The sequence below is a fragment of the Leptosomus discolor genome, chromosome 25 (genome assembly GCF_034619465.1).
Source record: "Leptosomus discolor isolate bLepDis1 chromosome 25, bLepDis1.hap2, whole genome shotgun sequence".
NCBI lineage: Eukaryota > Metazoa > Chordata > Aves > Leptosomiformes > Leptosomidae > Leptosomus > Leptosomus discolor.
This window is the reverse complement of record NC_141415.1, coordinates 2,356,550-2,412,766: the sequence shown is the minus strand read 5'-3', so window position 1 is coordinate 2,412,766 and position 56,217 is coordinate 2,356,550. Positions and strand designations below refer to the sequence as shown.

The following is a 56,217-nucleotide window of genomic DNA, read 5'->3' as shown; positions in this document are numbered from 1 at the left end:
GAAGTGGATGAGAGAGCAGGGACTTGGGCTGCCTTTTATACTTGCCCTTCATTGCCACAGGGTCAGAGGCACCCTTTGCAGAGGTAGCAATTTTCTCACAAGCTCATCTGAAATGTGAAACATCACAGCTAATGATATGGGCTCTGCTCTGGTTTCCAACACTGCTGCCTTTTCATTTCCAGGTTTGTTCCATGCCTGTTCCCCAATGAAGTCTTGTTCTGAGCACTGGCATGAAAGGCTCAAGATTTCTCGGGCAGGAATGCAGCAGTGCAGGCAGAAGACATGAGCTCAGTTTCTGGGCAGGTCCAGAGTAGGCAAGGGAGGTCAGCCTGGGTCACTCTGGTGGAGGTGTTTGAAGTGCTGCTGTCAGCAAGCTCCAGCATGCCTCAGGTATACACCATGGGCTCCCGTACTTGGGGGCAATGTCACATCCTTGTCTTTCCCTCCCGCCTCAGCTCACCCTGATGATCCCTTGTTGTTGCCTCCCCAGCTGTGTGCATTATACTGCTAGGTTCTGACTCCATCCTGCCTAACATTGCCCAGTCCCTAGGGGTCTTCAGCAGTGCCCAAGGTTCATGGTGTTCCTATGTGTGTTCTTGTCTTGAGTGTACTTGTAAGCAGCCGGGTTTGTGTGGATGCATGTGGGAGCACAAAGCTGTGTAGAATTCCGTGCTGCTGTGCATGAACCTGTGTTTGTGTTTGTGCTTGTGTGTCCCTCATCAGGAGGAAATGTGCTGCTCATGGTGTGGACACTCTCCACTGCACTCACCATGAGCACCACAGGGCAGCAGATTCCCAGGGTCAGAAGGAGCCTGAGTGCAGTCCAACAGTGGTGGCACCAGACTGCAAGAGATCTTTCCATGGAAGAGGCAGTGAAATGAAGCTCCTGCCTCCTGAGCCCTCCTTTTCCTGTCCCTCCAGAGCTCACAATCCACTGCTGCTGATTTCAGGCCCCAACAAGGATGGTTTCACTCTACTTTGGATCCTTAGTTTAACTCAGTGTAATTGGGAGTGCCTCAGCAGGGCTGTGAGTGCCCCCTCCCTGCCTCTCCAGGCCAGGACACAGCTGCTCTCCCCAGCACTAGAGAGTTCAAAAGGATGGGCAAGGAGAAAGTCTGGGCTGTCCTGCCAACCATGTGCTGGCCATCCCTGACTGAAAGTGCTTCCAATGCCGTATTGGCTGGCCATGCCTGACTGAATCTGCTTCCAGTGCAGTATCGGTGGTGTCTGGGGTGGGAACCAGCCCTTTCTCACGTCTAAGTCCATGTCAGGCAGGGGCTGAGACCCTGGATTAAACAGGGACTGAATGAAAGCAACAGGGTATCACTGTGCTGCGAGTGGAAGGGACAGACCCCATGACTTTCAGAGGGAAGGCCAATGAACTGATGATTGCTTTGGACTTCAGCCTACAAGGACCTTCATGGCCCACATTGGAATCGCAGTCGGAGTGCCCAGCAACTGCCCCTGGGAGGGATTCCTCACATTCTCCATTGAATTCCTGATTGCATCCTCCAAAGCAAGCTGCTGTCCTACAGGGCAGCCCAGTACAGACCCTCTGTCTGGCAAGGGCTCTGCACAGTGGGTGAATTTTCTAAGCCCACCTCCCTGCCTGTTTGTCTCTCTGCCTGGACTCAGGTCCAGCTTGGAGGCAGTGCAGCTGAGGGCTTTCCCTCTTCCCTTTAGTGACTTGGGTGAAGTCAGTAGCAGGAATCTCTGCTGGGAGACCTCAGCCAGGGTTGATTCCCCTCTTGGTGGAGCTGCTTTTGAGCTGAGGCTCAACCTGAGGGGCAAACTTGTTGCATTCTCATGAGGGAGGAGGCACTGTGGAAAAAGGACAGGGCAGAGGAGATGTGTAGCTAGAGTTTATCAAGACCTTTGACAGAGTCTCCCATGCTCCCTCTATTGGAGAGGAATATTAGAAGATGACAAGGTGGGTGGAAAAATGGCTGGACTTCCAAGCTCAAAGGGTTGTGACCATGACGCAAAGGCCAGCTGGCTGACACTTACTAGTAGTGTCTAGTAGTAGAGATCAGTGGTAGGACCAATACTGTTTAGTGTTTTCATGAATGCCATGAGTAGTGGGAAGTGGGAAGTTCTGAGCAAGTCTGTGGATAACACCCAGTGAGGGGAATGGGCCCTAACTGTGGGATGTGGCTGCTGTTCAGAGGACCTGGACAGGCTGGAGAAATGGGCTGACTGAAAGCAGGGCAAGGTTCTGCATCTGATAGAGGAACCTGCCTAGGAAGCAGATGCACAGAAAAGCATGTGGGGTTTTAGGAGACGCCCAGCTGAACACCGAACAAAGCAGTGTGCTGTCTTTGCAGGAAACAGGACCAAGTGCATCCTAAGCTGTGTTAGCCAAAGTGTTGGCAGCAGGTCCAGGAAGGTGAGCCTGCCCCTCTGGCCCTTGTCACACCACATCTGGAGCACTGCGTGCAGGTTGGGACTCTCTGGTCCAAAAAGGGCCTCGACATACTGAAGCGAGTCTAAGAAAAGCCACCCAGTCAATTAGGGGACTGACAAACATGACATGTAAGGAGAGGCTGAGAAGTGGGCCAGCTCATCTTGGAGAACAGATGTCTCAGGGGAGACCTTCTTGCTTTCCCCCACTACGTTTTCAGAGAAGACAGAGAAGATGGATGTTGTCTCTGGAAGTACCCAGGAGACAGAATATGAGGAGTTCTGATTAAGCAATAGGCTAAAAGAAATATCAAGAAAATGCATGTGTTTCCCAGGGAGGTTGTGCACTCTCCATCCGGGGATGTGTTTAAGTCAGGACTGAGTGTGCCCTTGAGCAACCTGATCTAATGGGATCTGTTCTGAGTAGAGGGGTGATCTAGAAGACCTCTGCAGTTCCCTTCTCACCTACGTTCTGACTGTAATTCCGCCTCTCCCCTGCCCTCCCTGAACCCTGCACACACATGGGCACATTTGTCTTCACATCCCCTTTACCAGAGCACCGCTTTTGGGCATCGTGCTCTGACTGCAGAGGAGCAGCTGAAGGGAGGCTCTCAGCCTCCTCATGCTATCCACAGGAAATCAGTGGCTGCTCTTTCCATCCCCTGAGCTCGTAGGCAGCTCTGGGAAGCCAAACTTGTGCCCGTGCAGAGCCACTGAGCACTCGCAGTCCGGGCGAGACCCCGAGCGGTTCCAGCGCAGGGCTGAGCCCCGGGGCGGAGCTGGCGGCGTCGGAGAGGAGCGGAGGCGGCGGAGAGGAGGTGTCGGCGGCGGAGAGGAGGTGTCACCAGCTGAGAGGAGGTGTCGGCGGCGGAGCAGAGAGTCGGGGCTGGCGGGGGGCAGCGAGGCGCGGCCGGCGGAGCGGCGGGATGCGGCGGTGGCGGGGCGCAGGGCTGGCGGGGCTGGCCGCGGTGCTCCTGGGTGCGCGGGGCTGGCGGCGGCGACGGGGACCGGGCCGGGGGCTGCGTTGGGACTGGAGCTCACCCTGGGGTGGGCCCCGCAGGTCCCTCGAGGTTGCCGTCCCCTCTCTGGCTTCTTCACGGACATCTGCCCGTGAACCATCCTCCCGACGGTCCCTCCGTCTGCTGCCGTTCCGCATTCCCTCAGAAAACTCATGACTGTTCTTTGTTCAACCCTCCCTGTTTCGTTCTTTTCCTCTGTGTCTGTGCATACCACTCATACAGTCATTCCTTCTCCCTTGCCGCCTTCTTTCTGTCTTTCCTTTGTCCCCTTTTTTTTCTTCAATGACGCCATCATTGCACGTACCATTCTTGCGTTCATCTGTCCATCAACTATTAATGGACATTTCCATTAGTGCACATGTTGACATATTTGGAAAATCTTCTTATGATCTCTGTTGTTCCTCACTGTTTCTGTGGTATTTTCTCTGGGAAAGGGCAGGCAGGGGAAGGCAGAAAGCAGGGTTTGAGGTTTTTTGTTTTTTTTTTTCTCTCGAGCAGTGGCTGTGGGCAGAGCCGAGGTGCAGCAGAAGCCGTCGGCAGAGACCACCGAGGGCACCGGCATCAGCATCAACTGCTCACACCCCAACATACAGACCAGCGACTTCATCCACTGGTACCGTCAGCTCCCGGGTCGGGGCCCCGAATTCCTTGTGAGCAGTCTTAAGCAGGATAAAGAGGTGTCGGACCCGCCGGGGCGGCTGTCGGTGGCGGCAGACCGCCGGTCCAGCGCCCTGTGGCTCGCCCGGCCCCGGCGGGGGGACGCGGCGGTGTATTACTGCGCCCTGGGAGACACGGCGAGAGGAGCCGGGGCTGCGGCCGGGCAGGAACCGCGGCGGGCGGGGCCGGGAGAGGGGGGCGGGAGCGGGGGAGAGGCTCCAGCGGTCCCGCCAGGGGGCGCTGCCGCTCCGCCCGCCGGCACCGCCTCGCCTCGCCCGGCCCCGGCCCCCGGGACGCTCGCCCCGTCCCGCCACCGCTGGCTTCCGCAGCAACAGTGGCACCGGCGTTTTCCTTCTGAAGAACAACCAGAAGGGTTGTCACATTTATTACTTTGTAAAAGCTCGTACATACAATGAAAATCTGCATCCTCCAGCTACAGGCTTTCAAGGAGGTTTCAAAATGTTCCTGCTGGTGTTACAAAGTCATCCCACTGAGTCAGGAGTTCAAGCTCCCCATGGACAGGAGAAGGAGATGTCAAGGTCCTGGGCACCTTCAAGGACTTCCCACAGTGCCTCAGTGTTGACACTGTGACCTTCTTTGACAGGATTCAGAACCTTTGGAGTTGAGCTCCAGGAGACAGGGTAAAAGCGTGGACTAGATGCACTGACAGCAGCCTCAAGGGATGCCAGGTTCCTGCTCCATGAGTGAGTTAGAAATACATTTGCTGAGTGGCCCTACGGGGCTGGAGGTCTGAGGTAAGTGAGAGCTGTCAGGAGGCCTCTGGGAAGAGACTATGGGCTCCAGTCTGTCCCCTGCAAACTCAGAGTCTCGAGTAGCTGATTAGAGCTGTTCAAAGCCCATGAGCAGAGGCTTACAAGCACAGAATGAAGGATGAACCCTGCTCCTTGTCCCAGCTGGACTTCATAACTCTTCTTCCAGAGAACTACTGGCACATGGGCAAACAAGGCAGAGCAACAGGCTTGGCCAGGCCAGCACACAGAGCAGATACATGGCATCAGCCCCTGTCAACCCTGCCTCCATCTGCTCCAGGACAAACTGCCTTGATTCTTCCCTTTCCTTGTCTCTGCTCCTTCTCCTAAGCATCCAATGTCGCGCACACTACAAAAACTTTTTCCACTTCATCCCATAAGGGATTTGATCCCCCTGTGTGCAGAAACACCTTTGAGTTTGTAACATGATCCAACCTCCCCACAATTCTGGGGGCTGCCATGCCCAGATACAGGAGCTAACCAGGATACCTGAACGGATGGGGAGTGCTTGCTAAAGGCCAAACTGACTTGATCCTTCCCTTTCCCATTCTCTGCTGTTTTTCCTAAACATCCCGTGTCTTGCACAGTCCCCAAAATCTTTTTCCACTGCAGGAGTTCTCATCCCCTTGTGGGTAGAAACACCTCTGAGTTTATAAGATGATCATCTCTTCTCACCCTTCTGAGAGGTTCCTCTCCAGACAAAGAGGAGGATTATGATACTTGAAGGGATGGTGGGCAGATTTCAGTGAAGAAGAGGGTTGTGTGTCCTCTTGCCTGAATGAAGTGGTGTGTCTGACTCTGTGTGGGATGTTTACAGCAGCTGCTATTCCCAGAGACATATGAGAAGGGAGAAAAAAACCCTGAGGTGAGAGGGAGACAGACACCTGTTTCCTGGTGTCTTTGGCTGTTCCTGGTTCTACCTCCTTTCAGACACGGCCAAGGGACAAGGAGCACATGGGTGGCTGCAAATGGGGCCTGTCTCGGGCCCTGTGAGAGGGTGGAGGCGCCTCTCTCTGGCTGAGCACTGCATGGCAGAAGTTGTTCAGCAAGGACACTCCTGCCTTGCTGGGGCTGGTTGTGATCTCCAGGAGGAGCAAAAAGCAGTTAAACGGCCTGCAGCCTCCTATTGCCTGACTGCAGGCTGCTTGATCTCTTCCTTCAAGCTCCTACCTGAACTTTCCGGTACCCCAAGCCCCTTTGCAACGTGACCTGGATCTGAGAGGAAGAACTTCTACAGCAGAGCGTGTGCGTGTCAGAGAATGCTCAAGCACTCCAGATGTGGCCTCACCAGCACTGAGTAGAGAGGAAGGATCAGGTCCCTTGTCCTGCTGGCAACACTCTTCCTACCACAGCCCAGGATGGTGTTGGCCACCTTTGCCATGAGGATCCAGTGCCACAGCAGACTCAGAAACAACCCTGAGCTGCTGACACTGAGCAGCACACAGAAGTGTGTAATCAGACATATCCCAGCTGCTTGCCCAGAACTTACTCTTCCCTCAGTATCCATCAATGACCACTGTTGGAGGAGGGGGCTCTTGGCAGGAGACACGACAGCTGCTATGACTTTACCTCCTAGCCAAAGAAGACCAAGGAAGGAAAATGTCTTCCTAGCCCTGCATCTGGGGATCAGTGAAAGCCTCAACTTCTGAGCAAGACTCATCAGCCAGACACTGGACAAGATTCTCTGTTCAAGCCCTTTAATTGTTCCCTTGCTTTCCACATCTCTCCTTCAGCTCTGGGAACTCACCAGTGCTTGGCCTGGGGGGAGTCCCCCTGTCCCTGAGTTCCTGGACATCTCTGCCCAGCACAAAACTGCTGGTGGCTGCATTTGTGGGATGTGCATTTCTGGGCTCTAGTTTGTCCCTCTGTGCATGTGTCTCTTGTTACGCTAAGTCTGTTTTGGAAAGCAAAGAGATGCAGTGAGGGCTTCTGAGGTGACAAAGCACGCTCAGTCTCTGACCCCCAAAGAAAACTGTCTGTATGGGGCACTGGGAGATGGATGAGAAGCCCCATTCCCACCTGGATGGATAAGAAATCTATGGTTTGGATCCTATCTTGAGGTTGAACTCAAGTGTGTCCTCATCCTCAGCTGTATTCAGACTTCTCTGAGGGTGGATTCAGGAGCTTGCAAGAAATGCAGGACACCTGAGAGGGGAAAAAATAAATAAGTTGGAACATGAGGGTGCAAACTAACTCCTTGCAGAATGACATTTCAAGTGACCTCAGTGCTTTTTCACACTCACCTTACATCTGAAACTGCTTGCTCCTTTGGCCAAACTTTCCCTTTCCTTCATTCTTGTAACTTCTCAGGCATCCTGACAAGTGAATGCCATAGCCTAGCATTGCTGCAGGTGTTGCAGGGAGACACTTCAGAGGCTGAGCTCAACATGGGGTTTCCCCCCAGAGCCTGGACTCAAGAGACCCAAGGGTCAGGAACCTTTCACTGTCTTGAGTAACGTGCATATCTGAGGAACTTCAGCAGAGGTCATTGTCAGGGCATGTAGAAGATGAGAACATCTGGGTCACTAAGGCTGTCAGATTAAGTCCCTTTTCCTTTGAAAGGGAAGAACAAGTGAAAGGGAAAGTGATAAAGAAAGCACACAAAGACACCAATCTTGGAGTAAGTGACAAGGGAGACAAGGAGGGAGACCAGAGCTCTTCAGCCACTAATTGATGGCTCATTAGGAAACTGCAGGTGTGGCTCTGAAGTGGGTCAGGCTGCGTTTAAGAGGATTATGGGTGTTTGAGGGGGGTTCTGGCAGCACTGCTTAAGGCTTGCTTAGGGGAAGGGTCAAAGGTGGGGAGAATGTGAGGAGTGGGGAGGAGCAAGGGGAGGCAATAGAGAGGAGGAAGGATAAAAGGAGGTTCCTGCACCTGAGCAGGGGCTGCTCAGTGCACTTGTTGGGATGAGCCCTGTGCCTGATGAGGAAAGTCAGCAACTGGAGGGACCACAATGCACATGGACATGTGACCAGCCAAAGGACCAGTGATTGTAGGGACTGCAGTGGGTTTCTCCTTTTGTTTTGTGAATTCAAATTGCACTTTGCATGGGTGTGTATGTGATATTTGGTAGCACATTTCCATCTTGCCTGGGCAGTGAGTGGGAGGCAAATTCATACCTAAAGTCTGAGGCAGAGGTGGATAAGGGAGCCCAGGGCCAGCACATGGATGTTAGACAGAGTCGATATTATGAAGCCATGGGAATGTTTGAGGGATCCAAGAGTGTGAGGGTGACTGTGAGAAGAGTGAGTGATTGCATGCATCTGTTTGCTAGTGACCATCAGGCTGGCCTAGCCAGAGATAAGGAGGAGGAGACCCAGGTGCTGGAGGTGAGGGCCCAGGTTTCCAGGCGGGGCTATGAGACAGGCTGAGGGCCTATGCTGACATATGAAGGGTGCACAAATGTGAGTTTGCTTGTGACTGCAGAGGGTGAGGGCATGTGTGTTTTCACTAGGGAAATATATGACACAGGCCTACTGGAGACAGTCAGGTGAAGGACACTCTGGATGATGAAGAGAATGGAGCAACTCTCATATAATGATAGGCTGAAAGAGCTGGGACTGTTCAGCACAGAAAAACAGAGAAGTTCTAGGGGAGATCTCATCCCTGTGTACACATATCTGAAGGCAGCGTGTGAAGAAGGCTGAGCTATGCTCTTCTCCATGATGCCCAGTGACAGGACAACAGGACAAGAGGCAATGAGAACAAAGTGAATCTCAGAAGGTTCTGTTCGAACATCAGGAACCCCCTTTTCACTGTGAGGGTGAGGAACTGGCATAGGATGCCCAGAGAGGTTGTGGAGTCTCCATCCTTAAGGCATTCAGGAACTGTGTGGACATTGTCCAGGACATCTTGCAAGTGCAGACAGAAGCATCAAGGGAGGAGAGACTCCCAGGGAAGTGCCCCTACAGTCAGCAAGGATGGTTGCACATTGAGGACGATGGCTCAGTTTCTCCCCTGAGTAGAAATGAAGAAATCTTCATCTTCCAGTTCATGTGTACAGAGTATGCAGGGCCCCCAGTTGTGGAAATGTTGAGAATGCCGTTGGCTGAAGGAGCCACAGGGGTTGGTGCTGGAGGAGGGAGAAAGCCATAAGGAGCACTTCAGGCACAGGAAGAAGAGATCACTTCTCTTCTCTTCTCTGCTTCTTCCTTTCCTCCCCCAACAGAGTCATTTCCTGCAGCTCTGTGATCTTGAGGCTGGGAGGTGCTTTTCTGACTCTCAACAAACAGGCAAGTTGGTCTCAGCATGCACCTCCAATACCTCATCCTGTCTGTCTTTCTGGGGCAACTGCTGGGTAAGTCCAGGCTTTTCAGTCAATACTTGTTTCTTCTTCCCCCCAGGAAGATCTTCACTGCCTTATCAGGACCATGTGGGGAAATTCTCTTGAACAACAGGAAAACACCTGGAAATATCACCTCAATTTTGTGATTTTGCACACATCGTCTCAAGACGCTCTCACCGTTGGAAAGGAGAAGAGATAGAAGAGATGCCTCATACCCCTTCTCCATCTTTTCCCTTCCCTTCAATCCATCTCTCTCTGTCTCTCTTTTGATCCACCTGCTGTCACCATAGGATATATCAGCTTTCTCTGCTGTGTCCCACATCTCTCCGTTTCCAATGTGAATTAGCAGGTACTGTGAAAGCTGACACAGGGACACTAAACATGCCCTGGGCTGTGCCTCTTTGTTGGCTGCCATGGCCACCAGTTTTCTCCTGGTTGTCAGCACAGCCGAGGCTGCTTCTTTTGAATATTCAGCTCGGCCGTCTGTTGACTCAGGAAGCTAGGAGCCTTCAGAGGTGACATGGTGAATCTTTTTCCATAGGAACCCAAGGCCCCTCAACCTGCCTGAAAGGTGCTGGTCCCAGCATGAAATTATCACCATAACAGGCTGTTTGCTGGTCCTCTGGGCAGCAGGAGAGGAGCAGGGAGGAGGAGCAGGGACACAGCACAGCTCTCCTCAGGGTCCATGGTGGGTTGAGAGTTCTGAGCTCCTGCCCAAAACTACTCCACCTGGCTAACCCCCTCAGGCCTCAGGAATTTTCTGCATGTAAGGGACAGGGAGACTTCTTTGCCTAGATTTTGCATGCTTTCCTGATTAGATTCCCAGAGCCATTCCCTGCACAGCTGCTGACCTTTGCTTCTTCCAGGCACCATGGGGCAGACCACCATCACCCAGCAAGAAGCACAAGTCACAGTGAAGCAGGGAGACACCTTCCAGACCACCTGCACATACCAGACCACCAACTTTTATGGCTTGTGTTGGTACCAGCAGAGGAAAGGCCAAGCTCCCCAGCTGGTCTCATATCAGGCAGTAGCTGGCTCCAAGCCGAGCGGCCGTCTCACCACGTTGCTGAACACCACGGGGAAATACAGCGTCCTGCAGCTGGAGGAAGTCGAGGTCTCTGACAGTGCCTTGTACCTCTGTGCTGTGCAAGACACCCTGGTGCAGGCAGGTTCCTTGGCTGTGCAACAACCCAGGGGAGGGAGGGCAGGTGTGTGTGGTGCAAGGGTGACCTTGAGGGAAAGGGCCCTCAGCTCTCCCCTGGCAGTGCTTCTTCCCCTGTGCACCCATGCATCTGTAGGGCAAGATCGTCTTTCTGAAAGAGGCCAGTGTCAGTGGCTCTGAGACACTGACCCTGACTGTAGGGCACAGCCTGCTGGGAACCAGGGTGCCAGGGGCTTGCTCTCAGCCCCTCAGACTCACTGTTAGTAAATTCCTGCAAGCCCATGACTAGTTTGGTACGTCAAGCCCTGGCCACCCCTACCCAGAGGCCCCTACAGGGCTTGCTTGCTGTCTTCAATAAGTGAAGAATTCAGCTGGATTTGAGTCAAGCCACCAGGCTTTCTCCAGATCTTCAGCCAGTCCAAGTGTAAAGCCTGTGCCTGAGGGGCAGAGCAAACTACACAGAACATCCCCGGTTGTCAAAGGCCCAGGTGCTCTCCCTGTTCATAACCAATAAGCAAAGAGATAAGTAAGTACAAAAGAGATAAGCGAAGTATAAAGGAAGCCTTACCATCCCCTGGGCTGCAGTCTCCTCTGGGTTTCGGAGGGGAACTTGATCATCCCCAGCACAGGGAGCGGTGTTGTAGGGATGAGCTCCCGTAGCCGTACCTGACTGTGTCTGGGATAAGCCAGACTTGCAGCAGGCTGCTGTAGGGGAAATTTTATGTCACCCCTTAAGGCAAATTAAACAAATATTTGTGCTTCAATACTGAACAAAAAAGATCACTACTGAACAAGGCATTGGGCAGAATCCTGCCACCATAAGTGGTTCTACAAGGGATCTGCAGAGTTGCAGCATAAACAGATCCCTTGTATACACTTGCATCAGCAACAATCCTGTGAGCTGTGTCATGGGGCACCTTAGCCCGGCCATGAGTCCATCCCCCAACCCAGCTCTCCTGCCCAAAGGTGCCTCCCGAGCACTCCCATTCCGGCATGGCTGCAAGACAGTAATGGGGCTGTTTCTTATCTCACCAACTGAGGACACTTCACTCCCTTACAAGGTGTCCTTCTGTCTCTGGCATCTCTGCTTCCAGATCGTCTAACCCCTTGTGAAGTTGGGCCTTCTTGCCCTCCATGTCAGATCATCCCTTCGTCACAAATTACCTCTGCTGAGCAGTTTTAATTTGAATTTCCCCTTCTCTGCAGATGCCGAGGCTGCGCATGAGAAACGAGGCTGTGCTCATCAAGTTTCCTCCCTCTCACAAACCGCCTTCTATGTGATGTTTGGATATCCTCAGGCTTGAGGAAACTCTGCTATCCATGATGTAATATTTCCTGTCCCTTCCAGACATTCGTTTATGTAGACAGGGTCTTAAATAGTCCCGTACCACACTACATGAAAGCGCAGTTTTCTTATGGTCAGTGCTGTAAGTGTTCATGGAAAGCTCTGTTGTCTGGTAAAGTACAAGCTGCACATATGTGAGCTATTGCATTTACATAGGAGCAATTTGTTCATCTTGACACCAATTAAGAACAGGAGGCTCATCCATCCTTCCCAACAGCAGCTGGGTTTGTCCTGTCTTGAGACACATACATGCCCACACACACACTTGCTCACCTGCAAAATGGTGCGTGTACACAATCACATGCACAGAAATACTCAGAAATTTTTCGCCTGACCCACTGGCACTGGCATCACCAGATCCCCCTTGGAGTCAGTGTCTGGGCTCAGCACCTCTTTACATTGATGGCTGATGCAGAGCTGTGCTCCTGAAGACAGCCAACAGCCACGCTTGGTCAGCGTGACGTATGGAGAGTGAGATGGTCTGTGCAAGGCAGGGAGGATGTTTTCCACAAGGTTCTCTTGCTTCCCCAGAACAGCCTCAGAGCATTCTGGGTAACGTGTCATCCCCTGGCCTGTCTGTAAAGGCCTGCCAGCATTGGTTCAGAAATGTATCACAGGGGGCACAGATTCCCAGTGGTTTTTCCCTTTCCAGGGACATGCACTAAGATCTACAGCCAAGGCTGTTGTTGCCACTAACAGTCTCCCTGGACATTCAAAGTAGGCAATTAGGAAAGGGGCAATTAAAACCCAATGCACCCAGGAATTACCAGACATAGAATCAGCTGCAAAGGGCATCAGCCCTTACAAGGAAAAGGTCCATTCCAATAAACCAGAAATGTTTGTCAGAGCTCTGCCAAGTGCTCTTTACTGGGGTCTACCACCAGCTCCTCAGCCCTGGCTGGGCCACACTTTCATCTGGGGTAAAGTGGTTACTTTGCCTTGCAGCAGTGATTGATCTTATTCTTCTGACACCAACAAACACAAAGGCTTTACCCCAGCACAACTTTGGTTCCTCCTCTTGCCTGGGTAGCTGCCTCCTGGACTTGAGAGAGCTTTTCCATACAGGGCAGTACATTGTCCTGAAGGAAACACAGAGTCAAGCAGGGTGACCTGCCCAGGTGGCTCGTGGCCCTGCTTGTCATTGTCTTCTCCATGTGTCTCCTAATCATAGTGGGAGTAGCCTCCTCCTTGTCACTGTGAGGAGTGAGCAGCTCCTGAGGATCCCAATGTATTTCTCCTTCTTGGAGAACTGCTGTGCCACCACCATTGTTCCCTAGATGCTGGAGACATTCTTTGTCTCACCAGGAGTAACATTTGTGTTTCTTGCTTTCATTTTCCTATTTCTTCCTGGATAAGACTCAGTTCCTGATCCTCTCAGCTATGTCTTTTAATCATTATGTCACCATATGCAAACTGCTCGGTGAAAAATGCTATCATGATGAAGAAAATCTACTTCTTGCCAGTGCTAGGAGTGTGGACAGTGGGCTTTGTGGTCACCTTCTCCCAGGTGGCTCTGCTGTTGCAGTGTCCTGTCTGCACAAAGAAGGTTGTTGACCATTGCTACTGTGATTCTGGGCCAGATTGATCACGGCCTGTTGGGGCTGGGTTGACCTTGGCTTGCTGTCCGATATTTACCAAGCCACTCTATCACTTTCCCTCCACCAACTGGACTGGGAGAGAAAATAAGATGAAAGGCTCATGTTTCAAGATAAGGACAGGGAGATCACTCAGCCATTACCATCACGGGCTAAACAGAGTCTACGTGGGGAAATTAATTTAATTTATTGTCAATTTAGAAGAGATTAGGATGATGAGAAACAAGAACAAATTAAAATCACCTTCCCCCCACCCCTCACTTATTCACAGGCTCAACTTCACTTCTGAATTCTCTGACTCCCTCCCCACAAGTGCACAGGGGAACAGGGAATATGTGGTCAGCTCATAACACATTTTTTCTGGCACTCTTTCCTCCTCATGCTCTTCCCTGCTCCAGCGTGGTGCCCCTCCCATGGGAGACAGTCTTTCATGAACCTCTTCAAAATACATCCTTCCTATGGGCTGCAGCTCTTCACAAACTGCTCCAGCATGGGTCCTTTCCGTGGGGTGCAGTCCTTCAGGAACAGACTGCTCCATTGTGGGTCTCCGTGTGTCCACAGGTTCTAACAGAAAACCTGCTCCAGGATGGGCTCCTCTTCATGAGGCCACAGGTTTTGCCAGGAGCCTGCTCCATTGTGGACTCCCCATGGGGTCACAGCTTCCTTCAGGACACATCCACTTGCTGTGGATTGGGTTTTTCCACAGGCTGCACAGTGGATATTTGCTCCACTACGGATGGCCATAGGCTGCAGGGAGACAATCCATATCACCATGGTCTTCAACACGGCCTACAGGGGAATTTCTGCTCTGGCACCTGGCTCCCTCCTTCCTCACTGACCTTGGTGTCAGTAGGGTTGTTCTCTCAAATATTCTCACTCCCCTCTTCTGGCTGCTGTTGCAGTGTAACAGTGTTTTTCCCTTCTTAAATTTATTATCATAGAGTCGCTACCGCCACACTGATTGGCTCAGCTTTGGTCAGTGACGGGTCCATCTTAGATCCGGCTGGAATTCGCTCTGACATGGGGTGGCATCTTTTGGCATCTTCTCACAGAAGCCATGCCTGCAGCCCCCTTGCTACCAAAATCTTGCCCCATAAACCAAATACAGTCTATCTCTCGCCTCTGTGAATCACCTATTTAAGGATTATCATTAATGAATACATTCATCACACAATCTACAATGTTCACAGACTTCACTTACATCAACAAAAAGAATGCCTCACACAAAAATGAAAAGAACATCATCACAGCACCAACAAAGGTGGACAATTTGCATACACTCTACCCCTCCTCTCTTCACCACAATTATAGCAGCAGAAAGTCCCCACAATTATTCCACTCTCTGCTTTCCAACAATGCTCAGTCCATGTTCCAGGGGTCCCCAGAGCTCAGTTTTAGGGCCAGTTCTCTTCAATGTTTTCATAAGTGATCTGGACACAGCAATAGAATGTACATTTAATAAGTTTGCTGGCAATACTAAACTAGGAGGAGCCGTGGACTCCCTCGAGGGTAGAGAGGCCTTGCAGCAAGATCTGGATAGACCAGAGAGCTGGGCAATCACCAACCGTATGAGATGTAACAAGAGCAAGTGCCAGATTCTCCACGCGGGATGGGGTAATCCTGGTTATACGTAAAAACTGGGGGACAAGAGGCTGGAGAGGAGCCCTTTGGAAAGAGATGTGGGGGGTTGGGTTGATGGGAAGTTGAACATGAGTCAACAGTGTGCCCTGGCATCAAAAAGGCCCAGCCATGTCCTGGGGTGCATCGAGCACAGCATAACTAGCCAGTTGAAGGAGGTGGTTGTCCTACTCTACACGGCACTGGTGCTGCCCCACTGCAAGTACTGTGTGCAGTTTTGAGTGCCTCAACACAAGGACAGCAAAGTATTAGAGTGTATCCAGAGGAGGGTGATCAAGATGGTAAAAGGTCTTGAGGGCAAGACTTACGAGGAGTGGCTGAGGTCACTTTGTTTGTTCAACCTGGAGAAGAGAAGGCTGAGGGGGGATGTCATCACAGTCTACAACTTCCCCAAGGAGGGTAGCAGAGGGTGAGGAGCTGATCTCCTCTTTCTGCTGACCAGTGATAGTACGCATAGAAATGGCAAGAAGCTGCATCAGGGAAGTTTGGATAGAACACTAGGAAAAGGTTCTCCACTGAGAGGGTGATTGGTCACTGGAACAGGCTCTCCAGGGAAGGGGTCACAGCACCAAATCTATCAGAGTTCAAAGAGCATCTGGACAATGTTCTTGAGTCATATGATTTATTTTTCGGCAAGGAGCAGGGAGTTGGACTCGATGATCCTTAAGGGTCCTTCCAACTCAAGAGATTCTGATTGTATGATTCTGCAACTTGTCAACAAACATAAAAACACATGTGCATACACACCCAATTACACAGGAAACTCTGCCCATGCACACAGACACACACATCCACCCCCGAGATGTGTCATCACATACTTGTCTGCACGTGCTTATATGCACTTGCACACTCACACTTGCATGTGGATACATATGCAAGTTTGTGTACAGATATATATGTGCTTGTCTGCACACACATATGCCTACATACATGCACACACACTTACTTGCTCACCTGCAAATACGTGTACATACACAAACACATGCACAGACACATTCAGAAATGCACTTGTTCACACACACACACTGGTAGACAATCACTCACATGTGCACTTGCAAATGCACACCCAAATGCAAACACAGAGGCACAAATACACCCTCAGGCACACACAGATGCATGTGCACATGAGGAAGCACAGCCTCCCCCCACATTCTGAGAACCAGGACTCCACCAGCCAGCTCTCTGCCTCTGTGCCCCTGACAACCTTAGGCAAGTCCTTGAAAGCCCAATGCTAAGAAGGTAGATCAGGCACCAGCCATCCCTGGTGGATTTATAGAAGCAGGGGCCTTTTAAGGCTCTTGTGGGCTGGACAGAATGAGTTCAACTGATTGTGTTCTAATTAAAGCAAAGAGAGAAGGTGTATTAGGTTCCAAGCTGCAGGGCCTTGTTTGGACATTCAGCCTGTTCACGTGCAAAGCCCGTCCATGAGAGACAAAGTCAAAGCTAGAGACCATCCCTGTTGCCGCACCTCCAGGGGTTCCCTGCACAACAAGCCAAAATAACGCCAAAGTCTGACAAGATCCAGCCCATCCCTGATGAATTCTGTAGGGTGGTTGTGGAGGTCTGGGACCAGTTCCAGCTTCAATGCAGGCAGAGGTGCTGCCCTGACATGCTCACACAGCAGCAAAGGGTTGGGTGTGGGGTGAGCCAGATGGCCTGCAGCTGCAACTGCTGAGGCTGGGACACCAGAAAGGAAGCTGGCCTGATGAAGTTGTCTGAAAGAGAAACACCCTCTCTTCCAGAGCCAAACTAAGGTTATTTAGCAAGTGGCATCAGGAGGAGGTTTCAAACTGCCTGAGCCAAGCTCTCTGTCAGTTAACCTGGCTCATTAGAGCTCAGGGAGCTGCACTGCTGGAGGAGCGTGTCTCCACATCTGCTTTTAGCACTGGAGCAGTCTCCAGAGCCACAGGAGTGGTGGCAAGAGATTGTGCCCAGCACTGCACAGGCACCAGGAAGACAAACCTTGTGCCCTGAGAGCCTGCCAGCAGGGCTGGCATTTTCCAAGGCTCCTCACCTGGCTTGGAAGGCTTCTATTCAGGTTCTGCCAACTGTGATCTCCCTCCCTTGGAAGGAGTCTTGCTCCTAGCTATGCCCTGCAAGTGCAAGTGTAGCATCAGGAAGCAAGGTGCCAGCCAGATGGGTCTGTTAGAAAACTTCTCAGAAAGCAGCTACTGCATTGCTAAGTCAGCTGCTGCTGTTGTTAGCCACAGGGCAGCCATGAGAGGTGTGTACCACTGTGTGTAAAAACATGCCTCTGTCAGGATTTTCCATTGCTGGCTGGTGAGCTCAGCAGATGCTGCTCTGATGGGCACCAGCTGTGGGTCAAGGATGAAGGGCCCCCTTCATGGTGTGGTCCCCATGAGGTCATTTCCTCAGCTTCTGGGTTCTCCACAAAGGCCAAGGCGCTGTGGCTGTGGCTGGCAACATTTGCGGCCTGGTGTCCGGAGCGCTGTGATCTCCAGGCTGCACTTTTCTGGAGGCCTGTACCTGCCAGCCAATGCCCTGGGCCAGGTAACTGGGAAAAACTGGGACTCGAGTGCCTTGCTGAGCTCCAATGCCCACATCTCCTCTGAGTCTTGGGAGAAAACGCCAGATGAGAGAGTTGAGGATGGGGGAAGAGAGAAGCAGGTTATCCTGGGATACGAAGAGCTCTGAAAACCTGTGGAGCTGGAGCACAGAGGAGTAGCTGAGCTCTGTTCACGAGTCCCGTGAGTGCAGCCTGGATACCCTGAGTCCTGAGGTCGAGGGTCCTCAACTTGTGGCAACTTGACCCCCTTTCAGGTAAAGGTGGCACCTGGACAACAGAGCTCCAGAGCTTTGCAAAGCACTGGGCATTCCTGACAATGACACACAAATGTGTGGTGGTCCTCCTCCTCCTCCTCATTCTGCGCAGGAAGCTGCATCAATCATCCCTCCTCTGAGCAGGTTCTGGCAACCCTGCTCCTGCTTCCTCTGCCAATCACCCTGAGGCCCCTGTTTTCAGAAGGGTTTCACCCAATTTACACTTTTGGAAGGTGCTGATGTTTCAAGAGATCCCGGCCACCAGAGCTGCAGAGCTATGTTCAGATGATTTTTTTATTTTGTTCTCTCCTGTACAGACACCTCCGTTGCCCCTCCAGATGGCATTTGGTGTAGACTCAATGGATAGAACAAACAGTGCCTCTGCTTGTGGAAGATTCTCCGGTGACCCATGTTCCCTCAGAGAATCATAGAATGGTTTGGATTGGAAGGGACCTTCAAAAAGTCTTCTAGCTGCACTCCAGTCATGGGATTCGTCCCATCAAGTTTCAGTAACAGCAACCAGGTTGTAGCTTTCTAGCAGCACAGTGGCTTCCAGCTCCTCCTGTTTGTTGCCCATGCTGCGTGCATTTGTGTAAAAGCACTTCAGCTGGGTTGCCACCCGGGTCACCTTCTTAAAGGAACACACCTTACTTCCTTTGAGGTGTTTCTCTGCTGTTGCCCTGTTGGCTCCTACTACCTCAGGAGCCCCTGGCTCATCTCCTTAAGATTTCAAGAGTGCTGCAGTGTACCCAGCACATCACAGAGCAACAGGCTGAGGGCTCTCACTAGCACCCTGTCCCTCCAACCTTGGAGTGTTGTCCCACAGCTTGTCACAGGCAAGCCTAATATTATCTCCATGCTCCTTCCAGTCTAGTTTAAAGCTCTATCAATGAGCCCTGCAAGCTCCTGAGCAAAGACCCTCTTCCCCCTTTGAGAAAGGTGAATCCCATCCGACCCCATCAAGCCTGGGGCCATGTAGGCTATCCCGTTACTGAAAAACGCAAAATTGTGGCGGTGACACCAGCCACGCAGCCATGTATTAATAGACTGCATCCACCTGGTTCTTCCAATGTCGCTGCCCACAACTGGAAGAAGAGAGGAAAAAATAACCTGTGCCCCAGATTCCCTCACCACCCATCCCAAAGCTCTGGAGTTTCTTTTGATCACACCTGGACTACATGTTGTGGCTTCATTGCCACCCACATGAAAGAGCAGTAAATAATCTGAAGGCCGTATCAGGCTAAGGTGTTTCCTAGTCATGTCCTTGACCTGTGCCCCAGGGAGGCAGCAGACTTCACTAAGAGGAGGGTCTGCCCAGCATATTGGACCCTCTGCTCCCCTCAGAAGTCCCCTACAACAATAACCTGTCTTTTCTTCCTCTTGGAGGTGGTCATGATACAGGGGGTAGGCCTTTCTGACCTTGGTGACACCTCTGGCACAGATGGACCGTTGTCTACATCATTCATTCACTGGACTTCCACACCCAAAGCCTGGTACCTATTGTACAGAGGCTGATCATTTCTGTGACCCTCCTCTGGACCTGCTCCAACAGCTCCATGTCTTTCCTGTGCTGAGGACTGCAGAGCTGGATGCACTACTCCACGTGGGGTCTCACCAGAGCAGAGTAGAGGGGCCGAATCCCCTCCCTGGACCTGCTGGCCACGCTTTTTTCGGATGCAGCCCAGGATACGCTTGGCGTTCTGGGCAGCGAGTGCACATTGCCGGCTTATGTCCAGCTTTTCATCCACCCACACCACCAAGTCCTTCTCCGCAGGGCTCCTTTCAATCCCTTCCTCCCCCAGCCTCTATGGATACTGGGGGTTGCCCCAACCCAGGTGCAGCACCTTGCACTTGTTAGACCTCATGAGGTTCACATGGGCCCACTTCTCAAACATGTCTAGATCCCTCTGAATGGCATCCTGTCCCTCAGGTGTGTCAACCGCATGACTCAACTTGGTGTCATCATCAGATTTGTTGACAGTGCACTCCATGCCACTGTCAGTGTCACTGATGAAGACATTAAAAAGCACTGCCCCTAATACGCACCCCTGAGGAACACCACTTGTCACCCATCTCTATCCAGACATTGAGTTGTTGACCACCACCACACCAAACAGTCCACCCATCAAATCCCTCTCTCTCCAATATAGAGGAAATGATGTTGTGCAGGACTCTGTCAGAAGTTCACACAGACGACATCCGTAGCTCTTCCCTTGTCCACTGATGTAGTCATTCCATCACAGAAGTGCACTAGATTGATCAGACAAGACTTGAAGGTGTCAGGTGTCAGGTATCAGGCAAGGTGAAGTCATGTTGGCTGTCTCAAATCACTTCCATGTCTTCCACGTGCTTGAACATATCTTCGAGGAGAATCTCTTCAATGATCTTGCCAGGCATAGAGGTGAGGCTGACAGGTTGGTTGCTCCCTGGGTCCTCCTTTCTACCCTTTCTAACAATGGGGGCAATGTTTCCCTCTTTCCAGTCACAAGGGACTTAATCTGACTGCTGTGACTTTTCAAATGTCATGGAGAGTGGCTTGGCAACTACATCAGCCAGTTCCCTCAGGACTCTGGGATGCATCTCATCAAGTCCCGTTGCCTGGCCCAAACAAATCCTCTCTCAGCATGACAGGTTATTCCTTGTAAGGCTAAAGAAGTCAGTTTATTCTAGAAAGCGTTTCTGAGAAACTAAGCTTGTGTTTCCTGAAATCCAGGAAACGTTCTCCCTTCAGGGAATTAAAACCTTTTTGAGTGGGTGACTCTTCCATTACATGTGATGGCCCATGCCAACCCAAAGTTACAAGGGGGCAGTGATCCCAAAGACACCGTGTGTCATCTAATCCACTCCTCTAGATGGATGGCAAAGGCCCATTTGGCACTGTTTGACACACTGCCCTGGTCACTGCACCATGCTCTTGCACACCAGGGAGACAAGGAGATAAGGTGCCCTGGACTGGGAGAAGAGCTGCAGTTGTGCCTTGGGCTTCCCTGAGCACCACAGTGCTAAGCTGAAACGAAGCTCTGGGAAGCTCTGCTGCTTGTTAGATGCTCTGTTAATTGTCAGGGCACATCCAGCATTTGAGCTGTCAGGACGCGACTTGCAGGGGGAAGTGCAGTCACCTCCACACGCCAGGGCCAAGGAGCCCAGGACAGTCCATCCTGGCCCAGGCACCCTCCTTCTCCAGCTAGCTGTCCTCTGCCTGCCTTCCCCTTTGATCATGGCCCTTCTGGCCCTGCAGGGCTCCTGCAGCCAGACAGGGCGTTTCAGGCTGGATGAGCACAGGGTGACTCAGGGGTCTGCAGAAACTCTTCCAGTCGCCTCCTGGCCTTCCTGGGACGTTATACACTCCCTGGGGGCACGGATGCTTCTCGAATCCATCCCTCATGTCCCAGGTCCCTGATATAGTGGTTATTTCAGGGAGCTGACTTCCCACACTGCCTTCCTAGCTCCCAGCCCTGCACGCCACAAATGCAGGGTGCATCTCTGTGACTCCGGAGCAGGTGGGAGATGTCATGCCAGGTCCGCGCTTTCTGTGGGGAAGTCCTTGTGCCACGCATTGCATCACGGTAGTCCTGGTGCCACAGGGAACGCCCAGGCATGGGCAGTCCCGGGCCGTCAGAAGAAGCGCTCCCTCTGGCCCCGGGGACGCTCCCCGTGGCAGGCCAGGCCAGGGTGAGCCCAGAGGGCTGAGCCCAGCCATCGCTCCCCCGTCCCGTCCCGTCCCGCCCAGCCCCGCCCCGCCTCCTCCGCGGGCAGCAGCCCCGAACAGCCCCGCTCTCGCCTCCACTCCGCTCCCCGCCAGGGCTCGGCGAGACCCCGAGCGGCGCCGCCGCTGGGCTGATCCCCGCGGCGGAGCTGGCGGCGGCGGAGAGGAGCGGAGGCGGCGGAGAGGAGGTGTCGGCGGCGGAGCAGCGGGGCGCGGCCGGCGGAGCGGCGGGATGCGGCGGTGGCGGGGCGCAGGGCTGGCGGGGCTGGCCGCGGTGCTCCTGGGTGCGCGGGGCTGGCGGCGGCGGCGGGGACCGGGCCGGGGGCTGCGTTGGGACTGGAGCTCACCCTGGGGTGGGCCCCGCAGGTCCCTCGAGGTTGCCGTTCCCTCTCTGGCTTCTTCATGGACCTCTGCCCCCGAGCCAACCTCCCGACCATCCCTCCGTCTGCTGCCATCCCGCGTTCCCTCAGAAAACTCTTCACTGTTCTTTGTTCAAACCTCCCTGTTTCCTTCTTTTACTCGGTGTCTTTCCATACAACTCATGCAGTCATTCTTTCACCGTTGATTCTTTCTGTCTTCCATTTGTCCCCCTTCTTTTCTTGAGTGACTCCACCCTTCCACTTATCATTCGTGCATTCATCTCTCCACCAACTGTTAATGGACACTTCCACTACTGCACATGTTGACATCCTCCGCAAACTCTTCTCCTTATCGTCTCTGTTTGTTCCTGACTGCTTCTGAGGGATTTGTCCTGGGAAAGAGCAGGCAGGGCAGGGCAGAAAGCAGGTTTTGAAGTTTTGTCTTTTTTTCTCCTCGTCAGTGGCTGTGGGCAGAGCCCAGGTGCAGCAGGAGCCGTCGGCAGAGACCACCGAGGGCACCGGCATCAGCATCAACTGCTCACACCCCAACATAAAGACCAACGACTACATCTACTGGTACCGCCAGCTGCCGGGCCGAGGCTCCGCATTCATCACGCTCGGTCACAAAGGGACCAAAGAGGTGTCGGACCCGCCGGGGTGGCTGTCGGTGGCGGCAGACCGCCGGTCCAGCGCCCTGTGGCTCGCCCGGCCCCGGCGGGGGGACGCGGCGGTGTATTACTGCGCCCTGGGAGACACGGCGAGAGGAGCCGGGGCTGCGGCCGGGCAGGAACCGCGGCGGGCGGGGCCGGGAGAGGGGGGCGGGAGCGGGGGAGAGGCTCCAGCGGTCCCGCCAGGGGGCGCTGCCGCTCCGCCCGCCGGCACCGCCTCGCCTCGCCCAGCCCCGGCCCCCGGGACGCTCCTCCCGCCCCACCGCCGCACCGCCACCAGCCCCTGCCCCCCGGCCCCGGCACGTCCCCCCGACGCGCCTCCGAGGCCGCCCACCGGCCACAAACCTTCTCCCGCCCCTCACCCCCCGTCACCCCCGCACTCCCACCGACACGCAGACAGAATTCCCCCCTGACAGCGGTGGCGGCGGTGGAGGGGGAGGAATGGCGACGGGAGCGGGGGCGGTGTCCGGCGGTGCCCGCCAAGGAGCGATTGCAGCCGCTGGCTCCCGGCGAGGAGCAGCGCCTTTCTGCTCTGCCCAGGGAGGCTGGCAGCAGAGACCCTCCTGCCCGCGGGCAGCCGGGCAGCCCTCGCTCCTGCCGCACGAAGCGGCCACTGCCGACAGGGAACATACAGGGCCTCTTCTCGGGCTTCTCCCCTGCCCCACCAGGATAGCCAAGACCACCCTGAGCAGGGCCTTTCCTCTGCTCTGTAGCCACAGGGACTCCAGGGCTAACCTACTAATGCAAAACTTTCCTTAGACATAACAACCAGAAGATGTTTCACATTTTGTTGCTTTGTAGAAGCTCACATACGCAATTAAAACCTGCATCCTCCAGCTACAGCTTTCATGGAGCTTTCAAAAATGTTCCTGCTGGAGTTACAAAGTCATCCCATGGAGTCAGGAGTTCAAGTTCCACATGGACAGGAGAAGGGTATGTTGAGGTCCTGGGCACCTTTAAGCACTCCCCACAGTGCCCCAGTGTTGACATTGTGACCCTGTTTGACAGGATAAAGAACCTTTGGAGCTGAGGTCCAGCAGATAGGGTAAAAGGTTGGATGGAAGACATTGACCATGACCTCAGCAGATGCCAGGTTCTGACTTGATGAATAAATCAGAAAGGGATTTGCTGATTTGCCCTAAGTGTCTGAAGGTCTGAGGTAAGTGAGAGCTGTCAGGAGGCCTCTGAGAAGTGTCTGTGGGCTCCAGAAAATCCCCGGGGAGCTCAGTGTTTCAGAGTAGATGACAGAGCTGTTCAAAGCCCATGGTCAGAGGCTTCCAAGGCACAGAATGAAGTATCAGTCCTGCTCTCTATTCCAGCTGGTTTCCAGGTAACAGATGGCTGGAAGCAGGCCCACTATCACAGGCCCTCATCCTCATGGGGAACTTCAACCCCCCTGATATTTGCTGGGAAAGCAACGTAGCGAAGCACCCACAGCCCAAAGGGTTCCTGAAAAACATTGATAATTTTTGACTCAGATGGTGGAGGAACGAACAAGCAGAGGTGTGCTGCTGGACCTGACAGTAACAAACAAAGATGGACTGGTTAGTGATGTGAAGATTGGGGGTGGCCTTGGCTGTAGTGACCACGAGATGGTGGAGTTCATGATTCTGCATGGAAGAAGCAGGACAATCGGTAGGATTGCAACCCTAGACTTCAAGAGAGCTCACTTTAGCAACTTCAGAGACCTACTTAGAGGGGTCCTAGGGGCTAGGATTCTAGAAGGTATGGGGGTGCAAGAGAGCTGGTTGCTATTCAAACACCACTTCCTCCAAGCCCAAAACCGATGCATCCCTATGAGGAAGAAGTCGAGCAAAGGAGGCAGAAGGTCTGCTTGGAAGAGCAAGGAGCTTCTGGAAACACTCAAAGTGAAGAAGGAAGTTTACAACATGTGGAAAAAGGGACTGGCCACTTGGGAGGAATATAAGAATATCATCAGAATAGGCAGGGATGCAACGAGGAAGGCTAAGGCCTATCCGGAATTAAGTCTGACTGGGGACATCAAAGACAATAAGAAGGGATTCTTCAAATACATCGGTAGAAAAAGGAAGACCAGGGAAAATGTCAGCTTCCTACTGAATGAGGTGGGTGCCGTAAGATACGGAGAAGGCGGAGTTCTGAATGCCTTCTTTGTCTCAGTCTTTACTGCTAAGGCTTGTCCTCAGGAATCCCAGACCTTGGAAGCAGGAGGGGAAGTTTGGAGGAAGGAAGACTGCTCCTTGGTCGAGGAGGGTTGGTTTAGGGAATCTCTTAGCCAGACTGGACACAAATCCATGGGCCCCAATGGGATGCAGCCATGAGTGATGAAGGAGCTGGCAGATGTTATTGCTAAGCCGCTCTCCATCATCTTTGTCAGGTCACGGAGGACAGGAGAGGTGCCTGAGGACTGGAAGAAATCCAGTGTTACTCCAGTCTTCAAAAAGGGCAAGAAGGAAGATCCGGGGAACTACAGGCCAGTCAGTGTCACCTCCATTCCTGGAAAGGTGATGGAACAGCTCATTCTTGCTGTTATCTCTAAACAAGTGGAGGAAAAGATTATCAGGAGTAGTCAGCATGGATTCACCAAGGGGAAATCACGCTTGACCAACCTGATAGCTTTCTATGATGGCACGACTGGCTGGGTGGATGAAAGAAAAGCAGTGGATGTTGTCTACCTCGACGTTAGCAAAGCTTTTGACACTGTCTCCCACCACATCCTCATAGGCAAGCTTAGGAAGTATGAGATAGACTAGTGGACAGTGAGGTGGATCAACAACTGGCTGAAGGACAGAGCCCAGAGGGTTATAATCAGTGGTGCTGAGTCTAGTTGGAGGCCTATGACTAGTGGTGTTCCCCAGGGGTCATTACTGGGTCTGGTCTTATTCAACATATTCATGAACGACCTGGATGAAGGCACAGAGTGCACCCTCAGCAAGTTTGCTGATGATACTAAACTGGGAGGAGTGGCTGACACACCAGAAGGCCGGGCTGCCATTCAGCGAGACCTGGACAGGCTGGAGAGCTGGGCAGAGAGGAACCTAATGAGGTTCAATAAGGGCAAGTGTAGGGTCCTGCACCTAGGGAGGAACAACCCCATGCACCAGTACAGGCTGGGGGTCGATCTGCTGGAAAGCAGCTCTGCAGAGAAGGACCTGGGAGTTGTGGTGGACAGAAAATTAACCATGAGCCAGCAATGTGCTCTTGTGGCCAAGAAATGGTATCCTGGGGTGCATTAAGAAGAGTGGAGCCAGCAGATCGAGGGAGGTCATCCTCCCCCTCTACTCTGCCCTGGTGAGGCCACACCTGGAGTATTGTGTCCAGTTCTGGGCCTTACAGTTCAAGAAGGACAGTGAACTACTGGGGGAGTCCAGTGGAGGGCTACTAAGATGATTAGGGGACTGGAGCATCTCTCCTATGAGGAAAGGCTGAGAGACCTGAGGCTCTTTAGCCTGGAGAAGAGAAGACTGAGAGGGGACCTTATCAACACATAAATATCTAAAGGGTGGGTGTCAGAGGACGGGGCCAGGCTCTTTTCAGTGGTGCCCAGTGACAGGACAAGGTGCAACAGGCACAAATTGGAGCACAGGAAGTTCCACCTCAACATGAGCATAAACTTCTTTCCATTAAGGGTGACAGAGCACTGGAACAGGCTGCCCAGTAAGGTTGTGGAGTCTCCTTCCTTGCAGATATTCAAACCTGCCTGGGTGCAGTCCTGTGTGACCTGCTCTAGGTGAATCTGTTCCAGCAGGGAGGATGGACTAAATGATCTCTAGACGTCCCTTCCAACACCTACCATTCTGTGATTCTGTGAACTACTAACACGTGAACAAACAAGGCAGGGCAACAGGCATGGCCAGTTGAGCACATGGATTAGCCCCTTGTTCACGTTGGATCAGCTTCTCTTCTCCCTGTCTCCGTCTGTCTTCCCATGCTTGCTCCAGGCAAACTGCCCCGATTCTTCCCTTTCCCTTTTTCTGCTGCTTCTCCTAAACATCCCATGTCTTGCACAATACCCAAAATCTTTTTCTAGTGCATGAGTTCTCATCCCCTTGTGGGTAGAAACACCTCTGAGTTTATAAGATTATCCTGTCTTCTCACCCTTCTCGGAAGTTTCCTCTCCAGACAAAGATCTGGCTGTGATACCTGAAGCAATGGGTAGATGTGTTTGAAGAAGAAGGTTCTGTGTCCTCTTGCCAGAGAGAAATGGTGTGTCTGACTCTGGGTGGGATGTTTACAGCAGCTGCTATTTCCGGAGACATTTGAGAAGGGAGGCATTTGTGGGGAGAGTGAGTCACACTCCTGCTTCCTGATACCTGTGGCTGTTCCTCATTCTACCTCCTTTCAGACACTACAGAGGGACAAGGGGGCTGCAAAGGCACCTGTCTCCAACCCCGTGAGAGATGGATGGAGGCATCTGTTTCTGGCTGGGCACTGGATGGCAGGAGAAGTTCACCAAGGACACCACTGCCTTGCTGGGGCCTGGTTGGGCTGGTTGTGATCTTCAGGAGGAGCAAAAAGCAGTTAAGCAGCCTGCAGCCTCCTATTGCCTGACTGCAGGCTGCTGGATTTCTTCCTTCAGGCTCCTGCCTGAACTTTCAGGTGGCCCAGGCCCCTTTGGCAATAAGACCTGGAGCTGAGAGGCAGCGCTTCTACAGCAGGGTATGCCTGCCTGAGAGGATGCTCAAGCACCTTCCAACTTCGGGAGTTTGGAAAAGCCCAGCTGTGACCTGACTGCCTAGAGAAGAACCTCCCAGTGCTGAGCAAGCTCATCTTGGCTCTTGCAAATGAGAGACACTTTAAGGGTCTCAATTTGGTGTCTTGCCTTGGGCTCAGCACTTCAGCAACTTTGATTTGTCTCTCTATGGAACCTCCTCGTGGCAGCAGTGTGGAGTCCCAAGCACTCCTGTCTGCGGCAGCAGGGAGAGAATTTTACTCCACTCTCTGCGCTGAGGTTTGCCGAGTGCTTTGAGCTGGCAGAGGGAGGAGAAGTGGTGAACTTACAAGCTTCAGCTTCCTCTTTCTGTGAGGTCTTTGAACATGCCATGCATGGGAGAGTGTGACATGGTCCTGATTTTCCTGGCAGCCCTGGTGGGACTGATATATTTTGGTGAGACACAAGGTTCAGGCCAGGGAGGAACAGGGCAAGAGATTGTCCTGTCAGTGGTGGGAGCAGAAATTCGAGTTTGACTCTGCAGGATTCTCTTCCATAGGGGGAGCAGGGGCTGCAGGTGGGGATGGAAAATCATCTGGGAGATGTCAGCTGTACTGGGTATGGAAGCCCGTGTAGGAATTGTGAAAACATTAGGAGATGGCTGGGTCAATGCAAGTAGTGTAGCAATTTCTTTCTGGATTTACAGGTCATGCTCAGAAGGACTCTGTGCTCCAATTCCCTCTGGAAAGGACCATCCAGGCAGGACACAACACAATGCTGCACTGCAATTTCTCCATCAGTGATTCCAGTCCCTACATCTACTAACACCAGCAGCTCCCAAACCAGTCCCCTCAGATGCTGCTGCGGGTGAGCAAGTACAAAGCTCACGTGGATTCAGAGAGATTCTCTGGGCTATCTGCAGAGGACTCCTGGGTGCTTCTGTGTTGGGGGGATGTGGAGCTCCAGGACAGCGCTCTCTATCTCTGCATGCTGAGCCCACATCCATGCCCTCAGTGTGCAGCACTGTACAAGAAGAGGAGGATGTACCCTGGGTAGCAACTCCCCCCCCCCAGCTTCCATGCACCTCTAAGTTCATCCTGCCCAGGAACTACATAGAGGCGCTGTGGTAAGATTGGGTCTCTGCCTCCCCAGCCTGTGCTCCCCAGCAGGGAGAGAATCTGAGCATATTTCAGTGAAGCACAGAATAGGTTAGATTGGAATGCACCATTGAGATCACGCAGTCCCTGTTGAAGCTGGGTCAGATAGAGCAGGTTGTCCAGGACCATGTTTGGTTGGGTTTTTAAACGGGTGCCCACTGCCTCTTCTGCTGTCTGTGGGTGCTACTGAGAAGACTGTCTTCTTCATTCCCTCCTATCAGCTATTTACACACATTGCCATGATCCCCGCCTTGAGCCTTCCCTTCCCCAAGCTGAACACTGACAGCCCTCTCAGCCTGTCCTCATAAAAATCATGATCCAGTCACTGCACCATTTTTCTGGGCTCATTCTGACATCTTTTTTGTACTGGGGAGCCCAGAACTGGAGCCAGCGCTCCAGACGTGGCCTCACCAGCACTGAGTAGAGAGGAAGGATCAGGACCGTTGTCCTGCTGGCAATGCTCTGCTTACTGCAGCCCAGGATGCTGTTGGCCGTCTTTGCCACAGCAGATTCAGGAACACCACTGAGATGCAGTAAGTGAGCAGGAGAAGCATCCCAGCTGCATGTCCCGCTCTTACTCTTCTCTCAGTGACCTGGGTCCATTCTTGCACCAACATTTCATCTGAAACTGATTTCTCCTTTGACCAAACTTTCCCTTTTCCTTCCTTATTTTCCTTTTGTAACATCTCAGGCATCATGAAAAGTGAATGCCGTAGCTTAGCATTGCTGCAGATGTTGCATAGAGACACTTCAGAAGCTGAGCTCAACATGGGGTTTCCCCTCAGAACTTTGAATCAAGAGACTCAATTTTCTCTGGGGTCAGGAGCCTTTCAGTGTCTTGAGGAACTCGCACACCCGAGGAACTTCACCAGAGGTCACTGTCAGGGCATGTGAAAGGTGAGAGCAGCTGGTTCACTAAGGTTGTCAGATCGAGTCCCTTTTCCTTTGAAAGGGAAGAAGCAGTAAAAATGACAGGGATAAACAAAGCACACAATGACACCAATCTCTGAGTAAGTGACAAGGGAGACAGGGAGATGAGAGCTCTTCAGCCACTAGTTGATGGGTCATTAGGAAACTGCAGGTGTGGCTCTGAAGTGGGTCAGGCAGAGCTTATGAGGATTATGGGCGCTTGAGCCCTGTGCCTGATCAGGAAAGTCAGCAACTGGAGGGACCATGATGCACGTGGATGTGTGAGCCGTCAAAGGACCAGTGACTGTGGGGACTGCAGTGTGGTTGTACAAAGCCATGGGAATGTTTGAGGGAGCCAAGAGTGTGAGGGTGATTGTGAGAGGTGTGGGTGATTGCGTGCATTTGTTTGCTAGTGAACCTAGCCAGATGTTTCAGTGTTTGCCTAGCCAGAGAGGAGGAGGAGACCCAGGTGCTGGGGGTGAGGGCCCAGGCTCCAGGCAGGGCTATGGGATGGGCTGAGGGGGTGTGACAATATTTGACAGATGTGGGACTGTAGGTGTCCTTGTGACTCCAAATGTGGGGAAGGTGGTGTTTGTGTTTTCACTAGGGAGCTGTGTCAAAGGCATACAGGAGACATGCTAGAGAGCAGCCCTGTGGAAAAAGACTTGGGGATACTAGCTGGACACGAGCCACTAATGCTCAGTTGCAGCCCAGAAGGCCAATCACATCCTGGGCTGCATCGAAAGAAGTGTGACCAGCAGATGGAGAGAGGTGACTGCCCCTTTACTCTGCCTTGGTGAGACCTCATCTGGAATACTGCGCCCAGCTCTGCGGCCCCCAACACAAGAAGGACATGGACCTGTTGCAGCATGTCCAGAGGAGGGCCACGAAAATGATCAGAGGGCTGGATCCCCTTGCCTATGAAGACAGGCTGAAAGACTTTGGGTTGTTCATCCTGGAGAAGAGAAGGCTCCAGGGGGACCTTATAGCGACCTTCCAATATGTGAAAGGGGCCTATGAGAAGGCAGGGGAAGAACTGTTCACAAGGGTTTGTAGCGATTGGACAAGGGGTAAAAGTTTTAAGCTAGAAAAACGTAGATTTAGGTTGGACATTAGGAAAAAGTTCTTTAATATGAGAGTGGTGGATCACTGGAACAGGTTGCCCAGAGAGGTAATGGAAGCCCCATCCCTGGCGACATTCAAGGTCAGGCTTGGTGGGGCTCCAAGCAACCTGACCTAGTTAGAGATGTCCCTGCTTATTGTAGGGGGGTTGGACTAGACGGCCTTTAGAGGTTCCTTCCAACCCAATACATTCTATGGTTCTACGATGCTATTGTGTGCAGAGGAGGAGGCAGGCAACCAGGCAGCCGTCTCACTGCCGCTAGCCAGGCACACACAGCCTCATGTGTGATGGCCCTTAGCACTAGGGGTTGTAGCTAGCCTAGCAGTGGTCTTAGGACATGAGAGGGTAGAGGAAGCGTAGGTCCCTGCCCAGCAGCTGGGAGGAGTAGAGCTGGGCCATGCGGCAGTGGAAGGAGATGGGTATGTCCTCTGTCCTGAGGAAGCCCTTCAGCACATTTGGAAGACAACACTGGAGAGACTGAAGCGTTTGCACTTCAGTCACTCTGAGATATGCTTTACGAGGCATAATTGCTTCTTGGTCGAGGACATGGGTGTGCGTATTTCCATTCTTCTACTTGCACACCTTTGTCAAGACATTTGGATTTTCATGAAGGAAATAGGATATGAGAGTGTAATGGCTGCCAAGAGATGTTTCTGCCAATCAAAAGGGATGAGATTTACATGTAAAAAATGCTTTCCTGCCAGAATTGTAGCCAAGTCCTGAGCGCAAATTCTCTGGGGGCATCAATGAAGCAGTAAGAAGCTCTGTGCCTACCTGCAGCACTCTCGGGAAGTGCACTCAGTGCCCTCATTCTTGCTGATCTTCATGTTTTCCTGCATGCTCTGCATCAGAGCACTTTGATCTCCCTCAGAAATACAGCGTTTCACTGTCCTCTTGTCTGTGCTGACTACCCTCAGCTCCCACATGGGCAGCTCCACTTTCCAGCTTCAATGCACTCGGCAGTTTGGGCGACAATTCTCTCCAATGCCTGCTGACCATGGCCAGTTGGTTGGGTGTTGGAGGCGAGAGGAATTGGAGTAGGAGCTATGGGCCATCCCAAGGGCTGTTTCCTGCTTTACCACTCTCACCACTCAGCAAAGCAAACCATTTTCTGGAGCCCCACACCCATCCCCTGACACTCCAGCACAGCTCAGGCCATAGGAAGAAGAACACCCTTCCTCAAGAGTTCATAGGGCTGCTGATGCCTCGCGGCCTCCTGCCTTTCTGGGCATTTGTGAGCAGAGAGAAGGAGGGCAAGGCCTGATGGTCACTTGCAGCAGAGCAGCCAAGGATGACTTCCTCAGCTCCAAGGGATGGTGCCCAACAGAGGAGCCACTGCAGAGTGTCCTAACTTCCCATTCCTCTGAGAATGCAGAAAGGTCTGCTTGTGCCCTCACCCCCTTTTACCCCAGAGAAACTCCCTTCTCTTTTGGCAGCGTGGGGAGTGTCCAGAGATGGAAGGACCACATGGAGGCCATGCTTGAATGCAAGAGAACTTTAATGAGTCAAAAGAGGGAAAAAAAATCACTCCAGTTGGGGCCGCCAGTGCAGGGACCCCCAGTGGCAGCTGAGAGTCTGCAGTCTTTGGCCATGGAGAAGGGATGGAAAGGTTGGTCAGCTCTGCTGAAAATAAAATCCAGAAGATCGATCCTCTGTCCAGCACCATGTTTGGAGTTCCTCAAGGTGTCTCCCTGGGGTTTTCCCAGCATCTTGATCACAGGAGGTACCTTCTGCCACCATAGCGGCTGGAAAAGCCGGAGAGGTCACAGCAGCCAGAGTTGATGGGCACGCCATCACAGCTGAGGATGCTGCCAACAGCAGCAGAGGTGGAGGAGCCCACAACGGTGTTCTGTGGGAAGGAGCTGAGGATGGGGCCAGGCAGGGTCACCACCACAGCAGGAGGCTCAATGATGACAGTGGAGTTCTGGCACTGCCTGACACAGGGCTCGTTGCAGCTGTTGGCCAGTGGGGTTGGGCCACAGGGCCGGCATGGCAGGCACGGGTTGTAGCAGGACATTTCTTGAGGCTGGAGGTGCACTTGGGAGAGAGGGCAGGGAGGAAGCAGAGCACAAGGGTGGGTGAGGAGCAGCCTGGTTGCCCTGTCACAAATGAGTCAAGGCCAATACTCAAAGAGGTAGCTGGAAGCTGTATCAGGAACCACACAGTCTTCATTGCCCTACAAAGATTAGCCTGACCCACCGAGGCTTTCTCCTAATTCATAAAACAGAAGCCCCCTCAACCACTTTCTGTCCTCTCTCTAAGCAGACTTTCTCCCCACCTCCCTCCATCATGACAAGGAGATCCCAACCCCAGTACAGGACACAGCCAGTATCAGCTGAGATGTCCCTCAAGGGGTGATCTCACTTTGGAAGAGGAGGAGAAGGGGCTTCAGACTCACCTGGTTCCCAAGGAGAAGTGGATGAGGGAGCAGGGACTTGGGCTGCCTTTTATACTTGCCCTTCATTGCCACAGGACCAGAGGCACCCTTTGCAGAGGTAACAATTTCCTCACAAGCTCATCTGAAATGTGAGTCATCCCAGCTAATGATATGGGCTGTGCTTTGGTTTCCAACACTGCTGCCTTTTCATTTCCAGTTTTTTTCCATGCCCATTCCCCTTGAAGGTTTCTTCTGAGCACTGGGATGAAAGGCCACAGGATTTCTTGGGCAGGAATGCAGTGGTGCAGGCAGAAGATTTAGCTCAAGTGCTGGGCAGGTCTGGAGCAGGCAAGTGAGGCCAACCTGGATCACTCTGGTGGAGGTGTTTGAAGCTGCGGTCATTCTCAAAGGGGTTGTTGTGTGTGAGGATGTGCCCTGTGCTTGTCTTTTCCTCCTTCCTCAGCTCACTCCAATGGTCATTTGCTGTTTCTACCCCACCTGTGCCCATTGTGCTGCTAGGTTTGGACTCCACCCTGCCTGACACTGCCCTCAGGAAAAAAAATTGCCTGTTTTCAGTGATCTCTCTGTGCTGTCTGAGAACACAAATAATTCTATGGACTTGCCTGGGGCCTTGTCCTTCCCCAGAATGCTTTGGCCCTCCTGCAGTTGTCCTCAGGTGTATTAGCGGAGTCCATGCTTTGTTTTATTCCTACGTGTGTTGTTGTCTTGCATGCTTTCATGAGCAGCTGGATTTGAGTGGATGGTTGTGGGAGCACAAATCTGTGCGACTTTCCACACCAGTGTGCATGAGCCTGTGTGTGTGTGTCCGTCCTTGTGTGTCCCTCATCACAAGGAATCATGCTGCTCATGGCAGGGATACTCTCCACTCCTCTGTCCACGAGCACCACAAAGCAGCAAATTCCCAGGGTCAGAAGGAGCCTGAGAGTAGCTGAACAGGGGTGGCACCAGACTGCTAGAGATCTGTCCAGGGAAGAGGCCCTGAAATGCATCTCTTGTGTCCTGAGCCTTCCTTCTCCTGCCCCTTCACAGCTCACACTACACTTTTGCCCATTGCAGGCACCAACAAGGATGGTTCCACAGAAATTGTGCTTTGTAGTTTAATTCAGTGTAACAATATTGGGAGTGCCTCAGAAAGGCTGGCAGTCCCCTTTCCCTACCTCTCCAGGCCAGGACACAGCTGCTCTCCCCAGCACTACAGAGTTCAAAAGGATTGGGATTGCTCTACGGGCAAGGAGAAGGGCTCAGGAATTCTACCGACCATGTGCTGGCCACCCCTGAGTGCATCTGCTTCCAATGCAATGTTGGTGGTGTCTGGGGTGGGACATAACCCCCTCTCAGGTCTAAGCCTGCGGCAATTGTACTTGTGTAGGTCATCGACCTGGTGTTCTGTCAGGCAGGTTGTGAGACTTATCCCAAACAGGTGCTGAATGAAAGGAACACAGAGCCTGACATTGCTGTGCTCGGAGTGGAAGGGACAGTCCCTGTGTTTTGACAAAGAAAGCCAAAGAACTGGTGGTTTCCTTGGACTTCAGCCCACAAGGACCTTCATGGCCCACACTGGAATCTCAGTCTGAGTGTCCAGCAACTGCACCTGGAAGGGAAGAGACACTGGATTCAAGAACACATCCTCCAGTATGCTGCTGTCCTACAGGCGTGTCCAGAACAGATCCTGCCCTCCTGACCTTTGCATGTTCATGGGCACATCTGCCCTCACATCCCCTTTACCACAATACCGCTGTTAGGCACTGTGCTGCAGCTGACAGGGGCAGCTGAAGGGAGGCTCTCAGCCTCCTCACTGCCATCCACAGGAAATCAGTGGCTGCTCTTTCGAGCCCCTGAGCTCGGGCAGCTCTGGGGAGCTGCTCCATCTCCTGGTTCGGGGCCCTGCTGCTGTCCCAGGCTGCAGCTGGCGCTGTGCAGGCTGATTCTTACTGGGGTGGCCTTGCGGGAGCCAAACTTGTGCCCGTGCAGAGCCACTGAGCACTCGCAGCCCGGGCGAGACCCCGAGCGGTTCCAGCGCAGGGCTGAGCCCCGGGGCGGAGCTGGCGGCGTCGGAGAGGAGCGGAGGCCCCGGAGAGGAGGTGTCACCAGCTGAGAGGAGGTGTCGGCGGCGGAGCAGAGAGTCGGGGCTGGTGGGGGGCAGCGAGGCGCGGCCGGCGGAGCGGCGGGATGCGGCGGTGGCGGGGCGCAGGGCTGGCGGGGCTGGCTGCGGTGCTCCTGGGTGCGCATTTCTGGCGGCCGCGGTGGGACCCAGTCGGGTGCTGCGTGGAGCCAGCGCCGGACCCGGGGGTCGCCTCAGTCCCTCCTGCTCTTTCTCGGACATTATTCCCTCTCTGTCCTTCCTTCTGCAGGCATCCCTTCTGCCCTCAATGTGGTCTATCCCTCCCAGCTTGCCTGTCTGTCACACCATTTCCTTATTCATTCATCGATCGATCGATCCATCCATCCATCCATCCATTAGTCTGTCTATCCATTCCTCCCAGCCAATATCTTTTCATCATTCTCTTCTCCTCTTCTGCACTCTGAGTCCTTCCAAATATCCCTGGTACATTCTTGTCCCAAGCAACCACTATGACAGAAATTGTCCGTCCATATTTTGTTCTCAGAACATATCCTCATCATCTATCAACTGTCTTCTTTTCCCCTCTCCTACTGCTGCATGACATTTTCTGCTTAAGCAAAGTGATTCTCTTCTTTTTTCTTCGGCAGTGGCTGCGGGCAGAGCCCAGGTGCAGCAGGAGCCGTCGGCAGAGACCACCGAGGGCACCGGCATCAGCATCAACTGCTCACACCCCAACATACAAACCGTGGAGATCATCTACTGGTACCGCCAGCTGCCGGGCCGAGGCCCTGCATTTATCACGCTCGGTCACAAAGGGACCAAAGAGGTGTCGGACCCGCCGGGGCGGCTGTCGGTGGCGGCAGACCGCCGGTCCAGCGCCCTGTGGCTCGCCCGGCCCCGGCGGGGGGACGCGGCGGTGTATTACTGCGCCCTGGGAGACACGGCGAGAGGAGCCGGGGCTGCGGCCGGGCAGGAACCGCGGCGGGCGGGGCCGGGAGAGGGGGGCGGGAGCGGGGGAGAGGCTCCAGCGGTCCCGCCAGGGGGCGCTGCCGCTCCGCCCGCCGGCACCGCCTCGCCTCGCCCGGCCCCGGCCCCCGGGACGCTCCTCCCGCCCCACCGCCGCACCGCCACCAGCCCCTGCCCCCCGGCCCCGGCACGTCCCCCCGACGCGCCTCCGAGGCCGCCCACCGGCCACAAACCTTCTCCCGCCCCTCACCCCCCGTCACCCCCGCCCTCCCACCGACACGCAGACAGAAATCCCCCCTGACAGTGGTGGCGGCGGTGGAGGGGGAGGAATGGCGACGGGAGCGGGGGCGGTGTCCGGCGGTGCCCGCCAAGGAGCGATTGCAGCCGCTGGCTCCCGGCGAGGAGCAGCGCCTTTCTGCTCTGCCCAGGGAGGCTGGCAGCAGAGACCCTCCTGCCCGCGGGCAGCCGGGCAGCCCTCGCTCCTGGATCCTGGATGTTAATGTGTTTATAGAAACTTTTCTTGTTGCTTCCTGCATCGCGGGGCCAAGGCCAATTCCATGAGTTTCAATGAGGCCAAGCACCGGGTCCTGCACTTCGGCCACAACAACCCTCAGCAGCGCCACAGGTTTGGGAAGGAGTGGCTGGAGAGCTGCCAGGCAGAGAGGGACCCGGGAGTGTTGATTGACAGCTGGCAGAACATGAGCCAGCAGTGTGCTCAGGTGGCCAAGAAGGCCAATGGCATCCTGGCCTGTATCAGGAATGGTGTTGTCAGCAGGATTAGGGAGGTGATCATTCCCCTGTACTCGGCTTTGGTGAGGCCACCCCTCGAGTACTGTGTCCAGTTTTGGGCCCCTCTCTACAAGAAGGACATTGAGGTGCTGGAGAGGGTATAGAGGTGAGCTGCCAAGCTAGTAAATTATTTGGAGCATGTATCATATGAGGAGCAGCTGAGGGACCTGGGGCTGTTTAGCCTGGAGAAGAGAAGGCTGAGGGGAGACCTTATCACTCTCTACAACTACCTGAAAGGAAGTTGTAGCGAGGCAGGGGTTGATCTCTTCTCCCTAGTAACAAGCAATAGAACAAGGGGAAATGGTGTTAAGCTGCACCAGGGGAGGTTCAGCCTGGGTATTAGGAAGAATTTCTTTACTGAAAGGGTTGTCAGGCATTGGAGCAGCCTGCCCTGGGGAGGTGGTGGAGTTACCATCCCTGGAGGTGCTTAAGAGATGGGTAGATGTTGGGGGTAGTGTTAGGGACATGTTTTAGTGGTGTTGGCAGAACTAGGACAAAGGTTGGACTCGATGATCTTGAAGGTCTCTTCCAACCAAAACTGTTCTATGATTCTATGATGGTCAAGGCCACCCTGAGCAGGGCCTTTCCTCCACTCTGTAACCACAGGGACTCCAGGGCTAACTTGCTAATGCAAAACTTGCCTTAGGCATGAATAACTGGAATGGGTTTCACATTTCATTACTTTGTAGAAGCTCAGATATGCAATTAAAACCTACATCCTCCAGCTACAGCTTTCCTGGAGCTTTCAAAATGTTCCTGCTGCTGTTACAAAGTCATCCTATGGAGTCAGGATTTGAAGCTGCACATGCACAGAAGGGAATGTTGATGTCACGGGCACCTTCAAGTGCTCCCCACAGCACCGTGATGTTGGACAATGACCTTGTTTGACAGGATTCAGAATCTTTGGAGCTGAGGTCCAGCAGACAGGGTAAAAGCGTGGACTGGAAATACTGACCGCAGCCTCAGCGGATGTCAGGTTCGCACTTGATGAGTGAGTCAGAAAGAGATTTGCTGAGTTGCCTTAAGAGGCTGGAGATCTAAGGTGAGCAAGAGCTGTCAGGAAGCCTCTGGGAAGAGTCTGTGGGCTCCAGCCTGTCCCTGAGCAACTCAGTGTGGTTCAAGTAGCTGACAGAGCTGTTCAAAGCCTATGGGCAGAGGCTTCTGAGGCACAGAATGAAGGACCAACCCTGCTCTTTGTCCCAGCTGGACTTCATAACTGTGTTTCCAGGGAACTACTGGCACATGAACAAACAAGGCAGAGCAACAGACATGGCCAGGTGAGCACACAGATCAGCCCCCTGTTCACAACGCATCAGCCCCTGTCAATCCTCCCACCATCTCCTCCAGGACAAACTGCCTTGTTCCTTCCTTTTCCTTGTCTCTGCTCCTCCTAAGCATCCCATGTCGTCCACAATACAAAAAAATTTTCCGCTTCATCCCATAAGGGATTTGATCCCCTTGTGTGCAGAAACACCCCTGAGTTTGTAACATGTTCCTACCTTCCCACAATTCTGGGGGCTGTCATCCCCAGATATAGGAGTTGACCAGGACACCTGAATGGAGGGGATGTAGATATCTGTGAGAAGAGGGTTGTGCTGGTTGTGTCCCTGCCAGAGAGAGGTGGTGTGTCTGACTCTGGGTGGGCTGTTTACAGCAGCTGCTGATCCCAGAGATGTTTCCCTTGATGGGCCTCATCTGTGGTCTGGGGAGAAGGGAGAGAAAACCCCTGTGGGGAGAGGGAGTCAGACACCTGTTTCCTTGTGCCTTTGGCTGTTCCTGCTTCTACCTCCTTTCAGACAGTGCCAAGGGACAAGTAGCACATGGGTGGCTGCAAGGGGGCCTGTCTCCAGTCCCATGAGAGGGACCTTGTCTCTGGCTGGGCAATGGATGGCAGGAGAAGCTCACCATGGACACTCCTGCCTTGCTGGGGGCTGTGTGGGCTGATTGTGATCTCCATGAGGAGCAAAAAAGCAGTGAAATGGCCTGCAGCCTCCTATAGTCTGACAGCAGGCTGCTTGATCTCTTCCTTCAGGCTCCTGCCTAAAGTTTCAGGTGGCCCAGGCCCCTTTGGCAATGAAACCTGGAGCTGAGAGTCAGCGCTTCTACACTAGGGTGAGTGTGTGTGATAGGATAGTCAAGCACCTTCTGACAAGGACGGCTGACTGTGCCACCATCAACCTCTCACTGCTGAATAACCTCCTCTTGGTCCTTGAAAACCTGAAACAGTGTAAGGGTTGCAGTTTAGTGTCTTTCCTTTAATTTCTAACACTATCGAGCATTGTCGTACGAGAGGTGCGGAGCCCCAAGCATGCCTGACTCAGAAGTCGCTTTTCTTCATTCTCTCTCATCATCTATTTAACAGAGATCACCAAGATCCCTGCCCATGAGCCTTCTCTCCAGGCTGAACACTGCCAGCCCTATCAGCCTGTCCTCATAGCAAACATGATCCAGGCCCTGCACCATTTTACTGGTCTCGTTCCAACACCTTTCTTGTACCAGGGAACCCAGAACTGGAGCCAGCACTCCAGAAGTAGTCTCACCAGAACTGAGTAGAGCAGAAGGATTAGGACCTTTGTACTGCCGGCAACACTCTTCCTACTGCAGCCCAGGATGTTATTGGTGTTCTTTGCCAGGAGGGCTCATTGCCACAGCAGACACAGGAACAACCCTGAGCTGCTGAATCTGAGCTTGTCCAGCTCTAACTCTTCCCTCAACATCCACTCATGACCACTGTTGAAGAAGGGGGCTCTTGGTAGGAGACATGACTGCTCCTGTGGCTTTATCTCCTTGCTACAGAAGCCCAAGGAGGGAAAATATCTTCCTAGCCCTGCATCTGGGGATCAGTGAAGGCCTCATTTGTGAGCAAGACCCATCAGCCAGACACTGGACTAGATTCTCTATTGAACCCCTTGAGCTGTCCCCCTGCTTTTCATGTCTCACCTCCAGCTCTGGGGACTCACCAGTGCCTGCCTGGGGCTGGAATGTCTGTGTCCCTGTGGGTTTTCCTGCCAATACAAACCCACTGGAGGCTCCATTTGTGGGATGTGCATTTCTGGCCTCTAGTTTGTCCCTCTGTGCACACGCCTGTTGTTATGCTAAATCTGTTTTGGAAAGCAAAGAGCTGGCCCTGGTGAGGAGAATTTGTGGGGGAAGCTGACAAAAGCAGCCATTGTAGCATACCAACATGGTCTAACTAATGGAGAGTTGCCTCTTTAGTAGTGTTGTGAAAACGAGGAAGTCAGTCCGGTCTTGCGCAGCTGGCACCGAATATGTGACAGACACAAATCGGGAGACAAATAGTAATCGTTTATTCACAGCAACATTTACATGTTCTTTTGGATTGCTTGTGATAAATTAAAAGCTACAGGTATAACACAAGGTTTACCACTAATATAACACCACCACCACACACTATACACACACGTACACACCAACAACAATAACAACTTGCCCGCTGTAGGCCTGGCCGCTTGGCAAATAGATAAGCCCGTTGAACAGGGATACAGTGGAACAAGAAACAGTAAAGTCGCAACAAACAAGAATCAAGGATACACTCAGGGAAGCATAGAAATGCACCTGAGGAGAAAATATGAAATACACCAGGGGAGGAAAAGTATATCTCTCAGCGTTAGCGGAGGTAAATAATCTTACCCACATGGCATCCTGAGTGGGGGGGATGGAGAAGGAGCGAATTCATCAATCCGTCCAGTCGTCGGCATGGTTCCGAGTTGATCCTGTCCTGATTTTTGGGCCAAAATTGGGGTGATATTTATACTCGAATTTTTACATTACATCACCAGGGTATACGTGAAGGTAGGGATGACTATAGACAATCATAATCGCTTATGGTAATGCCACAAAGTCTGTTCATGGGTGGAGATAGTGTCTCCCTTTTGATAGGACAAAGAGATTTGCTTTATGTTAATGCCACAAAATCTGTTAATATAAACTTGCATGGGTGGAGGTAGTGGCTCCTTTTGTTCAGGGAAAAGAGAATGGGGGACTGGGACCAGCAGGCCTCTGCCCCGTCTCACACTCCTCTGGGCATCCACATAACACCAGATATCGATCTAGCGATGGTTGCCCCCTGCCCAGTGCTTGTCACTTTGCCCAATGCTGAATTTCATGCTTTCAAGCATGCAGCTACATGGTGTACATGACTTGGACTTTGTGATTAACTTTGCGCTCACTACAACATCCTTGTCTTTATACTCAAGAGACATGGATTTGCTGGATGGACCACTCTGTGGATCAGGAATTGGCTAGATGGTCATACTCAGGGAGTCATGGTCAATGGCTCAATGTCTAAGTGCAGACTAGTAAGTGGCATTCCTCAGGGGTCGGTATTGGGACTGGTGTTATATAACATCTTTGTCAGTGACATGGACAGTGAGATTGAGTGCACCCTCAACAATTTTGCTGACGACACCAAGCTGTGTGGTGTGGTTGACACACTGGAGGGAAGAGAGGCCATTCAGAGGGTCCTGGACAGGCTGGAGAGGTGGGCCCATGCAAACTTCATGAAGCTTAACAAGGTCAAGTGCAAGGTCCTGAACCTGGGTCGGGGCAATCCCAAGTACAGATAGAGGCTGGGCGATGAGTGGACAGGGAGCAGCCTGGCAGAAAAGGACTTGGGGGTGCTGGTAGATGAAAGACTGAATACAAGCCAGCAATGTATGCTCGCAGCCCAGAAAGCCAATCACATCCTGGGCTGCATCAAAAGAAGTGTGGCCAGCAGGTCAAGGGAGGTAATCCTCCCCCTCTACTCTGCTCTGATGGGAGCCCACCTGGAGTACTGTGTCCAGCTCTGGGGCCCTAGTGTAAGAAAAACGGACCTCTTTAAGCAGGTCCAGAGGAGACCTGGTGATCAGGGGGCTGGAGCACCTTCCTTATGGGAACAGGCTGAGAGAGTTGGGCTTGTTCATCTTGGGGAAGAGAAGGCTCAGAGAGACCTTATAGCGACCTTACAGATCTTGAAGAGGGCCTAAAGGAAAGGTGGCGAGGGACTCTGTCAGGGAGGGCAGTGATAGCACAAAGGGAAAATAGTTTCAAACTGAAAGAGGGTAGATTTAGATTCGTTATTAGGAAGCAATTCTTTACTGTGAGGGTGGTGAGGCCCTGAAACAGGTTGCCCAGGGAAGCTGTGGATGCCCCCTCCCTGGAAATGTCCAAGGCCAGGTTGGATGGGGCTCTGAGCAACATGGTCTAGTGGGAGGTGTCCCTGCCATGGCAGTGGGGTTGAAACTAGATGATCTTTAATTTCCCTTCCAACCTAAACTATTCTATGATGCTATGATAATTCTGAGCCCCGCAACCTAACCCCACCCTGACACCCCAGCACAGCTCCAGGCATAACAACAGGAACACCCTTCCTCAAGAGCTCTTGGGGCTCCTGACACCTCAGGGCTGTGTGGGATCTCAGCTGGACTGAGGCCTATGGACAGGATGACTTTGACCTTGAGAGGATTCCAGTCTACCCGTGAGAGAACAAACAGGAGCAAGAAGAGCTCTTGCAAGATAAGCAAGTTCTGAGAAAGTGTCGACCGTAAGACAAGGCATACATGTCCTTTTGGCAGAAGAGCTGAGTTATAATGAACTGTGCAAATAACAAATGATTCAGATTGCATAACAACTTTGAACCAATTAAAGGAGACACATCTGGGAAAGCTAAGGGGAAAGAGAGTACAAATGAACAGAGAAAGAGAGCAATAAAGGCTTTTGTACTAACTGGCTTTCAAAAAGATTTGTTGTCTTGTTGCTTTGTCCGTCTTGACCATGACACAGGGCCACCTGCCTTTCTGGTCATTTGTGAGCAGAGAGACAGCAGGGCAAGGCCTGATGGTCACTTGCAGCAGAGCAGCCAGGGATGGCTTCCTCAGCTCCAAGGGATGGTGCCCAACAGAGGAACTACATCAGAGTGTCCCAACCTCCCGTTCCCCTGTGAATAGTGAAGGGCCTGCTTGTGCCCTCACCCCCTTTTACCCCAGAGCAGCACCCTTCTCCTTTGGCAGCTCAGGGAGTGTTCAGAGATGGAAGGACCACATGGAGGCCCTGACTGAATGCAACAGAAATTTAATGAGTCAGTAGAGGGGAACAAAGTCACTCCAAGTGAGAGGTAGCTCTGGGGGCAGATGAGAGTCTGCAGTCCTTGCCATGGAGAAGTGTTAGAAGGGTAATATCAGTCAGCTTTGCTGAAAATAAAATCCAGATCCATCCTCTGCCCAGCACCATGTTTGGAGTTCCTCAAGGTGTCTCCCTGGGGTTTTCCCAGCATCTTGATCACAGGAGGCACCTTCTGCCACCACAGCAGCTGGAAAAGCCAGAGAGGTCACAGCAGCCAGAGTTGATGGGCACGCCATCACAGCTGAGGATGCTGCCAACAGCAGCGGAGGTGGAGGAGCCCACAACGGTGTTCTGTGGGAAGGAGCTGAGGATGGGGCCAGGCAGGGTCACCACCACAGCGGGAGGCTCAATGATGACAGTGGAGTTCTGGCACTGCCTGACACAGGGCTCGTTGCAGCTGTTGGCCAGTGGGGTTGGGCCACAGGGCCGGCATGGCAGGCATGGGTTGTAGCAGGACATGTCTTGAGGCTGGAGGTGCACCTGGGAGAGAGGGCAGGGAGGAAGCAGAGTTTCCAGGTTTGTGCCATGCCCATTCCCCAATGAAGTTTTGTTCTGAGCACTGGGATGAAAGGCCCCAAGATTTTTCAGTCAGGAATGCAGCAGTGCTGGCAGAAGACTCAGATAAGGTGCTGGACAGGTCCAAAGCAGGCAAGTGACTTCAGCCTGGGACAGTGTGGTGGCAGTGTTTGAAGTGCTGTTCTCAGGAAGAAGCTATAGCCATCTTCAACTGGATGCCCATGGGCTGTCATGCATGAGGACATACCCTGTTCTTTTCTTTCCCTCACTCCACAGCTCACCCCAATGGTCATTTGTTGTTGCCTCCCCACCTGTGCCCATTGTGCTGCTAGGTTTTGACCCCACCCTGCCTAACACTGCCCTTAGGAAAAAATTCTGGCCTGTTTTGACTTATCTCCTCCTGTGCAGTCTCTAAGTACACAAATAATTCTATGGGATTGGCTGGGGCCTTGTCCTTCCCAGCAATGCTTTAGCCCTTCTGTGGTTGTTCTCAGGTGTCCTTAGCAGAGTCTGTGCTTCATTGTATTCCTACAGGTGTTGTTGTCTTGTGTGCTTTTGCAAGCAGCTGGATTTGTGTGGATGAATGTGGGAGCACAAATTTGTGCATGGTTCCACATTGGTGTACGTGAGCCTCTGTGTGTGTCGTTGTGTGTCTTTTGGGGATTAAAACAGTTTACTTGTAGAATATTAGCGTTACTTGTGTAATCGCTTAAATTTAGTCTGAATTGGAACTTGTTTTACTTTGATTAGCATGAGTGACATCACTTAGCACGCGTTAAGGAAGACTAGTCATTTAGCTCAAACAAGTGAGCTTTACAAAGCACGAACTGCTTTGTGTAATTTGGTAGAATAATTAGCATAACTTGCTTAGCATGAGTACCTAGTTTTACTGAAGCCATTATGCTGAATTTATACTTATTGGACTAAACTGTTCCATGAGGGGAGGGGAGGGGAACTTGGATTACAAGAGTATAATTGCCCAAGGGTTTCTTTGTTCAGGGTCCCTCTCGGAGGGTCCCAGCTCAAGCTGAAATAAACTCACTCTGTGGCAGAACCTAGGGTCCAAAATCTTCTTTGTGGGCTAAGACTGGATCCAGATGCACCTAGACTTCCCTCTGAGAGGAAGTTTAGAAAGCAAGCGGGTCCAGTCTGAACCTCACGACTCGGCAGACAGTCTCCTCAGACACTTCTATAACAGTGTCCCTCATCACAAGGAAATGTGCTGCTGATGGCAGGGGCAGTCTCCACTGCTCTCTCCATAAGCACTGCAAAGCAGCAGTTTCCCACTGCCAGAAGAAACCCACGTGCAATCTAACAGTGATGGCACCAGGTTGCTAGAGATCTTTTAGGCACTGAAATGAAGCTCTTGCCTCCTGAGCCCTCCTTTTCCTGACCCTCCAAAGCTGTTGCCCATTTCAGGACCCAACAAGGATGGTTTCACTACAGTTTGGATCCTTAGTTTAATTCAGTGTAACAATATTGGGAGTGCCTCAGCAGGGCTGTGAGTGCCCCCTTCCCTGCCTCTCCAGGCCAGGACACAGCTGCTCTCCCCAGGACTAGAGAGTCCAAAAGGGTGGGGATTGCTCTACAGGCAAGGAGAAAGGCTGAGGAATCCTGTCAACCATGTGCTGGGCATCTCTGAGTGGATCTGCTTCCAATGCAGTTTTGGTGGTGTCTGGGGTGAGACACAGCCCCCTCTCATGTCTAAGCCCATGCCAAAAGCACATGTGCAGGTCATTGACCTCGTGCTGTGTCAGGCAAGCTGTGAGACTTGGCCCAAACTGAATAAAAGGAACTTGGAGCTTGATGTTGCTGTGATCTGAATGGAGGTTACAGCCGCTGTGGCTTTCACAAGGAATGCCAAATAAATGATGACTGCCTTGGACTTCAACCCACAAGGGCTGTCATGCCCCACATTGGCATCTCAGTCTGAGTGCCCAGCAACAGCCTCTGGGATGGAAGGGACATTAGATACAAGGAAGAAGTTCGTTACCCTGAGGGTGGTGAGACACTGGAACAAGTTGCCTAAGGAAGCTGTGGATGCTGCATCCCTGCAAATGTTCAAGACCAGGCTGGATGGAGCCTTGAGCAACCTAGTGGGAAGTGTCCCTGCCATGGCAGGGGGGTTAGAATGAGATGATCTTTGAGGTCCCTTCCACTCCAAACCATTCCATGATTCTGTGATTGGATTCAAGACTGCATGCCCCAAGGGCTGCTGCCCTACAGGGATATCCAGAAGACACCCTCTTCCCAACAAGGGCTGTCCATCATGTATAAACTTCCTGAGCCCTTCCCTCCTGAAGGTCTTCCTGCCTGGGCTCCAGTCCAACTTGGAGACAGGGCAGCCAAGGCTTCCCCCCTTCTCTTTATTATCTTTTGGTGACACCAATGCCAGGGAGCTCTGCTGGGAGAGTTCAGCCAGGGATGATTCCCCTCTCTGTGGAGCTGCTTCTGCGCTGAAGCTCTAATGCAGTTGAGGGCAAATCTCACTGGTTTCTCTTGAGGTAAGAGGCACTGTGGCAAAAGGGATGGGCAGGTGATGTAGAATGGAAAGGAATGGAATGGACTGGACTGGACTGGAATGGAATGGACTTGAATGGACTGGAATAAAAAAGAAAAGAAAAGAAAAGAAAAGAAAAGAAAAGAAAAGAAAAGAAAAGAAAAGAAAAGAAAAGAAAAGAAAAGAAAAGAAAAGAAAAGAAAAGAAAAGAAAAGAAAAGAAAAGAAAAGAAAAGAAAAGAAAAGAAAAGAAAAGAAAAGAAAAGAAAAGAAAAGAAAAGAAAAGAAAAGAAAAGAAAAGAAAAGAAAAGAAAAGAAATCAATCGGAAGGGATGTACAATGAACACCTGGTCCAACTGCCTGATCAATTCAGGGCTGACCGAAAGCCAAGGCATGTTATTAAGGCATTGTCCAAGTGCCTCTTAAACACTGACAGGCTTGGGACATCAACCACCACTCTAGGAAGACTCTTCCAGTGTTTGAACCCTAATGTATGTACCTAGAGTTTAGCAGGATCTTTGACAGACTCTTGTATTTCCTTAATGACCAAATTGGAGATTAAAGGATTCAGTAAGAGCATGATAAGGTGACTGGAAAAGTGACTGGACTACCAGTCTGAGGGAGTTGTGACCAGTGACACAAAGCTCAGATGGCTCACACTTACTTCTGGGGTCTCAGGAATCAGAAATAGTGTCAGTACTCTAATGTTTTCATGAACACCATGAGTACTGGGAAGGCCAGCACTTCCTGTGAGTTTGGGGATGACACCCAATCACAGGGAAGAGGCGGTACAGGAATCTCTTTAGCCAAATTGTTCCTAGCAGGTCCAGCAACTACTTGTTCAAAAGGAAAGAGAGAAGATGGACTAGACTGTGGAAGTCTTCCATGACAGGGGTAGAGGCAATGAACATCTGCTGGAAGATGGGCAGTTGTAGTAAAGCAATGGGCTAGAAAAAGTAATGAGAACTAGAATGGATTTCCCTGGGAGATTCTGCAACCTCCATCCTGGAGCAGCCTGACCTAATGGAAATTTTTCTAAGCAGGGGTTGATCTCAGTGATGTCTGGAGGTCCCTTCTGACTTGCACTCTGACACTGTGATTTCCAGCCACCTCTGCCCTCCCTGAACCCTGCATGTCCATGGGCACATTTGTCCTCATATTCCCTTTACCACAACACAACTTTTCGGCATTTTGCTCTGACTGCAGAGGGGCAGCTGAAGGGAGGCTTTCAGCCTCCTCACTGCCATCCACAGGAAATCAGTGGCTGCTCTTTCCATCCCCTGAGCTCGTAGGCAGCTCTGGGAAGCCAAACTTGTGCCCGTGCAGAGCCACTGAGCACTCGCAGTCCGGGCGAGACCCCGAGCGGTTCCAGCGCAGGGCTGAGCCCCGGGGGGAGCTGGCGGCAGCGGAGAGGAGCGGAGGCGGCGGAGAGGAGGTGTCGGCGGCGGAGAGGAGGTGTCACCAGCTGAAAGGAGGTGTCGGCGGCGGAGCAGAGAGTCGGGGCTGGCGGGGGGCAGCGAGGCGCGGCCGGCGGAGCGGCGGGATGCGGCGGTGGCGGGGCGCAGGGCTGGCGGGGCTGGCCGCGGTGCTCCTGGGTGCGCGGGGCTGGCGGCGGTGGATGGGGGCCGGGGCTGTGCCCGGAGTGTTCCCCAAGGAGCCAGGCGCCAACTCTTCCCTCTTCTTCAACGTGTAATTTCCCCCTCCCTGCCTTGCTGCTCTCTCTCATCCCCCTTTCCAAATCCTCCAAGTCACCTCTTCCTACTTGCCCTTTTTTCCCCATCATGTCTGTCGATAAGAGTCTGCCTACCTGTATGCTTGCCTTTCTGTGCAACCTCTCCTTCCCCTGTGCATTCAGCATCTATTAATAATTTATTCTGGATTCAGCCTTCCATCCTTCACTGGAACACACTCAACTCTCCTGTCTCCTCTCCCTCTTGCCATCCATCCCTCCATCCATGCACTTGACTTTCACTCCATCTGTCCATGCATCAATTTCAAATTCCCTCCCAGACTTCTCACCTCACTCCACACTTCCACACCTGGATCAATCTCCATCCTTGCTGATGTGCACATGTCCCTATATGTTCCAGTCTATTTCTGTCTCACTTCCATTGTTCCTTATTTTTTCTCTGGTAGAAGAGCCGTCAGTGCTGGATGATCATTGATGATCTTTGGCCTTTCCTTCTTCTTCCTCGGCAGTGGCTGTGGGCAGAGCCCAGGTGCAGCAGCAGTTGTCGGCAGAGACCACCAAGGGCACCGGCATCATAGAATCATAGAATCATAGAATAGGATCATAGAACATTTTCAGTTGGAAGAGACCTTCAAGATCATCGAGTTCAACCTTTGTCCTAGCTTTATCAACTCCACTAAACTGTGTCCCTAAGTACAACATCTACCTGTCTCTTAAACACCTCCAGGGATGGTGACTCCACCACCTCCCTGGACAGGCTGCTCCAATGCCTGACAATGCTTTCAGTAAAGAAATTCTTCCTAATATCCAGCCTGAACCTCCCCTGTGCAGCTTAACGGCATTTCCCCTTGTTCTATCACTTGTTACTAGGGAGAACAGACCAACGCCTGCCTCGCTACAGCTTCCTTTCAGGTAGTTGTAGAAAGTGATAAGGTCTCCCCTCAGCCTTCTCTTCTCCAGGCTAATCAGCCCCAGACTCCTCAGCCATTCCTCATATGAGACATGCTCCAAATAATTTACTAGCTTGGTAGCCCACCTCTATACCCTCTCCAGCACCTCAATGTCCTTCTTGTAGAGAGGGGCCCAAAACTGGACACAGTACTCGAGGGGTGGCCTCACCAAAGCCGAGTACAGGGGAATGATCACCTCCCTAATCCTGCTGACAACACCATTCCTGATACAGGCCAGGATGCCATTGGCCTTCTTGGCCACCTGAGCACACTGCTGGCTCATGTTCTGCCAGCTGTCAATCAACACTCCCGGGTCCCTCTCTGCCTGGCAGCTCTCCAGCCACTCCTTCCCAAACCTGTGGTGCTGCTGAGGGTTGTTGTGGCCGAAGTGCAGGACCCGGTGCTTGGCCTCATTGAAACTCATGGAATTAGCCTTGGCCCCATGATCCAGCCTATCTAGATCCCTCTGTAGAGCTTCCCTACCTTCAAGCAGATCAACACTTCCACCCAGCTTGGTGTCATCTGTAAACTTACTAAGGGTACACTCCATCCCCTCGTCCAAAATCAGCATCAAGTTCCACATACAGTCTTACGACCACATCCACTGGTACAGCCAGCTCCTGGGCCGAGGCCCCGCATGCCTTGTGAGTAGTCTTAAAAAGATCAAAGTGGTGTTGGACCCATTGGGGTGGCTGTTGGTGGCAGCAGACCATCAGTCCAGCACCCTGTGGCTCACCCGGCCCTGGCAGGGCAACACGGTGGTGTATTACTGCACCCTGGGAGACATGGCGAGAGGGGCCGGGGCTGCAGCTGGGCAGGAACCATGACAGGTGGGGCAGGAGTTTACAGGCTGCCCAGGGAGGTTATGGAGTCTCCTTCTCTGGAGATATTCAAAACCCATCTGAACGCATTCCTGTGTGACCTGCTCTAGGCTAACCTGCTTTGGTGCGGGAGTTGGACCAGATGATCTCCAGAGGTCCCTTCCAACTCCTACCATTCTGTGATTCTGTGGGAGTGCGTGTCGGGGGCGAGGGGACAGCCCCAGGCAGTCCTGCCATGGGGGCTGAGAGCTTTCTAAAAGCTCAGAAATACAAAGAAAACCTGCTACAGAACTTCACAAGCTTTCAAAACATTCCTAATAGCATTACAAAGTCAGCTGATGGAGTCAGGAGTTCAAGGTCCACATGGACAGGAGAAGGAGATATTGAGGTCACAGGTACCTTCAAGTGGTCTCCACAGCGACTCAGTGTTGAGAATATGACCTTGTTTGGCAGGATTCAGAACCTTTGGAGTTGAGGTCCAGGATAAAAGCTTGGACTGGGCATACTAACAGCAGCCTCAAGGGATACCAGGTTCCTGCTCCATGAGGGAGTCAGAGATTTGCTGAGTTGCCTTGAGGGGCCTGAGGTCTGAGGTGAGTGAGAGCTGTCAGGGGGCCTCTGAGAAGTGTCTGTGGGCTCCAGAGAGTCCCCGGGAAACTCAGTGTGGTTTAAGTAGCTGACAGAGCTGTTCAAAGCCCATGGGCAAAGGCTTCTGAAGCACAGAGGGAAGGATCAGCCCTGCTTCTTGTCCCAGCTGGACTTCATAACTGTTTCCCTGGAACTACTGGCATGTGGACAAACAAGGCAGAGCAACAGGCATGGTCAGGCGAGCACATGGATCAGACACATGTTCACATGGGCTCAGCCTCTCTAATCCCTGACTCCATCTGTTTTACCATGCTTGCTGAAGGCCAAACGGCTTTGATCTGTCCCTGTCCCTTCTTCAGCTGCTTCTCCTAAACATCTCATGCCTTGCACAATACAAAACATTCTTCCACTTCACGACATCCTCTCTTCTTATCCTGCTGGAGGGCATCATCTCCAGACAAACGGGCTGATTGTGATACCTGAAGGGAGGGCGAGTAGATGTCTATTGAAGAGACGATTATGCTGGATGTCCTCCTGCCAGAGAGAGATGGTGTGTCTGACTCCGGGTGGGCTGTTTACAGCAGCTACTGTTCCCAGAGGAGTTTCCCTTGAATGGCCTTATCTGTGATCTGGGGAGAAGGGAGAGAAAACCCCTGTGGGGAGAGGGAGTCAGACACCTGTTTCCCTGTGCCTTTGGCTGTTCCAGGTTCTACCTCCTTTCAGATACTACTGAGGAACAAGGTGCTGCATGGGTGACTGCAAAAGGGGCCTATCTCCAGCCCTGTGGGGAGTGGGTGCAAGCGCACTTCTCTGGCTGGGCACTTGATGGCAGGAGTTCACTATGGACACTTAGGCCTTGCTGAGGGCTGGTTGGGCTGATTGTGATCTACAGGAGGAGCAAAAATTCAGTTAAATGGCCTGCAGCCTCCTATTGCCCCACAGCAGGCAGATGATGCAAAGGCCGAGATGCTTGATCTCCTCCTTCAGGCTCCTGCCTGAACTTTCAGGTGCCCCTGACCCGTTTGTCAACAAGACCTGGAGCTGAGAGGCAGCGCTTCTATACCAGGGTATGCGTGTGTGAGAGCACACCTAAGCACCTTCTCACTTGCAGGGCTGACTGAACCTCTCAATGCTAAACAACTTTCTCTTGCTCTTGGTCCTTGCAAACCTGGAGCACAGGAACGGTCATAGTTTGATGTCTTTAATTTTACTCCCTACAGAGCATCCTCGTAGCGGAAGTGTCCCAAGGGCACCTGACTGAGAAGCCTCTTTTCTTCATTCCATCCCATTGGCTATTTACACATATTGCCAAGATCCCCCATGAGCCTTCTTTTCCCCAGGCTGAACACTGACAGCCCTCTCAGCCTGTCCTCATAAAAAACATGATCCATCGTTTTAGTAGGTTCATTCTGACATCTTTTTTGTACTGGGGAACCCAGACCTGGAGCCAGCACTGCAGGTGTGGCCTCACCAGAACTGAGTAGAGAGGAAGGATCAGGTCCCTTGTCCTGCTGGCAATGTTCTCCCTACTGCAGCACAGGATGCTGTTGGTGTTCTTCACCAAGAGAGTGCATTGTCACAGCAGACTTCGGAGCAACCCTGAGCTGCTGAAACTGAGTGGGACACAGTAGTAAGTATTCAGAAGTATCCCAGCTGCTTGTCTACCTTTTACTCTTCCCTCAACATCCACCAGTCACTACTGTTGGAGAAGGGGGCTCTTGGTAGGAGACATGACTACTCCTGTGACTTAACTTCATAGACAAAGAAGCCCAAGGAGGGAAAATGTCTTCCTAGCCCTGCATCTTGGAGATCAGCAAAAGCCTCAACATGTGAGCAAGACTCATCAACAGAGACTCTAGACAAGATTCTCTATTCCACTGCTTCAGCTGCTTTTCATGTCTCTCCTCCAGCTCTGGGGACTCACCAGTGCATTGCTGGGGCTAATCCCTGAGTCCCTGTGAGTTCTGCTGGAGGCTGCATTTCTGGGATATGTATTTCTGGCCTCTAGTTTGTCCCTCTGTACACATGTCTTTTGTAATGCTAAGTCTGTTTTGGAAAGTAAAGAGCTGGCCCTGGAGACCTTCCATGGGGGAAGTTGACAAAAGCAGCCATGGAAGCAGGCCAACATGTTCTAATTACTGGGTCAGCTCAGTAGTCCATGATAGCAGGTGTTTGCATTGAGGGCTTCTGAGGTGACAAAGAGAGCTCAATCTCTGACCCCTGAAGAAAAATATCTCTGTGAGGTACTGGAAGGTGGATGAGAAGCCCCATTCCCACCTGGATGGATAAGAAAGTTATGGTTTGGATCCCACCTTGAGGTTGAACTCAGGTGTGTCCTCATCCTCAGCTGTATTCAAACTTCTCTGAGGATGGATTCAGAATCTTGCAAGAAATGCAGGACATCTGGGAGGGTAAACAGAAATAATTTGGAATGTAGGGGTGCAAACTAACTCCTTACAGAATGACATTTCAAGTGGCCTGAGTGCTTTTTCACACCAACCTTACATCTGAAACTGCTTGCTCCTTTGGCCAAAATTTCCTGTTTCCTTAAGGTTTGTAACTTCTCAGGTATCCTGACAAGTGAATGCCATGGCTTAGTGTTGCTGCAGGTGTTGCAGGGAGACACTTCAAAGACATGGGCTTTCCCCCCAGAGCCTTGAATCGAGAGATCAAATTTTCTCTGGAGCCAGGAGCCTTTCAGTTTCTTGAGGAACTCACTCATCTGAGGAAGTGTGACTGACCTTCACCGCAGGTCACTGTCAGGGCATGTGGAAGGTGAGGGCAGCTGGTTCACTAAGGCTGTCAGATCAAGTCCCTTTTTCTTTCAAAGGGAAGAAGAAGTAAGAGGGAAAGTGATAACAAAGCATGCAAAGACACCGATCTGTAAGTGACAAGGGAGACAAGGAGGGAGACCAGAGCTCTTCAGCCACTAATTGATGGGTCATTAGGAAACTGCAGGTGTGGCTCTGAAGTGGGTCAGGCTGCGTTTAAGAGGATTATGGGTGTTTGAGGGGGGTTCTGAGGGACTAGGCAGCACTGCTTAAGGGTTGCTTAGGGGAAGGGTCAAAGGTGGGGAGAAAGAGGGGAGTGGGGAGGAGCAAGGGGAGGCAATGGAGAGGAGGAAGGATAAAAGGAGGTGCCTGCACCTGAGCAGGGGCTGCTCAGTGCACTTGTTGGGATGAGCCCTGTGCCTGATCAGGAAAGTCAGCAACTGGAGGGACAACATTGCAAGTGGATGTGTGACCAGTCAAAAGACCAGTGACTGGGAGGACTGCAGGGTGTTTCTCCTTTTGTTTGAATGTGATTTGCATGAGTGTGTATGTGGCATTTGGTAGCACATTTCCATCTTGCCTGGGCAGTGAGTGGGAGGTAAATCAGTACCTAAAGTCTGAGGCAGAGGTGGGTAAGGGAGCCCAGGGCCAGCACATTGATATTAGAGAGGGTCGATGTTACCCACCTGTGGGAATGTTTGAGGGATCCAAGAGTGTAGGGGTGATTGTGAGAGGAGTTTGCATGCATTTGTTTGCTAGTGAACCTAGCCAGATGTTTCAGTGTTTGCCTAGCCAGAGAGGAGGAGGAGACCCAGGTGCTGGGGGTGAGGGCCCACGCTCGATGCAGGGCTATGAGATGGGCTAAGGGCCTGTGATGATATTTCAGAGATGTGGGAATGTGGGTGTGCTTGTGACTCCACGGGGGGGAGGAGTTCACTAGGGAACCGTGTGTCACAGGCGTATAGGAGATAGTCAAGTGAGGGGCCACTCCGATTATGAAGAGAATGGAACATCTCTGATCTGGTGATAAGCTGAGAGAGCTGGGACTGTTGAGAGGGAAGAGAAGGGAAGGGAAGAGGAGAGGAGAGGTCTCAGGGGAGATCTCATCAATGTGTACAAATATCTGAAGGGAGGCTGTGCCAGACTTCTCCATGGTGTCCAGTGAAAGGACAAGAGGCTTTTGTCACAAACTAAAACAAAGGAGGCTCTGTCTGAACATCAGGAAACCCTTTTTCACTGTGAGGTTGAGGCAACACTGGCACAGGGTACCCAGAGAGGTTGTGGAGAAATTCGGAATTGTGGTTTTTTTTAAACAATGGGGGTAGAGTATGGGTGTAGATAGATGCCAGTAAGAATGGGATTCTGGCTGCACAGTGTGCTGATTAAAACATCATTAACTGGAGATAACAAAGAAGGTAAAAGGGGATAGCATGGGTGATGTTATGCCCCTTCAGATGCTGGGAACCCTGAGCTTTGTGGGTCTGTGCCTACTCAGGTCAGGTTAACATAACAATAATGAAGCTATCTCTACCATGACTGGTGCATCTGGAGGTTTTCCGGAAAGGGGGTAGGAGTAGGGCTCCCCACCTGCCCATACTCCACCCCTTCACATGGCCTTTCAGCTCTGGAGTGCAAGACTACCCTAATCCCCACCCCTCACAGTGCAGCACCCCAATGGGTACCCCATGTGCTTTCTGGGTTTAGGGGGTGACCCACTGATCTCTCAGCTTGTTCGCTGGTGACCCCTCACCCTTTCCCCAAGAGTAGGAGTAGGTTGTCCTTGTCATCTCAGGGTCTGTGGCAGCTAACAACCCCACTGGAGCCAGGTTGTTCTCTTGTACTGTGGGTTATCCCAGCAGAAGAGGACACAAGCAGAACCCCTGGGCTGCTGCACAGCAGCATTCATCTCCTGTTTGGGGGGGGGATCTGGGGGAGAGGTGTTGTACTGAGGCAGCTGAGGAAGGACAGGGGAGAAGTGACAGAAATAGAGGAGACTTCTGTTCCCAGGAGAAATAACAACATACACAGAGAGCTGAGGACCTCAGGGAAAGCTGTGAAACCTGAGTGGGGAAGAAACCATTGACCTTCCAAATGGCCCAGCAGTGGTTGTGCACAAGAGCAGGTGACTCCGGCTAGAGAGGTGACGACTCCACTGTGAGCTGCCCAGGAACACACCCTTCCCAACTCAGGGGCCCCCAGAGCCCCCAAGGCTGCTCACTGTGGAAACATTGAGAATGCTGTTGGTTGAGTGAGCCGCAGGTGTTGGTGCTAGAGGGGGAAGAAACCCAAAGGGGGCATTTCAGGCACAGGAAGAAGAGATCACTTCTCTTCTTCTTCCTTTCCTCCCCCAATAGAGTTGTTTCTGGCACCTCTGTTATCTCAGGGCTGGGATGTGGTTTTCTGACTCTCTCTTACTCAACAGGCAGGCAGGTTGGTCTCAACATGCACCTCGAATATCTCATCCTCATGACCTTCCTGGGGCATTGGCTGGGTAAGTCCTGGCTTTTCATCAATGCATACTTCTTCTTCCCCTATTGACATCCTCAGCAGCTTTATGAGGTCCACATGGGCAATTACTCTTGAATTGCAGGACAACATTGGGAAATGTCACCTCACATTTATGGTTTTGTCCTGATTCTCTCAAGTCACTATTACTGTTGGAAAGGGGAAGAGAAGAAAGAGAAGAGATACCTTAGGCCCCTTCTCAATCTTTCTCTCCCCTTCAATCCCTTTCTCTGTGCCTCTCTCTTCTGATTCACCTGCTGTCACCAGAGGAGATCTCAGCTCTTTCTGCACTCCCGTGTTTCTCCCTTTCCAACACAAGTTAGCAGATCCTGTCAGTGCTGCTACAGGGACTTAAAAGTTCTTATCCTATTATTAGAGTGTCCCGTTCTGCCTCCTGTCTGGCATATGTCTGTCATGACCTCCACTTTTCTTCTGGTTCTCAACACAGCCGTGATGCCCTTTTTCTACCATTCAGCTCAGCATTGCATGGACTCAGGGATCAGGGAGCCCTCAGAGATTGCAGGGATGGGGAAGCAGGATGAATCTTTTTGCTGTAGGTCTCCAGGCCCCTCAACATGCTGGAGGGGTGCTGGTCCTAGCAGGCGATAATAATGCATGACAGACTGTTCCCTGGTCCTCTGGGTAGTAGGAGCAGGAGCAGGGAGGAGGAGCAGAGACACAGCACAGCTCTCTTCAGGGTTTATGCTGGGCTGAGAGCTCTGAACTCCTGCCTCAAATTACCCTCCACCTAGCTGTCCCTCTCAGGTCTCAGGGATTTCTAGAATGTAAGGGACAGGGGAGCCTTCTCCCCCAGGACTTTGCATGCATTCCTGGTTTGCTTCCCAGAGCCTTTCCCTGCACAGCTGCTGGCCTTTGCTTTCTTCCAGGCACCATGGGGCAGACCACCATCACCCAGAATGAAGCACAAGTCACAGTGAAGCAGGGAGACACCTTTGAAACAACCTGCACATACCAGACCTCTGACTTTTGGGGTTTGCTCTGGTACCAGCAGAGGAAAGACCAAGCTCCCCAGCTGGTCTCATATCAGGCAGTAGCTGGCTCCAAGCCGAGCGGCCGTCTCACCACGTTGCTGAACACCACGGGGAAATACAGCGTCCTGCAGCTGGAGGAAGTCGAGGTCTCTGACAGTGCCTTGTACCTCTGTGCTGTGCAAGACACCCTGGTGCAGGCAGGTTCCTTGGCTGTGCAACAACCCAGGGGAGGGAGGGCAGGTGTGTGTGGTGCAAGGGTGACCTCGGGGGAAGGAGCCCTCAGCTCTCCCCTGGCAGCACTGCTTCCCCTGTGCACCCACACCTCTGAACGCGATGATTC

General features: G+C 52.4%; 4 protein-coding genes and 1 pseudogene across 4 annotated transcripts; 3 read left to right on the top strand and 2 right to left on the bottom strand.

Annotated features, from left to right (window-relative positions):
• Positions 1-9,094: 9,094 nt before the first annotated feature.
• Positions 9,095-14,870, top strand: LOC147413656 (immunoglobulin kappa light chain-like). The gene is made up of 4 exons (XM_086478162.1): positions 9,095-9,143; positions 9,998-10,299; positions 12,294-12,358; positions 14,612-14,870. The coding sequence occupies exons 1-4, from the start codon at positions 9,095-9,097 to the stop codon at positions 14,868-14,870; spliced, it is 675 nt and encodes a 224-aa protein (XP_086334288.1).
• A 6,723-nt stretch (positions 14,871-21,593) lies between these two features.
• LOC147413655 (uncharacterized) lies at positions 21,594-23,061 on the top strand. The gene is made up of 3 exons (XM_086478161.1): positions 21,594-21,645; positions 22,182-22,538; positions 22,805-23,061. The coding sequence occupies exons 1-3, from the start codon at positions 21,594-21,596 to the stop codon at positions 23,059-23,061; spliced, it is 666 nt and encodes a 221-aa protein (XP_086334287.1).
• An 8,860-nt stretch (positions 23,062-31,921) lies between these two features.
• Positions 31,922-32,224, bottom strand: LOC147413654 (feather keratin Cos2-3 pseudogene; annotated as a pseudogene).
• A 2,550-nt stretch (positions 32,225-34,774) lies between these two features.
• On the top strand, positions 34,775-36,194 carry LOC147413653 (uncharacterized). Its single transcript, XM_086478150.1, has 3 exons — positions 34,775-34,826; positions 35,315-35,702; positions 35,918-36,194. The coding sequence occupies exons 1-3, from the start codon at positions 34,775-34,777 to the stop codon at positions 36,192-36,194; spliced, it is 717 nt and encodes a 238-aa protein (XP_086334276.1).
• Positions 36,195-42,701: 6,507 nt separating this feature from the next.
• Positions 42,702-43,004, bottom strand: LOC104342119 (feather keratin Cos2-3). The gene has a single exon (XM_009949895.2). It carries the CDS (start codon positions 43,002-43,004, stop codon positions 42,702-42,704), a length of 303 nt encoding a protein of 100 aa, XP_009948197.1.
• Positions 43,005-56,217: the final 13,213 nt, after the last annotated feature.

Excerpts from the sequence above, each read along its gene's own strand:
- LOC147413656 (XM_086478162.1), top strand. The coding sequence starts at position 9,095 with ATGCACCTCCAATACCTCATCCTGTCTGTCTTTCTGGGGCAACTGCTG. Across the intron at positions 9,144-9,997 it reads CTTTCTGGGGCAACTGCTGG|GCACCATGGGGCAGACCACC; the intron begins GTAAGTCCAGGC and ends TGCTTCTTCCAG. Across the intron at positions 10,300-12,293 it reads TGCAAGACACCCTGGTGCAG|GGACATGCACTAAGATCTAC; the intron begins GCAGGTTCCTTG and ends TTCCCTTTCCAG.
- LOC147413655 (XM_086478161.1), top strand. The coding sequence starts at position 21,594 with ATGCGGCGGTGGCGGGGCGCAGGGCTGGCGGGGCTGGCCGCGGTGCTC. Across the intron at positions 21,646-22,181 it reads GCTGGCCGCGGTGCTCCTGG|TGGCTGTGGGCAGAGCCCAG; the intron begins GTGCGCGGGGCT and ends TCTCCTCGTCAG. Across the intron at positions 22,539-22,804 it reads GGCGGGGCCGGGAGAGGGGG|CGGTGGCGGCGGTGGAGGGG; the intron begins GCGGGAGCGGGG and ends CCCCCCTGACAG.
- LOC147413653 (XM_086478150.1), top strand. The coding sequence starts at position 34,775 with ATGCGGCGGTGGCGGGGCGCAGGGCTGGCGGGGCTGGCTGCGGTGCTC. Across the intron at positions 34,827-35,314 it reads GCTGGCTGCGGTGCTCCTGG|TGGCTGCGGGCAGAGCCCAG; the intron begins GTGCGCATTTCT and ends TTTCTTCGGCAG. Across the intron at positions 35,703-35,917 it reads GGAGAGGCTCCAGCGGTCCC|ACAGAAATCCCCCCTGACAG; the intron begins GCCAGGGGGCGC and ends ACCGACACGCAG.
- LOC104342119 (XM_009949895.2), bottom strand. The coding sequence starts at position 43,004 with ATGTCCTGCTACAACCCATGCCTGCCATGCCGGCCCTGTGGCCCAACC.